Below are 72,089 nucleotides of genomic sequence, written 5' to 3'. Positions count from 1 at the left end.
AATAGGGGAACGGTGGAAACTGTGTCAGACTTTATTTTGGGGGCTCCAAAATCAGTGCAGATGGTGACTGCAGCCATGAAATTAAAAGATGCTTACTCCTTGGAAGGAAAGTTATGACCAACCTAGATAGCATATTCAAAAGCAGAGACATTACTTTGCCAACAAAGGTCCGTCTAGTCAAGGCTATGGTTTTTCCAGTGGTCATGTACGGATGTGAGAATTGGACTGTGAAGAAAGCTGAGCGCCAAAGAATTGATGCTTTTGAACTGTGGTGTTGGAGAAGACTCTTGAGAGTCCCTTGGACTGTAAGGAGATCCAACCAGTCCATTCTAAATGAGATCGGTCCTGGGTGTTCTTTGGAAGGAATGATGCTAAAGCTGAAACTCCAGTACTTTGGCCACCTCATGTGAAGAGTTGACTCATTGGAAAAGACTCTGTTGCAGAGAGGGATTGGGGCAGGAGGAGAAAGGGATGACAGAGGATGAGATGGCTGGATGGCATCACTGACTCGATGGACGTGAGTCTGAGTGAACTCCGGGAGTTGGTGATGGACAGGGAGGCCTGGCGTGCTGCAATTCATGGGGGTCGCAAACAGTCGGACACGACTGAGCGACTGAACTGAACTGAGAATCACTCTTTACTGACATTTTCAAAACTTTTTGTCTTTAGCAAGGAAAACTTTAATTCTTGTTTATGTCATACATCTATTCACTTATCTTTCTAGTTTTTATACTTTATTTTGTCAATAGAACTTTTAAAAAGAGCTCATCAGAAAAGTCTACTTTGATATAAATCATACCTCTCTATATTATGAACACTGTCTCTATAAACACACTTGACTCTTCTCAGTTTGCACTTTTCCCTGTTAAATTTCACCTGTATGAAATGTCTGGCCCTTTTCTCTTGGCTTTAAATAAATCCTGTTTCTCCATTAATATCCAGTTCAAATCCCACTATGTTTTCCTAAAGTGCTTCATGATCACCCCAGGCTAGAAAGCCATCTCTCTCACCTCTGAATGCCCTCAACCACTGTTATCAATGAAATCTATGGGCCATAAATCTTGTGCCTTTTTGCCATAAGTTTTCTTTATTAAATTACATTTTAATATTTTTATTATCATATTCTTCCTGAAAATAATACTCTTATTTCTGCAACTAGAGTATAAATTTTTGGAGGGAACTAAATATATTTTCCATTTTTATATCCACCAGAGTCTGCATCAGTGGTTTGTTTGCAAGGAGTAAATACTAAAAGCACATTTGATATGGTATTTTATCTTTGGTGATGATGATTATAGTAATAATTTACTAAGCATTTACTATGTGCCTTATGCTGTACGAGTCTCTTCATGTGGATTATCTCCTTAAAATCTACAAACTTAGGAATTTGGTTCCATTATTACCTTTATTGCTTAACAGATAAAACAGGCTTTAGAGTCCAAAGTGTTAAGTCATTTAACTTGTTCTAGGCCACACAGCTAGAAGTAGAAAAATCATAACTTGGTTTTATCCTCAATGTTAAATTTCTACTTGTAGGAATCCACATGTAGGACTTCCTCAGGTGGAGAAAATTTATCATCCGTTTTTTGATGTCATTGTTTTAGAAAAAGTATTCTTCATCAAAAGCTGATCTCCATTCCAGTATCTAGATTATCTGAGAGCAACGGGAAGGCCCTCTGAAATGGTCTCCACAAGTAAGAAGTACATGCTGTGAAAGGTGTTTCATGGCTTTAATGAAGTAACATAAATTTTCATGGAAAACAAAAACTAAATCACATTAAAAGAAAACATAATGAACCAGAAGGAGATCAGCCCTGGGATTTCTTTGGAAGGAATGATGCTGAAACTGAAACTCCAGTACTTTGGCCACCTCATGTGAAGAGTTGACTCATTGGAAAAGACTCTGATGATGGGAGGGATTGGGGGCAGGAGGAGAAGGGGACGACAGAGGACGAGATGGCTGGATGGCATCACTGACTCGTTGGACGTGAGTCTCGGTGAACTCCGGGAGTTGGTGATGGACAGGGAGGCCTGGCATGCTGCGATTCATGGGGTCACAAAGAGTCGGACACGACTGAGCAACTGATCTGATCTGATCTGAATGAACCAGAACTCTAATAAGAAATGATAAATATTACACAAAGTTTTCTAAACATTAGAGCTAATGATAATTCTGAACAACAACTAGGCAGTTTAGAAGTTCAACATGGAATAAAATAATTATTGTCAACTAAATCACTGTGAGAGAGAAAAGTGTTTTTTTAAAAAACCTCCTAATGGGATCTGGAACTGGTGACATCATCTTCATGTGAATCATAACTAAAGAAGATAAAGACAAAGAGATTATAAAGTACTTTGAGTACAACACTATCTGTTCTTGGTTTATTGCTTCTGACAAAGAACTATTATGCATAAAAAGAGTATGAAATATGAAAGGACCCAAAATAGTTGAGATGTTTAATAAGACATTACAAAACTGATATGTCCAAAAATGAATTCTCAATAGTCTTTCAAAACCTATTCCTTCCCAATTTTCTTCATCTCAGGAAACACCACTGCCTTTTCCAAGTTCTGCACTTTCCCCTATTCCAGGCCCTGTTTCACTAGCCTTAAATTCCTGCCCCTTTCCTCTTGGCTTTAAACAAACTCTGTACCTCCCTGAATATCCAGTTCAAATCCCACCATGTTTTCCCAAAGTCCTCATGTTCACTCCAGGTTAGAGCACTATCCCTCTCCCACCTCTGAATGCCCAGGGTAATCATCATCAAGGTGATCCATGGGCCATAAATTTAGACCCCAGTTCTTGAATCTTCCTGAACTCGGCTCTTTCTGTCACAGCCCACATGCAATGCATCAGTCAGTCTGGTCATCAGTTCCTTTGCCACTACTTTGACCAAGCCATTGTCACACTGGGCCTGCACTATTGCAGTAGACTCTTATCTTAGCTGGCCATACAGCTTCTACCTCCTCACTGCCATCATTTCCCCAACACACACACACACACAGACACCCACAGACAGACAGACACCCACACCCACACACACACACACATACACACACGCATGAGCCAGGGTATTCTTTTAAAAATGTTTCCGATTATGTCAGTCTTCAGAATTCTCCAGCAATTTCAGTAGCACTCAGGAAAAAACCCCGAATCTTTACTTTGGACATTGAGACCCACCAGTACCTCAACAACAAGCCTAATTAATCTTCCTTCTACCATTTTCTACTGCTCTACCACCACCAGCAAAACCATCACTCTTCCATCTCCTCCAGATACTGGGATCTCCTTGCTCTTCTATGAACTCATCATTCTCTTCTCCCTATACCCCGAGACATTTGCACTTGCTAATCCCTGGGCCTGGAATGCTCTCAGTCCAGTTCTCTGCTCAAATGTCTTAGGAAGACATTCTCAGGTCACCCTACCTAAAATAATACTATCACCACCACCTCTTTCTATTCCCCTGACATTATTCTTCACAACACTTGTCAACCCCTAATACGTTATTTTAATGTATATTATAATATATGGTATATGTTTTAAAATAAGCTCTTGAGATGCTTATTTTAGGAGTCTACAATAAACAAATTCAGAAGTGTAAAATAGGAGTCTACAATAAATAAATAAACAAAGAATACTTTTTAATATATACATATTTTGGTCATTTTGCAAACTTCTCAACAATGCAGTTGTCCAAAAATGCAATTGCAAAATTCATGAAGTAGGGCTGCCAAAAAGAAAGGCTAGGAATTAAAAGTATTATTAGTGAAAATTTATATCCTTACAAAATCCTGCACACAGATATTTAGAGCAGCTTTATTCATCACTGCCAAAACTTGGAAGCAAACAAGATGTCCTTCAGTAGGTAAACCGTGGTACACCCAGACAATGGAACATTATTCAGTGCTAAAAAGAAATGCGCTATCAAGCCATGAAAAGACATGGAGCAAACCTAAGCATTGATTACTAAGTGAAAGAAGCTAATCTTAAAAGGCTTTATATTGTGTGAATCCAACTATATGGCATTTTGGAAAAGATAAAACTGTGGAGAGAGTAAGGTTAAGTTTCTAGTAGTTGGGGGAAGAAGGAGGGATGAATAGGCAGAGAACAGAGGGTTTTTAGGAGAGTGAAAACACCCTGTATGATAGTATAATGACACATCATTGTACATTTGTCCAAACCCATAGAATGTATAATACCAACAGTGAATTGTAGTGTAAACTACAGACTCTGGGCTGAATTGTAGTGTAAACTACAGACTCTGGGCAATTAAGATACATCAGTGCAGGTTTATCAGTTGCAACAAATGCACCACTATGGTGGAGGAGGTTGATAATGGGGGAGAATATGCATGGGGGTGCCAGGAGTATACAGGAAATCTCTATACGTTCCTCTCAATTTTTCTGTGAAGCTAAAACTGCCCTAAAAAAATTAAATAAAATTAGTGTTAACTGCCTAGAATGTGATGATTCAATCCCCTGAGAAGTATGAAACACAGTAACCATTAGTCTGCAAACTGAAGAATGATATAGGCCTACTAGTCTGCATTGCTTACAGTAATAATCTACATCCAAGACTGCATAAAAAGCAAAATAACCTCATAAAAATCCAGATTATTATGATCTTCATTACATTACATTATGGACTAAGTCTTCTCTCTGAAATCATACCTACCAATGTCAAGGTGTTTGAAGGACCAACTTTCATGATAATTTTATTTCAGTATATATGGTTATGTGAAAGTGTGGTCACTCAGTTGTGTCTAACTCTTTGTGACCCAATAGACTGTAGCCCACCAGGCTCCTCTATCCATGGAGTCCTCTAGGCAGGAATACTGGAGTGGATTGTCATTGCCTTCGCCAAGAGATCTTCCTGACCCAGGGATTGAACCTGGGTCTCCCGCATTGTGGGCAGATTCTTTATTGTCTGAGCTATATAAACATAGCTAAATATAGCTATATATAGCTATATAGCTAAACATATGTTTATATAGACAGTATCTATTTTATTATCTAATATTTCTTGGAAACTGATTATTTAGGAAGAAACACTAGATCCGGTGTCAATAAGCTAGTATATTATGCCATCTAATGTTTCAGGAATCCTTCAGCATTTTCTGATTAGAATTCAAATTAAATGCAAACAGTCAAGTAGCACACAGAGACCCCATTATCAGCTCTCCACGAGCTAAGAGGCTGAATAATATGAGACATGTTAATTATCTGCTTTCCATCAGCTGTGATTAATTTTGACTGGTACATCTTGTTAATGTGATAGACGACAGTAAATATTGGGGCTTGTTATGTTTTCCAGGGCTAGGAAATCATGGTCTCTAATGACTTGCTTCATTTGTAGCTAGCTATGCAATCTGCCAGAGATGCTAGACTCCACTTAATCTCTTTACCAAGTGAAGTTCATGCTAGTGGAACCTAAGTTTTCAGAGCCCTCTATCTCAGAAAAGTTGCTCTCTGTTTTGTCTCTCTATCTGTCTCTCTCTGTATCTCTCTCTCTCTCTCTCACACACACACACACACACACACACACACACACTTCAGTTTCAGAATTAACAGCATACAGAACCAAACCTACTGAGGTGCTAAGAGATCCCAGTCACCATATGTATGTACTTTTCTTTCTTTCTACTTAAGAATGTCTTTTTAAATGTGGTTTGTTTTTAAGAAACTAAATGCCTTTTCTGAGCCCATGAGTGGCTGCACCAGATCCAATATTAGATTTGCAGTCTTTGAACAGTATTTGACATCTTTTGAATCATGGTCATCTAGAAGAAATTGTCACTAGAGGTGTGTTTCTCAACCTTTTGTTCATTAACACCCCCCCCCTTTAGACTTTTTTTCTTAATTGTCCCCTCCTCACAAGATTTTAATACCTCAGATATGCTATAGCTGGTTATGTACTATGGCCCTTTATAGGACCACAAACCTGTAACACCTGAGATTTTCTTTATCCCCCAAGAACTTGTTTTCATCCCCTGGGAACAAAATCAACCCTGCTGAGACTATGTTCACCAGAGGCTTCATTCTACCCACCTCTTCATTGTCTAAGTTACATATTCTCATTGGACACAGAGCTACTCCATATCTCATGTTTCCCATACAAACTGGTGAAATAGGCACACCCCAAATCTAGGTCCTCCCCTTAAAAAAGTGGTCAAGACAACACACAGGGTACAAATGCTCTTCACCTCCTTCCTCTCATCTGCCCATAACACAGTCCTGGATCAGGTTCAGACAACCTCAAGGCAACCTTGAAGGAAGATAGAAACCTCACAAGAGCCATGTGCAAATAATGCTTTTCAGAAAGACTGAATGAATTTGAACATATAGTCTACTTACTTTAATCAAGTACTTCACCCTTCTGAGCTTTAGCATCCATACCTATTAAATAGAAGGATCAATGCCAGTGATCCCTTGGCCAGTGTTAGCTCAGTAGAAAGCCCCCAAGAAGACAACCCAAAATGCTTACTGATTAAAAGAAGTTTCCTAAATTTACTGCAGCAAATAAGGACACCACCTTGACACAGTGTTAGAAATCTCCAAAGGAAACAAATAAAGGAAGGTTACTTATAGTACCCATGCTGCAGAACTTTAAGATCATTTCTGAAAAGCAGAGAAACATCCAGGATTGGGCAGAATTAAGGACACAGAAACTCTGCTGCTTTTGAAGCAATACTGAGGAACAAGCTATGATATCCATTTTAATTGGTCTATAGTCTTAGCTTCCTGGAAGAAAACAAACAAAGTCAATACATTTTGCTTGGCCCCAGTATCATTCAACACAGGAACTGGAATTTGTTTCGATTCTCAGTTCCTGCAATATGTAAGATGTTAATTTAGGCATTGAAGGTAGATGTGCAAATGAGACAAGTTCCCTGTTTTCAAGAAGCTTCTATTCCAGCAAGAAAAATAAGCTTTAAAAAGATATTGCATGGATCATCCTTTAAGGAAGTGTAGGTTGCTAGAGAAGTGAATGGTAGAGGAGGTCATTCATGAGGGAAATATAATAAAAATTTTCCTTTTTTGTAAAATGTCTAGCAAAGGCTCCAAGACACTATGGGAAGGACCCCTGGAAATATCCACTGGCTTTTCAGTACTCAGGTTTGAGGGCAAAAGGTTGGATGGAGTGGTTTACCCTGTTTTTCCATCATAAATTTGGAGGGAATCTATAGATTAAATCAGTTAATCTATTATGGTATAAATTATAAATTAATCTGTAACCATCTTCACAAAATCCTAAGGAAGATAGATTCCTCCTCCGAGTTTCTGAGGTCAAGCACAAAAATCACAGAACAGAAGCTGTCAAGATGACAGTTTAAAAGCTACAAGCTTTAGTTAACCCAAAGTGTCTGGAATTACAATCGGCAGAAAGCTCTGGTTTAGACCACCAGAGAGTCATCATTTAGTAAATGATGAATTTTAGTAGGTCTGAATATCATATACACATGCTTAAGAATCATGAATAAATGTTTTCTTGATACAAGTCTTTGGAGTCCAAAGCATCTCCTAAACCAAAACTCATCAGCAGTTGCAATGCAGAATTACTGAAGCACTGAAAGCTAAATAAATCTACTCCAGAAACCCAAGCAGATCCAGGAACACAGGACACTTTAACTCCATGGAATTATCGTTTTTTGGCTCTGTCTATTCAGGCTCACGGAGAAGGCAATGGCACCCCACTCCAGTACTTTTGCCTGGAAAATCCCATGGACGGAGGAGCCTGGTAGGCTGCAGTCCATGGGGTCGCTAGAGTCGGACACGACTGAGCGATTTCACTTTCACTTTTCACTTTCATGCATTGGAGAAGGAAATGGCAACCCACTTCAGTGTTCTTGCTTGGAGAATCCCAGGGACAAGGAAGCCTGGTGGGCTGCCATCTATGGGGTTGCACAGAGTCGAACACGACTGATGTGACTTAGCAGCATTCAGGCTCAGCTGTGACTAGATGGACCTCTGTTGGCAAAGCAATATCTCTGCTTTTTAATACACTGTCTACATTGGTCATAACTTTTCTTCCAATGAGCAAGCATCTTTTAATTTCATGGCTGCAGTCACCATCTGTGTGATTTTGGAGCCCAAAAATAAAGTCTGTTACTCTTTCCATTGTTTCCCCATCTATTTGCCATGAAGTGATAGACATTAGCAATTAAAAATCTCCTGCTTTCAACTTCCCCAGGGATCTTCAAGATGGCAGAATAAAAGGACATGCACTCATCTTCTCGTGGGAGAACTCCAAAATTACAACTCACTGCTGAACAACCACTGACAGGAGAATGTTGGATGATGCTGTGAAAGTGCTGCACTCCATATGCCAGCAAATTTGGAAAAGTCAGCAGTGGCCACAGGACTGGAAAAGGTCAGTTTTCATTCCAAGCCCAAAGAAAGGGGATGCCAAAGAATGCTCAAACTACCACACAATTGCACTCATCTCACACACTAACAAAGTAATTCTCAAAATTCTCCAAGCAAGGCTTCAACAGTACACGAACTGTGAACTTCCAGATGTTCAAGCTTTAGAAAAGGCAGAGGAACCAGAGATCAAATTACCAACATCCGCTGGATCATAGAAAAAGCAAGAGAGTTCCAGAAAAACATCTATTTCTGCTTTATTGATCAAGTCAAAGCCTTTGACTGTGTGGATCACAATAAACTGTAGAAAATTCTTCAAGCGATGGGAAACCAGACCACCTTAACTGCTTCCTGAGAAATCTGTATGCAAGTCAACAAGCAAGTTAGAACTGGACATGAAAAACAGACTGGTTCTGAAATGGGAAAGGAGTACATCAAGGGTGTATATTGTCACCCTGCTTATTTAATTTCTATGCAGAGTACATCATGCGAAATGCCAGGCTGGATGAAGCAACAGCTGGAATCAAGATTGCCAGGAGAAATATCAATAACCTCAGATATGCAGATGACACCACCCTTATGGCAGAAAGTGAAGAACTTAAGAGCCCCTTGATGAAACTGAAGGAGGAGAGTGAAAAAGCTGGCTTAAAATTCAATATTCAAAAAACTAAGATCATGGTATCTGGTCCCATCACTTCATGGCAAAAAGTTGGGGAAAGAATGGAAACAGTGACAGACTTTATTTTCGGGGGCTCCAAAATCACTGCAAATGGTGACTGCAGCCATGAAATTAAAAGATACTTGTTCTTTGGAAGAAAAGCTATGCTGAACCTAGACAGCATAGTAAAAATCAGAGACATTATTTTGCCAACAAAGGTCTGTCTAGTCAAAGTTATGGTTTTTCCAGTAGTCACACATGGATATGAGAGTTGGACTATAAAGAAAGCTGAGCACCAAAGAATTGATGCTTTTGAACTGTGGTGTTGGAGAAGACACTTGAAAGTCCCTTGGACTGCAAGGAGATCAAACCAGTCAATCCTAAAGGAAATCAGTTCTGAATATTCATTGGAAGGACTGATGCTGAAGCTGAAAATCCAATCATTTGGCCATCTGATGCAAAGAACAGACTCATTTGAAAAGACCCTGATGCTGGGAAAGACTGAAGGCAGGAGGAGAAGGGGACGACAGAGGATGAGACATTTGGAGAGCATCACCCACTTGATGGACTTGAGTTTGAGCAAACTCCAGCAGTTGGTTATGGACAGGAAAGCCTGGCGTGCTGCAGTCCATGGGGTCACAAAGAGTTGGACACGACTGAGTAATTGAACTGAACTTCAGCTTCTCATCACTTCAAGTTCCTGGCTTGAATACATTCTTGTGCCTCATTGTCAAGTTGTTCTGTAACCTGACACCACTAAAACAATCTAAAAGCATTGGTAACACACAATGGATTCTTTTCTGTCGTTTTCAGTAGCAACCAGTGGTTAGAGGGAGATGGAGCTGTAAGTCTTCCTTCCAAGGCTCCAGCACTCAGAGTTACACCAAAATGAGAGCAAGTCTGAGAGCTGCCCGTGCCACCTATGCAAACAGTGACTGACCCCAAATTAACCATGCCACCCATTCCAGAAGGCTGGTGGAGTCACATCCTCTATTCTTCCTGGTGTTCCATGGTGTTCTGTACGGAAAGTTCACCTCAAGCAGATTCTACCCCATTATTTCTTTCCCCAGCTTTATTGAGATATAATTCATATGCCGCACGGTGTAAGTTTAAGGTGTGCAACAGGTTGATTTGATACATTTATATATTGCAAAATGATTCCCACCATTATGTTAGTGAATGCCTCCTTCACATAATATAATTACCCTTTCTTTTGAGGGGTGAGAACTTTTAGAAAGTTTCTTAGAAACTTTCAAGTATATAATAGGCTATTACCAACTACAATCACCATGCTGTACACTAGGTCCTCAGAACTTACTTGATTATAACAGGATGTGTGTACCCTTCAACCAGCATCTCTCTACTTTCCACCCTCTGCTGCTGCTGCTGCTGCTGAGTCACTTCAGTCGTGTCCAACTCTGTGCGACCCTATAGACGGTAGCCCACCAGGCTCCCCCATCCCCGGGATTCTCCACCCTACACACTCTTCTAATGGCAGGATGCAACTAACCTGGTCAGGGTTGAGTAACAGTATCCTCTGCTCAACAAGTGAACACCAGTCAGGTACAGAAACCTGAGCCCAGGTATCATCCACAGCATGTATCCGTGGGATCTCTGTGCCTTGTTTGTGCCACAGCTGCCAAGCCTGCACAACGTTTCTAGACTGATCAGCCCTCATTTCATGGATTAAAAAATAGTACAAATTAATGGGCTTCCCAGGTGGCTCAGACGGTAAACCATCTGCCTGCAATGCAGGAGAGCCAGGTTCAATTCCTGGGTCAGGAAGATCTCCTGGCAAAGGAAATGGAAACCCACTCCAGTACTCTTGCCTGGAAAATTCCATGGATAGAGGAGCCTGGTAGGCTACAGTCCATGGGGTCGCAAAGAGTCAGACACAACTGAACAACTTCACTTTCTTTTCTTTCTTTATACGAGTTAATAAGGCAACTGATATTACCTAAAATAAAGACAGTGAAGCTCTCTCCTGCCTGGGCCTCTGTTTAGAGTCTTTCTACCCTGACTCACCACCCCTAAAGTGCGTATTCCTGACCACAGTATCTACATGTTAACCAATCAACCCTAGAGTATAGATTAAATTAACTAACACTTTCTATACTGAAGCATTTAACAATAAATTGCAGGACATAACATCTAAAATCTCTCTCTGCTTCCCTCCACATACATTCATCTGCAGCAGAGTTTCTCAACCTTGGCACAACTCACATTTCAGACTAGATAATTTTCCTGGAGGGAGACAGGCTATGTATTATAGGATGTCCAGCACAACCCTGATGTCTCCTCACAGGAGGCCAGGACCACACTCCCCCGCCTGTGATAAGCAAACACATCTACAGAAGTGACCTCGTGTCCCAGGGAGGGAGGTGCGCCCTGAATGAGCACTCCTGCTCAAAGCCAGCCTTGCTCCCTAAGGCCATTCCCGCCCACCAAGCTGCATTTCTCCCTTTACCTTTGCTTACTGTGGGTCCCAGTCTTAGAATTTACCTTCTCTGCTCTCCTACTCAAAAGTGACCCATTCTTTAAGACAAGGAACCTACATGGCCCTCAAAAACCACATTAAGCTCTTAAGTGACTAGTTTGGTCCATGTGAATGCAGTTTCCAGACCACGATGGTCTTCACAGCTCTGGTTATCTCAGTTTCCCACTCCTATTTTTTTTTCATTTTAAGTACCTGCTGGACCCTGTAAGAATATACGTTGAAACCTCTATCTTAGTACTAAACAGAAGTCATCTTTCCATAAAAGTTTGCATTCATTATGTCCATACTGACCCATCTTCTTCCTTTTCTGGAGAAGTTTTATACTCTAAAGCAGAGAGAGGGGGCGTGGAGGGGAGGAAGGGAAGAAAGGGGAAAATGATTTAACACAATTCTGGTACCAACATTTCCTGCAACTTAATGGCCTCCTGTTAACAGAATTAAAACATAAAATACAAAATCATTTATTCTTTAAAAAAAAGTCACAAAAATCACAAGTATTTAGACTGGCTCACATATTGTCTGTGTGGGTTTTAATTAGAGTATAAGCCATCCTGCAATTCTCAAAAGATCAAGGACCACAGAATTCTTTTAAAAACTCATATGGGAATGTCCATTTATGTGGCAGTCTATGAAACTATTTGTACTCAGCAAAGAGTACAGGGAATAACTTTTGTGAACTACTAGCTAAAATTATTTTTTAAACTCTTTCTAAAAAGAAACTCTATCATATCACATCAAGAACATCATAAAAGCAAATGTTGGCAAAATACAAAGTTAGGTGAACAGAAGCTGTTCTCAGTAAGGCTTAAAAAACATAATGGATACTGTAACAATTTAATGATTCATAAAAGCACTGTGAAAATGCAGTGATCTATCTGTGCACATATTATGAATGTAGGTTAAGTCACTTAGAAGTAGTTCTACTTGAATCTAGTTTGCAATATGTAAAGAAAATTTTACAGTTTTCCCTAAAATGCAAATGAGGTAAAAATTAGGCAACATTTTATTAACATATCTAGCTACCTCCATATTTGTTTTATCTCAAAAGTGTTTCAGTTCAGTTCAGTTCAGTCACTCAGTCGTGTTGGATTCTTTGTGATCCCATGAATCGCAGCACGCCAGGCCTCCCTGTCCATCACCAACTCCCGGAGTTCACTCAGACTCACATCCATCAAGTCAGTGACGCCATTCAGCCATCTCATCCTCTGTCATCCCCTTCTCCTCCTGCCCCCAATCCCTCCCAGCATCAGACTCTTTTCCAATGAGTCAACTCTTCGCATCAGGTGGCCAGAGTATTGGAGTTTCAGCTTCAGCATCAGTCCTTCCAATGAACACCCAGGACTGATCTCCTTTAGGATGGACTGGTTGGATCTCCTTGCAGTCCAAGGGACTCTCAAGAGTCTTCTCCAACACCACAGTTCAAAGCATCAATTCTCCAGCACTCAGTTTTCTTCACAGTCCAACTCTCACACCCATACATGACCACTGGAGAAACCATAGCCTTGACTAGACGGACCTTTGTTGGCAAAGTAATGTCTCTGCTTTTGAATATGCTATCCAGGTTGGTCATAACTTTCCTTCTAAGGAGTAAGCGTCTTTTAATTTCATGGCTGCAGTCACCATCTACAGTGATTTTGGAGCCCAAAAAAATAAAGTCTGACACAGTTTCCACTGTTTCCCCATCTATTTGCCATGAAGTGATGGGACCAGATGCCATGATCTTCGTTTTCTGAATGTTGAGCTTTAAGCCAACTTTTTCACTCTCCTCTTTCACTTTCATCAAGAGGCTTTTTAGTTCTTCACTTTCTGCCATAAGGGTGGTGTCATCTGCATATCTGAGGTTATTGATATTTCTCCCGGCAATCTTGATTCCAGCTTGTGCTTCTTCCAGCCCTGCGTTTCTCATGATGTACTCTGCATATAAGTTAAATAAGCAGGGTGACAATATACAGCCTTGACGTACTCCTTTTCCTACTTGGAACCAGTCTGTTGTTCCATGTCCAGTTCTAGCTCTTGCTTCCTGACCTGCATATAGGTTTCTTAAGAGGCAGGTCAGGTGGTCTGGTATTCCCATCTCTTACAGAATTTTCCACAGCTTATTGTGATCCACACCGTCAAAGGCTTTGGCATAGTCAATAGTGTTTAACAGTGAAAGAAAAAAATTTCCAAAACTAAAATAATGTATCAGGAACACATTATATGTGTCTGTGAACTATCTACTTTTGTAAATAAAAATAATTATGTCACTTATTTCCTTTTCCTTTTTTTCAATTCTTGTATCAATGTTACATTGTTACAACACAGCTAGACACACCCCCTCCCCAAAGAAAGCCTCTTTTTAGATAACACAGCATTTTCTAATTTTCACAACTGTTGGAGGGGTAATTATATTCAGCCTATAGACAGGAAAATGAAATCTTAGACAATTTAACAATATTATCCACCTTCCTAAGTGGAAAATGCAGAACACCCAAACTCAGGCATATCTGGCTCCAAGTCTGTGGTCTTTAAAGCTATTCAAGCTGCTGATCAGTTTTCTCCCTTTTAACAAGGGAAATGTGACTGTACTGATCCATTGTTGTTCAGTCACTCAGTCATGTCTGACTCTGCGAGCCGAAGGACTGCAGCAGGCTAGGCTTCCCTGTCCTTCTCTATCTCCTGGAGTTTGCTTAACTCATGTCCATTGAGTCGGTGATGCTATCCAACCATCTCATCCTCTGTTGTCCCCTTCTCCCTCAATCTTTCCCAACAGCAGGGTCTTTTCCATGAGTTGGCTTTTCACATCAGGTGGCCAAAGTATTCAAGCTTCAGTTTTAGCATCAGTCCTTCCAAGGAATATTCAGGACTCATTTCCTTTAGGATGGACTGGTTTGATCTTCTTGCTGTCCAAGATGACTCTCAAGAGTTTTCTGCAACACCACAGTTTAAAAGCATCAATTCTTCGGAGCTCAACCTTCTTTATGGTCCAACTCTCATTCATACACAGCTACTAGAAAACCCACAGTTTCGACTATACAGACCTCGGCCAGCAAAGTGATGTCTCTGCTTTTCAATATGCTGTCTAGGTTTGTCATAGCTTTTCTCTCAAGGTGCAAGAGTCTTTTAATCTCATGGCTCCAGTCACTGTCCTCAGTGATTTTGGAGCCCAAGAAAATAAAGTCTCTCACTACTTCCATTGTTTCTCCATCTTTTGCCATGAAGTGATGGGACCAGATGCCATGATGTTAGTTTTCTGAAGGGTGAGTTTTAAGCCAGCTTTTTCACTCTCCTCTTTCACCTTCAAGAGGCTCTTTACGTCCTCTTTGCTTTCTGCCGTTAGGGTGGTGTCATCTGCATATCTGAGGTCCAGTTATCTGTGTATAATCATTCCAAAATGTTCTTTAAAAAAAAAAAAAAAACTTGGCACTTAATTAAATAATCAAAACTTTGAGAATACAAGAATGAATAACTCCTAGTCTGAATAAGATGCATGTGAATATGTATAGAGATATTACTAAATCTTAGAATATATTAGATAAATAAATAGTCCCCATGCATAACATTTCTGATAAGTATTCCACAGATAAAAATGAGGCTCTGAATACACTTTGACAGTTTTCTCACAGTGGAACTGGTGAAACACTTTAGTACAGCTGATGGAAAGTCTCTGTCTGGTCTGGAGTTCTCCTTTTTAGCATCTCCTTTCTCTTTAATGACTATCTTACTACTTTTGTGCCATCCTATTCTATCATGGATCATTGGTTTATTAGGAGCAAGAATCTTTATTTTCAGTCTAATTTTTCACATGTTGAAAGTTCAAGTATGAGATAATTACATTCTAATATTTACTCATCATGACTACTCAAAACCTGCTAATCATTTTGTTACATGTATTACATTTATTATCTCATACATGTCTATAGAACATTGCAGGGCAGATATTTTTACCTCCACTGTATAGTTGAAGAAACTGAGGCTTTGAAGTCACACAGACAGGAGATGGCGAACTGGAATTGAGATGCAGAAATGTCTAACTTCAAGCTGTGTACTCACCCACTTTAAGTACACTGATGTTTCTCTAACAAGCTTTGCAAAATGTCAGCCACGTGCTTTCCATGCCAACCCAGACGTAGCCTCTTCCTCTGTTTACATGGCATTTTGAGCTCTGGGTGAGGCAACTACTCTCTGTGCCAAAGAAAAGAATACTTTATAGTTCCCTATGAAGGAAAGAGAGCTAATATTGTTTTCCAGGGAGAAACCTATTACTTTCAGATTAATGACCGAAATGAAGACACGTCATCCAGAGACACATATTTCCTCTAGGGCAGCATTAAATCTTCTCTAGTGACAGTCAGTGCTCTGGGGATGCTCTGAGTTAATTCTCCCTAAATGGAGTTTACATTTTAATCAATTTATCAATGTTATCAACTTGTACATTTTAAACAATGTATGCATTTAATTAAGTTCTACAACTTATTCAGTCCTATAATTTGCCCTGGTGGCTCAGTGGCAAAGAATCTGCCTGCCAGTGCAGGAGACACGAGCTCAATCCCTGGGTCGGGACGATCCCCTGGAGAAGGAAATGGCATCCATTCCAGTATTCTTGCCTGGAAAATCCCATGGACAGAGCAGCCTGGTAGGCTACAGTCCATGGGGTCACAAAGAGTCATACAAGACCTTGTGATTAAATAACAACAAACAAAATAATTTTAGCTATACACAATAAATTAAATTATATAGAACTTAATTCCACCTGAAGTCCAACTTTTTCTAGATTCAAGGTTATTAGAGAACCTTGAAAAATGTTTCAAGTGGACATTTAAGCTTCCAGTGGGAAATGTTATAATTCATACACTGAAAAATATGCTGTCATGTACAAAGATGAAAACTGTGACCTCTTTTCAGTATGCTATACTGTTTCCCAAGAAAGAGGGGGAGGAAGAATTTTGCTAATCTGTCTTCATATATTAGCTGGTTCCTGCTGAAAATAATAATGGGCACTTGAAAAAATATCATTCTGTAGTATTATGAAGCTAACCGGCTGACTTGAGCTAAGTTTACAATCTCAACTTTCTTGGCACCATGCTAAAACCAACTGAATTATTTGGTTTTCAAAGCAAGAAAGGTTTACTCTGCCAGTCTAAATGACAAGGGGATTCACTATGTAGCAATTTTTTTAACTTTTTTTAACCCTAATTAAATGTTGTTTTAAAGTTCAGCCTGAGAAATTTATATTCCAATGGAAAATTTACCCCCTACCATGTATTTAAGTCAACTTTGTTTTATTTTTTCTGTAACCACTTACAAAGAAGCATGTTCAAAGTCACATATCAATGATCTACCATAATACAACTTTTGTGTCTACACGGGTGCACTTTAGCCAAAACTCACATTCTTGGAGATGAATGGATACATCTACTATTTACAGTTAAATACTTCCTCTGCCTGGAAAGATTCTTATCCTGGAAGGATTTTAGAACATGATGTACTGATATATTATTTTGAAAATAAAGTGAGTGAGTTACAATCTTTTAAAAGCCTTGCCAGGAAGAAGAGAAGTGCAAAATATAGATTGTGAAACTCCATCTTGGGGAGATTAAGTCATAACTGTATAAATCTCTAAAGTTATGGCAACTTTCCACTATAAAAGTCAAGTGTTACGTTTTCAAAATTCTATACTTTTTGTGTGAACTTCTATAATTATTTTATCCTTGTAAACCATTCCCCCAATCCCTCCAATACTGTTTTACATGAACTTAGTTCATGTAATATTAGTTCATTAGCTTAAAAAAGTCATCACAGAGTAACAAACAAAACAGGATTTTAAGAAACAGAAACTTGGGGCACTCTAATGAAAAAGAAAATAGCAAGCATCCTTATTTAAATTTCAAAGCATCAACTAAATTCAAGTATCATATAGCATTAATTCCAACACTCAATGTTCCCCTGTAACATTACATCATCTTTCTTGTGCATGAACACATCTGATCTTCAAAGCCATTCCTTGAGGAGACTATCATTACTATAATCTCCATTTTATAAATAAGCAAATGATAACTCAGAAAGTTGAAGTGTCTCCTAAGAGATAAACTAAGGTCCCAGACTAAATCCTTGGTGTGTTCTAAGGCAGGCAAGCCCCATAAAAGTCAGGGTAAATCCTCACTCAGCAGTGAGGATAAGCAATGAAGACCCAGGGCAAACTGCACTTCAGGAAACCCCCTGCTATACTGTATGCAGCAGCTATTCTGTGGTTCTGAAAAAAAGAGACCATTTCCACAATCCTGCATGTATCAGTAGGATAGTAACAAAAAGCTCAGCTTATCTGATTATAATGAAATATGTTAAATAATAAATACAGACATGAAACAACGAACTGGTTCCAAATTGGGAACAGAGTACGTCAAGGCTGTACCGTCACCCTGCTTATATGACTTATATGCAGAGTACATCATGCAAAATGCCAGGCTAGATGAAGCACTGGCTGGAATCAAGATTACCAGGAGAAGTATCAATAACCTCAGATACGCAGATGACACCACCCTTATAGCAGAAAGCAAAAAAGAACTAAAGAGCCTCTTGTTGAAAGTGAAAGAGGAGAGTGAAAAAGCTGGCTTAAAACTCAACATGCAAAAAACTAAGATCATAGCATTTGGTCCCATCACTTCATGGCAAATAGATGGGAAAACAGTGGAAACAGTGACAGACTTCATTTTCTTGGGCTCCAAAATCATTGGATGGTGACTGCAGCCAGGAAATTAAAAGACACTTGGTCCTAGGATGAAAAGCTATGACCAACGTAGACAGCGTATTAAAAAGCAGAGATATTACTTTGCCAACAAAGATCTCGTCTAGTCAAAGCTATGGTTTTTCCAGAAGTCATAAATGGATGTGAGAGTTGGTCCATAAAGAAGGCTGAGTGCTGAAGAATTGATGCTTTTGAACTGTGGTGTTGGATAAGACTCTTGAGAGTCCTTGGACTGCAAGGAGATCAAGCCGGTCAATCCTAGAGGAAATCAATCCTGAATATTCATTAGAAGGACTGATGCTGAAGCTGAAACTCCGATACTTTGGCCACCTGATGTGAAGAACTGACTCATTAGAAAAGACCCTGATGCTGGGAAAGATTGAAGGCAGGAGGAGAAGTGAATGACAGAGGATGAGATGGTTGGATGGCATCACCGACTCAATGGACGAGAGTTTGAGCAAGCTCCGGGAGTTGGTGAAGAACAGGGAAGCGTGGTGTGCTGTAGTCCATGGAGTCACAAAGAGTCGGACACGACTGAGTGACTGAACTGAACTGATGTTAAATAGCATACTCCTCATAGATTCCTGTCTCAAAAGCATGATACCCTCATATGTGGAGGTTTCTAGTTGCAGAGTAACAGTTATTGCTCAGAGAACTAAAAAGAAAAGCTACGACTGAAGTTTCTTAGCAAAAACTACACATGCCGTGTCTTTGCATTAATAAACAATTCTACTACCTCCATCACCAGGTATATTTTAACAATTAAAACTTAAATCTGAGACATCCCTGCTGGCGCAGTAGGTAAGAATCTGCCTGGCAATGCAGGGCATTCAGGTTCGATCCCTGGTCTGGTTAAGATACCACACGCGGTGGAGCAACTAGGCCCATGTGCTACAGCTACTGAAGGCCGAGCTCCTAGTACCTGAGCTCTACAATGAGAACCCTGCACACCACAACGGAAAGAAGCTCCCGCTCACCGAAACCAGAAGAAGCCAACTCAAAGCAACAAAGACTCAAAGTAGCCAAAAACTAATCACTTAAAAAAAACTTAAGTCTGAAACCATCAGTAAAATTAAAACAGGATTCTACCTACATTTTTAGTTTGTGATATAATGGAATTTAAGCCTTACAAAGAGATTTCTAGAGCCCCTTAGACTTAAAAAATTAACTTTTAATTAGTACTAACTTGATAAAGTTGCAGTACAATGCAGCATTACTCGATACCTGATTTATTTTGAAAATGAATCAGATATATTTACTGTCTTTCACACATTTAACCATGGGTTTGACTAAACCTCAATTTAGTATTAACACTTTTAAAGTATATATTGTTTCTCCTTTTTAACCTTTTCTGATTAATTACATGATGTATTTTCCTACACACTTATTTAAATGCAGACACAGAATTTAATTGCCTACCTAGATTATTTTAAATATTTTTAAAGCTCAGCACTTTTCCCTATAATTCTCTGAACAGTCTCATCTTTAATTACTCATCTTTGCAGTCAACTGATAAATCTACTTCTCTCAAATTGTATATTCTTCTTAATTCCAAATCTACATGTCTAGTTCTTAAGTGGACCCCTAAAATAATATGAATGTTCTTAGAAGCAGATCAAATGCCTCATAACTTCAACCTCCTCATCCTCCTACTAAATGTAGTTCTCCTCCTGCTTTCCACATTCCATCTCAGCCTCATCATACTCCCAGCTGCCCATGTCTGGAATCAGAGAACTTCAGATCATCTACCATCCCCTCTTTCACTCTCCTCCTCTAATCAACTTGTCTGCTCATCTGATTAGTTTCATTTGATCCATCCTTCCATTCCCATCTCATCTGATCCTTGAACTCATTTGCTCACTGTTTCCATTAATGATTCCCTAGTTTATTCTTTCATCACTTACCTCAATCCACCACATTTCCTTCTATTCATCCTGCCATGAGCTTAGACCTCTTACTCATCCCTTTATACCTCATGAAGTTGCACTAACTTCCCCCAAATTAAGATCTGGTCTCCTCACTCCTCCCCAAATCTGCAATGTCTCCCAACAACCAAAGAGTAGGATTCAGATAGCTGGGTTTGGTATTTAGGAGCTTTCACTACATGGAACCTACATACTTCATTTGTATCTCCCAGGCTACTACTTTTCCCTTGGTCTCTACTGTGAATTAGTCATTATATCAACTGCACACTTTCTATTACCTAGGACTCCTTTATCTTTCAAGGAATGGCCTTTGTTTTCTCCTGTCCTTATTTGCATCTTGAAATTGAAGTCTTGTAATGAAAGAGGAGAGTGAAAAAGTTGGCTTAAAACTCAACATTCAAAAAACTGAATGTTTTCTGAATGAAAACATAAGATCATAGATCTTAGCAAAGCAATAAGATCATAGCATCTGGTCCCATCACTTCATGGCAAATAGATGGGGAAACAGTGGAAACAGTGGCTGACTTTATTTTTCTGGGCTCCAAAATCACTGCAGATGGTGATTGCAGCCAGGAAATTAGAAGACGCTTACTCCTTAGAAGGAAAGTTATGACCAACCTAGACAGCATATTAAAAAGCAGAGACATTACTTTGTCAACAAAGGTCCGTCTAGTTTAGGTTATGGTTTTCCAGTGGTCATGTACGGGTGTGAGAGTTGAACTATAAAAAAAGCTGAGCACAGAAGAATTGATGCTTTTGAACTGTGGTGTTGGAGAAGACTCTTGAGAGTCCCTTGGACTGCAAGGATATCCAACCAGTCCATCCTAAAGGAGATCAGTCCTGAGTGTTCATTGGAACGACGGATGTTGAAGCTGAAACTCCAATACTTTGGCCACCTGATGCAAAGAGTTGACTCATTTGAAAAGACCCTGATGCTGGGAAAGATTGAAGGCAGGAGGAGAAGGAGACAACAGAGGATGAGATAGTTGGATGGCATCACCAACTCAATGGAGATGAGTTTGGGTAAACTCCAGGAGTTGATGATGGACAGCGAAGCCTGGCGTGCTGCAGTTCATGGGTCACAAAGAATCAGACACGACTGAGCAACTGAACTGAACTGAACTGAATGGCTTCTAACTCCAAACTCTTCTCAGTTCCCTGAGTCAGAATGACTGTCTTCTGCTTCTTTACCTCACTATATATTTTGTTTGTATCTTTACCATGAGTGAGTGCGTGAAAGTCACTCTGTTGTGTCCGACTCTTTGTGACCCCATGGAATACAGTCCATGGAATTCTCCATGCCAGAGTACTGGAGTGGGTAGCCATTCCCTTCTCCAGGGAATGTTTCCAACCCAGGGATCAAACCCAGGTCTCCCATACTGCAGGCCGATTTTTTACCAGCTGAGCCACCAGGGAAGCCCAAGAATACTGGAGTATCTATTATATTTCACCTTAAATTATATTAGGTCTAATTCAATCCAATAAACATTTATTGAGGATCTTCTCTGTGCTAGGCCAGTACTAGGGAGAAAACAAAATGAGTCATACAATGTCTCTCCTCAAAAATTTACAGTCTAAACAAACTATAGCAGGCAGATTTTGCATCACAAAAAGATACAAACAAGGTGCTGGGAAGGCTTAAATGAAGTAAATCTGTATATGCCTTCCTTTCCCAGAAAAGGGCAGGAATCATCTTTCTCTCTCTCTCTCCTCACACACACACAGTTACATGCAACACACACATACCATTGTGAATGTCATACAGTAAATACTATGAAATTCTTTCAAGTAACTCAGTAAGTTGATCAAAGTAGATTTAATGCACACTGTGGGCTAAATAGTGTCCCACCAAAATGCATATGTGCAAGTCTTAACCCCAGAACCTCACAGTGTGAGTGTGTTTGGAGAGATCTTTATAGAAATGATTAAGTTACATGAGATTCAAATGATTGAGTTAGAGTGAACCTTCATCCAATCTGATGCCCTATAAGAAGAAAAATCTGGACATACACAGTGACCCCAGGGGTGTGTACTCACAGAGGGAAGACTGTGTGGCCATCTGCAAGCCAAGGATAGGGGCCTCAGAGGAAACCAAACTTTCCTCTTAGACTCCTGGCCTCCAGAACTGTGAGAATCAAATTTCTGTTGTTGAAGGCATTCAGTCCGAGGTCCTTTGTTACCACAGCCCTAGCAAATTAATACATGGTATATACAAAGAACTACAGGAAAAATGAGGGACATGATACCCTGAAAATTAATTAGAAAATAAGCACATAATTGAAAAATAAGCTATGTAATTAGTATAGGTCTGCACATTATAAAAGCAAAACTAGTAGTCTGATTAGATGATGTTTATGTTACCAAAGAATAAGACATTGTGTATATCAAAGCACAGACTTGATTAGGGGTTCCTAGTTATTTTGCTACAATGGACTCCCTTATTATTTATCCCCGACATTGCACTCCAAGTATATGCTGCTCACTGCATTTGCTTGCTTGCTTGATCTATCAAACAAAGCACGTATTGTTTTCCGATATACAGAAGAAAATGTGTATATGTGTGTGTATGTCCATCCCTGAGTATATTTTTCATCAAGGTGAGAATAGCTTGACATTTCAATTAATCTATGCAATCATACTGCAGGTAAATACATTAGTCTAGAAGACTTTTAGAAACACTGGAAGAAGCTTGAATAACATCCCCTTGGCAACTTCCTTGGATCATTAATAGTTTGGACCTCTATATCCAATTAGATGTAATCAGATCAGTAAAATCTATACTCATCAGTACTTGGCATACTACATAGATCTGAATTTGAGATTTTCCTAAATAACTTTATGGTAAAATGGTGTTTTAAATTTTTTACTACTCTGACCTTATAAAGTTTATATGCATGACTTTCTGATTTCTTGCCAAAATCAAATAAATAAATACAAACCTATTGCTTCATAGTATGACCTATGTTATAGTACACACCATAAAAAGAATGTTAAGCAATGCTGTTTATCTACAAAGACTTGTGTAACAAATTAGTTGCAAGTGAAACTAAAAATAACTTACCAAATTAGTGGTTCTGAATTACCCTGTAGGATTTGACAAAATGACTAAGGTAAGCATGCACTGCTATGAATTTTGAAAATAATGAAATGCACCCACTCAAAAGAAGTTCAAATCAGAAGCTGAAACTTTATTAGTACCAAGTTCTAGTCACACAGGATGAATGTCTGTGAGTAAGGCTCTACCACGGTCAAAATTCTCAATTGACTCTGTAATTGATTAGTGGTGGAATAAATTATTAAAGCAAAAAGAAAACAAAAACTAGACTTTTAAGTTGACACTTTTTATTAGTTCACTTTCTTGATTATAATAGCTTTATATCAAGCAATTAGTTTAATAATCTTAGATATTAAAATAGTGCAAATAAAATCATATTAATGGTTAAAGCCAGAAAGAATGAAGAGCCAGAGCCAAAGCAAAAACAATGCCCAGTTGTGGGTGTGACTGGTGATGGAAGTAAAGTCTGATGCTATAACGAACAATACTGCATAAGAACCTGGAATGTTAGGTCCATGAATCAAGGTAAATTGGAAGTGGTCAAACAGGAGATGGCAAGAGTGAACATCAACATTTTATTGACTATGCCAAAGCCTTTGACTGTGTGGAACACAGCAACCTGTGGAACATGCTTCAACAGATGGGCATACCCATCTGGCATACCTGGCAGGAATACCTGCCTCCTGAGAAACCTGTATGCATGTCAAGAAGCAACAGTTAGAACTGAACATGGAACAACAGACTGGTTCAGAATTGGGAAAAGAGTACATCAAGGCTTCATATTGTTACCCTGCTTATTTAACTTATATGTAGAGTACGTCATGCAAAATGCCAGGCTGGATGAAGCACAAGCTGGAATCAAGGTTGCTGGGAGAAATATCAATAATCTCAGATACGCAGATGACACCACCCTTATAGCAGAAAACAAAAAAGAACTAAAGAGCCTGTTGATTAAAGTGAAAGGGGAGAGTGAAAAAGTTGGCTTAAAACTCAACGTTCAAAAAACTAAGATCATGGCAACCAGTCCCATCACTTCATGGCAAATAGATAGGGAAACAATGGAAACAGTGACAGACTATTTTCTTGAGCTCCAAAATCACTTCAGATGGTGATTGCAGCCAGGAAATTAAAAGACGCTTGCTCCTTGAAAGAAAAGCTACGACTAACTTCAGTTCAGTTCAGTTCAGTCGCTCAGTCATGCCCCACTCTTTGCGACCCCATGAATAGCAGCATGCCAGGCCTCCCTGTCCATCACCATCTCCCGGAGTTCACTCAAACCCACATCCATTGAGTCAGTGATGCCATCCAGCCATCCTATCCTCCATCATCCCCTTTTATTCCCGCCCCCAATCCCTCCCAGCATCAGAGTCTTTTCCAATGAGTCAACTCTTCACATGAAGTGGCCAAAGTACTGCAGTTTCAGCTTTAGTATCAGTCCTTCCAAAGAACACCCAGGGCTGATCTCCTTCAGAATGGACTGGTTGGATCTCCTTGCAGTCCAAGGAACTCTCAAGAGTCTTCTCCAACACCACAGTTCAAAAGCATCAATTCTTTGGTGCCCAGCTTTCTTCACAGTTCAACTCTCACATCCATACATGACCACTGGAAAAACCATAGCCTTGACTAGATGGACCTTTGTTGGCAAAGTAATGTCTCTGCTTTTGATCTGTAGTCACCATCTGCAGTGATTTTGGAGCCCAAAAAAATGAAGTCTGACGCTGTTTCCACTGTTTCCCCATCTATTTCCCATGAAGTGACTAACTTAGCATATGTTAGCAAATGTAGCTGATCAGAACTCCAAAGCGTTCTTCTACAGTTGTTCTGTGTACAAAGGCACAACACTGAGGGGGTGAGTGGGCCTTAAAACCAGCCTGAGACAACCTTCAAGCCATATACCTAACGGCACCAGAAGGGGTGCCTTTGACTAACTCACCCGAAGAGGCCCCTTGTGTCCAAGCAGCCCTGGGGCTGTCACCATTTTCTTCAAACAAATGACGCTAAAAATCCCACACATTCTTGGAATCCACTCTAAAAAATATCTAAATAGAATGTGGCTTATGAACCAATTAAACCATAGAATTCTTTTGAACATGCTTTGAACTTAAGCGACTGTAAACAGTTTCAAATTTTTTGAATGACTATCCTTTTACAAAGATAAATATTATATTTTAACTATTTTACAAACCTTAAACTGCCAAAGTTGAATGCAGCAAATTAATGGAATAGAAAAGCAATTGACTGGCAAGAAATTATCTCAGTGACAAATACCACTAACAAATGCACCTCAAGACTGTTCAAAATTTGGAACTCCCTGGCGGAACTCCCTAACTGCCTGGTGGTCCAGTGGTTAGGGTTCTGCTCTCATTGCCAAGGGTGCAGGTTCGATCCCTGGCTATGGAATTCAGTTCCATTCAGTTCAGTTGCTCAGTTGTGTTAAGATCCCACAAGCCATATAGCATGGCAAAAAAAAAAAAAAAAAAAGTGTTCAAAATTAGGAAGTAACATAAGTAGCCTTTGCCCTACATTTCCTAATAGTTTTCAACAATAATCTTCTCAACATTTGAACCAAGTAAAGCAATGGAGTACCAAATCATTGAGTCCCAGTTTCTTCCTAACTACGTCCTCTATGAAAATAAGCTAACTGAACAAAAAAATTAGGATCACAAGACTAAAGCATGTGCTAAATGAATATAAGACAGTTCGGAAGTGAGTACTCATGAAAGCAGCAAATAGTGATATTCTTTTTTAGTAGTTCCTTATTTCAAAATTCTTCTTAAAAAATTTCAGCCAGGTTAACAACCTAAGTTTGCAACCACTCCTTGAATAGTGAGGATATCTATGAGGTGGCGAGGGAAGGTGGTGAATAGATGCCTTTCACTTATGCAAGAAGCATGTGTTTTTTTTTTTTTTTCAGCATTTTCTATATGTTTTACAGCAAATAATGAGCAAGTGTGTGACCTTTAGAAGCTTTCTTATTCTATGGGAAAAATTCTTGTCACACATCAAGATTTTTACAAGAGCAGTAGAATAACGTTTTGTTTCTTTTTCTTCATGAGCCTCATGGAATTCTGTTGACAAGTCTGGTCTCTGAGTGATTTTTGTGCAGAGAATATATGTTTAGATGTAAGTGTTGCTTATTATCCTTTTGTTCCTCAATTTGCTCTTGGGTTTCCTAGTTACAAAGCATTCATCCCACTGACATTCTCTTTATCATCAACTGTTCAAGTAGCCTTAAAAACCTTTGTGTGTGTGTGTGTGTGTGTGTGTGTGTGTGTGTGTGTTCAGTCACATCCAACTCTCTGTGACCCTATGGACTGTAGCTCACCAGGCTCCTCTGTGCATAGAATTTTCCAGGAAAGAATACTGCAGTGGGTTGCCGTTTTCTGTGCCAGGGGATCTTCCCAACACAGGGATTGAACCAAGGTCTCCTGCATTGGCAGGTGGGTTCTTTACCACTGTGCCAACTGGGAAGCAAAAACTTCTGTATTCTTAAGCAAAGGAGATGTGGTCATTATTGGTATATACGCGTATTTTTCATTTTTAAAGCTCCAAAAATAGAGCCAGCAGTAAAGTACAGATTTAAAACTACACTTCAGAGGTTTGAGAACCCAGTCAATTAGATTATATTTAGAGTAAATTAAAATCATCTCTTATTTTTAAATGCTTGCATTCATATACTTTCAGAAAAAAAATCAAATTTATGCTTAATAAAAGCAAAACTTCTAATGAATTCAAGTTCATATTCATATGTGATATATTCCTTAAATAGTAATATGCAACTGACATTTGTTGGAGCTTCTATCATCTATTGAGAACAAACACTTAAGGATATTCTGGTACATGTTTCCCTTTGGTTCTATTTTGATTGTCTTTGCTAAGGTTAAATAACATTATTTCTTTCATCAAATCTGTACAGACTCATAACTAATCAGATAAAATAAGGTAGCAAAAAGCAAAAGAATTTAAACCCCCTAACTTATAGAAATCCTAACATATAGAAATCATTTTCTGAATATTCTTTGACTAGCACTATGGATATTTTTCTGTATATAAACATTGATAAAATGAGTAAAAGTACATAGATGATAAATGTATAGGTTTTTTTTTAATGGGATCCTACATACATGACATTTTAAATAAAAATTATTTAGTTAGACTTAATGAAATAAAGAATAAATTGAACTGATATACCAGCATTAAAATATAAATATTTCTTTCACACCTAACATAAGTTCACAAAAGAGTTCTCTAGAGCTGAAAAAAGATACAAGAAATCATACTTTTGGCCTATATTTTAAAAATTTAAGCAGTATGTGTTAACCTTGTGTTCCATAAGATGAGAACTGCCCCTTCTACTTCTTTCCTTTTCTTCCCATTCACATTGGTTAAGTATATTTGGTGATAATCAATATCAATTTTATTTGCTAAATTATTTTCATATTGCCTCAAGGCACCCATCTAACTGGCTGGTTGATTTATGACATCAATAAGTGAGTGCGGGAATTCTACCTGTTAAACATGTTACTTGAGTTGCAAAATAAATTTATTTTGAATTTATGGCATGAATAATTATCCTGAAAGACAAACATTTTTTTTTCAAGAGCCAGGCACTTAAGAGACAGAAGAGTTTTTCCTCTCCCAAAAATCTAGCTTTTGAAATTCAAGAGGCAAAGCCGTGAAGAAGGAGCAGGGCATAAAGTTTACACCATAAACAAGACAAAAGTATGATGAAATAATAGCTAGTAGCAACACAAATATAGAAAAATTTGCATCAACTGACAAGAGAAAATCAGAAGGAATGGAACTCTATCTTGAGTATTTCCTGGCCCTGTGAGATAGGGGTCACCCCACCCCCATGTCCTGAGCAAGCAGTAAAGTTTGAGATGGATAATTGAAGCGGATATTGTAGGTGCCCATCCCATATCACTTTAAGGCTCACCATTCCCCTGATCACTGTCCTAACAGTTTCAAGATGCAACAGTCTGTTAACTTTGCCTGCACGCTTCCTCCGGCGACCAGATCCTGGTTGGCCCTCTCTCTCTAGTTCCTGGGAGTTAGTCTGGGAGCAGCTTTCAAGCAATAGCTGATGGGAGGTAGTGGATAAATACATCTGCTCCTTTGCCTCTCGGTGGGGTTAATTTTAAGGTGTGTTCTACACTATCTCCTACCGTTCCTCAGAGTAACTGAGTCCCATTTACCCATGATTGAGCTGAACAATTAGCCATCCTTTGTTTTTTTTTCACTTCTCTGCCACTTCACCAATCCATGTTTTCTGGGATCATATCTAAAATCACCTCTCAAACATCTACACCCGTGTCTTCACCCCAGGATCTGCTTCTGTGTGATCCCCACCTAGAGAGTAGAGAAAAATAAAAGAGGTTTACGGGGAATCTGAGAACAGAAATGCACCATACTTTTCTGCTTAAGAGATAAGTTCTCCTCTGAGTTCTCCAGAAAGCAGACTCTGAGATGAAGTTTAGGGTTCAGTTTAGTTCAGTCACTCAGTCGTGTCTGACTCTTTGCGACCCCACAAACTGCAGCACGCCAGGCCTCCCTGTCTATCACCAACTCCCAGAGTTTACCCAAACTTGTGTCCATTGAGTCCGTGTTGCCATCCAACCATCTCATCCTCTGTCGTCCCCTTCTCCTCCCGCCTTCAATCTTTCCCAGCATCAGGGTCTTTTCCAATGAGTCAGCTCTTTGTATCAGGTGGCTAAAGTATTGGAGTTTCAGCCTCAGCATCAGTCCTTCCAAAGAACACCCAGGACTGATCTCCTTTAGGATGCACTGGTTGGATCTCCTTGCAGTCCAAGGGACTCTCAAGAGTCTTCTCCAACACCACAGTTTAGGGTACAAGGTGTTTAATAAAAAGTCCTGGAATCAACACTTGTGTAAAGGAGACAGGAGCAGCACTGAGCCCAGGAAGAAGGTTAGCAGGAACTCAGGGAGGGTCGGCCAACTTCGCAGGGAGCTCTGGAGTTAAAATGACTTCTTTCCCACAGCAGTTAGGACATCATTGGATGCAGCTGCTTCCTAAAGCGTGTGACCTTGGGTGAGAAGGATGTCCACAACTGAGCCAATCTGAGAAAGGCGTGACAGCTCACGACAGCCCTGTCCCTCAGTACAGCCGGGACAGGGCACAGGGTCCTTCCTGGAGGAGGATTCTAAGAATTACACCTTGGTGTCCACCATGAACCCCTTTTGTTCCTCAGATCCACTGAGTCGAGGAAGCAGATCCTTCAAAATTCTCAAGGTCCAAGCACATATATGATAAACGATACCTTCCCAAACTCTTTGTTTGTATGACTGCTATAGATACATGATAGACAGATAGTAGAAGGAAAAGAAGGAAGGAAGGAAGGAAACCTTGTCAGAGTTCTCCAGAGAAACAGAATCAATAGTGTGTATACATGTATAGAGAGAGGGGGGCTGAGATTTATTTTAAGGAATTGACTCGTGTTATTGTGCAGAATGGCAAGTCCATAATCTGAAGGGCAGGCCAGCAGGCCAGAGACTCAAGGAGGAATTAATACTGCAGTTCAAATCCAAAGGCAGTCTGCAGGGTGGAATTTTCTTCCTCAACTGATGTCCACATTTTTTCTCTTGAAGTCTTAAACTGATTGGATGAGGCCCATCCACATTATGAGGGTGATCTGCTTTACTCAAAACCTGGTGACTTAACATTAATGTCATCTAAATAATACCTTCAAGAGAAACATCTAGACTTATATTTGACCAAACAGCTAGGTACCGCAGCCTAGTCAAATTGACTCCTAAAATCATCACACATCTGTACATATCATCACAGCAGGTAGATAGGCGTTGTACCATTTGCCTTTCCCCTCTCGTTTAGCTCTCAGGTATTGTTTTTTTTACTGAAGGCACTGTATCTGTCTTTCTGGTGTCTCTTTCCCCTATGCTTTGATTTCCCATTTCTAACTTTCTGAAGGATGGATTTAAAAGAGAAGCATAATTCTGAGTGCAAAGTGGAAAGAAAATGCCTGTAAATGACAGCCAAAGTGCTCACCCATGAGTAAGAGGATTTTAGTTTGGGCCTGTGGATTTTGTGCTACTGCATTTGGAATCCCAGAAGTCTTCCTTATTTATTTTTACATTTCTATTTATACCAGTGATTGAATTTGCCAGACATGTGATAGGTAACAATAACAAAGAGGTTTTATAAGAAGTTATTACTTACCCATTTTTAGCACAGAAAATATATAGAAAATGTTTATTAATCTTATGAAATCTGATAATTCAAAGATAACAAGAATATTTTCATTAATGGAAGGGACTCAATATTTGATTTCTATTCAAATATTTAGAAGATGATTAATATTTTTATCAATTCTCTTTTGTAGAACTAACTTCTCAAGTTTCTATGTCAACACTAGAGACCATAATCAAGATGGAAACTAGTCATCATTTCAGCTTCCTGGAATTTATCAGAATTAATCTTTGAATATAATATACCAAAATGTCAAAGGCATTTAATAGGGAAAGTAATACAACAATTACTAATGTTGAATTAATACCATCACTATTTCCAAATCAATAATGGAAAAATAATTCAAATGATCTATAAGTAAGGTCATTTGTGAGTCATATCTGGCACTGTTGCTTGTAATTAATACGTGGTTTATCTTCTTGGCTTTTGTCATACCTGTAAAGCAAGAGGCAAGAAACTAGACACAGACAGCACTCCTCAAATCACTGATATGAAGAAAGCTCTTTGTTATGAGCTAAAAGTTACGTCTTACCTTCAGTATTTGTCTGCCCTTCAACTGTCCCCTTTATCATGTATTGTAAGCAGGTCAGGCCCAATTACAAACTCTTTACTTACTGTTATATATGCTACTTCCTCCTATACATGTGACCCAAGAACATGTTTTCCTACTACAAACCTGCTGTTTCTCATGTTAGAAAGTACCGAGTAAGTAAAGGCAAAGTCCTAACAGTGGGAGAACACTTGAGAAAATCAGTGAATGTGACCTCCAACGGCACTCCAGGTTAAAAATAGACTGGCTTTTAATTATTTCCTTGGAGGGAAATAAAATAACCAGGGCACTTAAAAATATGCCTCAGGCTTCTTTCCTCAGAGCACTATCTGAAAATACCCCTAGTGTCCAGTCAGGAAGTACTGTAAGCACTCAAAATCAGTTTCTGCCTCAGACACTGTAAGGACCAGAGACGGCTTGTCAGCCCAGGACACCTAGACCTCATCTACCGCTCCTGCCATCCTCCCCACAGGGCTGACAGGCACCAGAATTTCCATCTCATCAGCCAGTGCCCACAAGGTCAGTTTTCAACACCGTGCATTTTATTACAAGCACAGTGTACTTTTCATTCAAGCCAGCTAATTTCCCTGAACCTGCCTCGACCTAATGTTAAGAGAGCTGAACTATTCTTTGAGCTCCACTCTGCTCTGAGACGCAGGAATCTATCCATGACAACCTTTGACTTTCGTCAGTACTGTTTGTTCGTCCTCCCAGCAGAAGGATGGCTCGTGGACCCCACTCTTCTGTGCCCATGCTTGAGGCACACTCTGACAAATGGTTATTCTGACAACAAACAGGCCAAAGCGGGTTCAAGCTGGTATCAACTTGTATCAAGACCCTTTCACATACATGTAACATAGAGCTGTAACCAGAGTTCTTGCTGAAAAAGAGCCATACATTTTTTCCCCTAAAATTAATCATTTCATTCCCCATAGTGAAAGATATGCACAGTAAGCCCCCAGCTAAACTACCAAGGCTGCAAACAGTCCCCAGAATCCATTTCCAGGCTGGGCTCAAAGCATCCCTTTTCTCCATCCTCCAAGAAGGAATCCAGACAGTGCAGAGTTGAAGTCTCAGGCTCACACAGGCCTGAGTGTGGAGCCAGCTCTGGCAAACCCTGGCTCCAACAGCCACCAGCTCTGTGACCACGGGGAAGTCATTTAAAGCCTCCATACCTCGGTACTTCAAATGCATGGAGCTATGAGGATAATAACGGGATTCTTCTGAATATGGAATGAGCTTGCTCACATGAAGTCACTAGCAAAATACCTGAAACAGTGCAATGCTGATCCTTCATCAAACTGTCTACTCACAGACTTAAAAAAATAAAAAGAAATTTTAAAAAGGCAGTGGACCTGTGAATATAATTCAGGTTTGAGAGAATTAATATGGTTCTTTTTCGCAGTTCCTTATATAAGGATGATTAATACTAACATTTATCTGCCTCCACCACTGGGCACCTCCTTGCATTTCTTAGAACTCAGCAACACAGTCCTTGCACTTCCTGCTCCTTCTGCGTGCCCAGCATTCACATGCTGTTCATCATGTCTTCTAGTGTTCTGCTGAGATGTTACCATCCCACAGAGAAAGTCCCTGACTACTTGCTCCAAAATAGCACCCTGTATGGGTCACTATTCTTCACGGAATTAAGGCCACCTAATGGTTCATTATATATTGATTTCTTTGGAGTCTGTCTCACCACATGTGAAGACAGGGACTTCTGTTCATGGTCTTCCCTGCATCTGTGACAGCAACTGGCAAATTACAGGTACTCAAAAATATGTGCTAAGTAAGCGCTGTTACTGAATGAATCCCCACCAACCAGTTTATACAGAGGAACAGTGATATTTAGTGTGTGTTAGCATGCGAGGTCGGAGGTGGAGCATGGTTCCCTGACAGGACACTCCCAGCTACATCCATACTAAGACCCAACAGCAAAAAAGACACTTCTCTCCACTCTGACACTAGGTTGTTTCAATTTATTTCCAAAAGCATAAGTATTTAAGATTCTCTATGGCCAAAAACAAGATAGGAAGCTGATGGTGGTTCAGACCATGAACTCCTTATTGCAAAATTCAGACTTAAATTGAAGAAAGTAAAACCACTAGACCATTCAGGTATGACCTAAATCAAATCCCTTACAATTATACAGTGTAAGTGACAAACAGATTCAAGGAATTAGATCTGATAGACAGAACGCCTGAAGAACTATGGATGGAGGTTCGTGACACTGTACAGAAAGCAGTGATCAAGATCATTCCCAAGAAAAAGAAATAGCAAAAGGCAAAATGGTTGTCCAAGGAGGCCTTAAAAATAGCTGAGAAAAGAAAAGATGCAAAAGGCGAAGGAGAAAAGGAAAGATACACGCATTTGAATACAGAGTTCCAAAGAATAGCAGGAGAGATAAGAAAGCCTTCCTCAGTGATAAATGGAAAGAAATAGAGGGAAACAATAGAATGGGAAAGAATAGAGATCTCTTCAAGAAAATTAGAGATAACAAGGGATCATTTCATGCAAAGATGGGCACAATAAAGGATAGAAATGGTACAGATCTAACAGAAGCATAAGATATCAAGAAGAGGTGGAAAGAATACACAGAAGAACTATACAAAAAAGATCTTCAAGATCCAGATAATCATGATGTTGTGATCACTCACCTACAGCCAGACATCCTGGAATGCAAAGTCCAGTGGGCCTTAGGAAGCATCACTAGGAACAAAGCTAGTGGAGGTGATGGAATTCCAGTTGAGCTATTTCAAATCCTATAATATGATGCTGTTAAAGTGCTACACTCAATATGCCAGCAAATTTGGAAAACTCAGCAGTGGCTACAGGACTGGAAAAGGTCAGTTTTCATTTCCACCCCAAAGAAGGGCAATGCCAAAGAATATTCAAGCTACTACACAATTGCACTCATCTTACACACTAGCAGAATTCTCCAACTCAGGCTTCAACAGTACGTGAACCACAAACTTCCAGATGTTCAAGCTGGATTTAGAAAAGGCAGAAGAACCAGAGATCAAATTGCCAACATCTGTTGTGTCATTGAAAAAGCAAGAGAATTCCAGAAAAACATCTACTTCTGCTTTATTGATTATACCAAAGCCTTTGATTGTGTGGATCACAACAAACTGTGGGAAATTCCTCAAGAGATGGGAAAACAGACCACCTAATCTGCCTCCTGAGAAACCTGTATGCAGGTCAAGAAGCAACAGTTAGCACTGCACATGGAACAACAGACTGGTTCAGAATTGGGAAAGGAATATGTCAAGGCTGTATATTGTCACCCTGCTTATTTAACTTTTATGCAGAGTACATCATGCAAAATGCCAGGCTGGATGAAACACAAGCTGGAATCAAGATTGCCAGGAAAAATATCCATACCCTTAGATATGCAGATGACACCACCCTTATGGCAGAAAGCAAAGAAGAACTAAAGAGCCTCTTGATGAAAGTGAAAGACAACAGAGAGAAAGCTGGTTTAAAACTCAACATTCAGAAAACTAAGATCATGGCATCTGGCCCCATCACTTCATGGCAAATGGTTGGGGAAACAGTGCAAACAGTGACAGACTTTATTTTGGGGGGGCTTCAAAATCAATGCAGATGGTGACTGTAGCCATGAAATTAAAAGATGCTTGCTCCTTGAAAGAAAAGCTATGACAAACCTAGACAGCATATTAAAAAACAGAGACATTACTTTGCCAACAAAGGTCCATCTACTCAAAGCTATGGTTTTTCCAGCAGTCATGTATGGATGTGAGAGTTGGACTATAAAGAAAGCTGAGCACGGAAGAAATGATGCTTTTGAACTGTGGTGTTGGAGAAGACCCTTGAGAGTCCCTTGGACTGCAAGGGAATCAAACCAGTCCATCCTAAAGGAAATCAGTCCTGAACATTCATTGGAAGGACTGATGCTGAAGCTGGAACTCCAATACTTTGGCCACCTGATGCAAAGAGATCATTCACTGGAAAACACCCTGATGCTGGGAAAGATTGAAGACAGGAGGAGAAAGGGATAACAGAGGATGAGATGGTTGGATGGCATCACTGACTCAATGGACATGAGTTTGAGCAAGGTCTGGGAGTTGGTTATAGACAGGGAGGCCTGGCATGCTGCAGTCCATGGGGTCACAAAGAGTTCAACATGACTGAGTGACTGAACTGAACTGAATTGCCATAAAAAGACTGAAATTATTCTATATTTTATAATCATTGTTAAAGTATCACAGGCTCAGTAGATATAAAAAACACAACTAAGTTTTAAACACCAGTTGTTCCCAGCTGACAATTAGGTTGTTTGCTTGACTCAGTTAGGTATATATATCTTTTGCATTTCTGTTCTACAAGTCTTGCTATAAAACCACAGTGTGTTAAATGCATCTCAGCTTACACTCTATGTGGTTAAGTTTGCAAATCAGAGGTCAAATTTGTACTATGTTTTAATTAACTTCGATAGTCTTCATGTTACTTAACAAGCAAAGTGCACCAGCCATGGGGAATTCACGGACAGAAGTGATCACCTCATTGTCTGTGCCTTGCGGCCAACAGGATGCTTCCCGAGGCTCAATCATACTGGCAGAATGGGTGTACTCTATGCTTTTCTCAAAGATTAAACACCTTTATTATAGATAGTGGGCTTCCCTGGTGGCTCAGATGGTAAAAAATCTGCCTGCACTGCAAGAGACCAGAGTTTGATCCCTGGGGGAATATCCCCAGGAAAAGGGAAAGGCCAGTATTCTTGCCTAGAATTCCATGGACAGGGAAGACTTGCAGGCTACAGTCCTTGGGGACACAGAGAGTCAGATAAGGGGTATCCTAAATCAGTGTTTGCTATGTATTTTTTCTCATGCTATGCATTTTCCCCTCATATTGTGAATCATCTCACAATATGATTCAGGATGATGCTTGTAATAATTACATGGGATTCCTATCCTGAAACTTTCCTGACTTTATTTTCATTTGAATAGCAGTCTAGTGACTCCTTAGGAAATTCCTGTAACAGAAATAAAGGGCAGTACCAAAAAAACCCGTTTTACAAATGAGGAAGTGGTGGTTACTTACCCTAGGCTCAGATTCCCACTGAAAAGTCAGGACAGAAGAGTTTGTATCAGAGCCTACTGTTAAAGCTTCAAAAAGAGAATAATTTCTTTCCTAGCAAGATGTTCAAACTTATCAGTTGATCCCAAGATCATTTAATTCTCTTTAGCTTTGTGCCAGCACCAGTTGCTATTTATCACCAGACTTGGAAAGGGAGAAAGAGGTTGGAGGGATGGCATGTGGATTTCTTTAAATTAAGATATAATTGTCTTATAGCATTATATTGATTTTAGGTATATAACATAATAATTGGATACATGTGCATTTGGGGAAATGATTACCTAAATAAATTTAGTTAACACCCATAACGCATAGTTAGCAACTTCCAAATATATAATACAGCATGGTTAACTATAGTCATTGTGCTATAAAGTACAGGATTCATTACCTTATAACTGGAAGTTTATTCCTTTTGACCCCCTATGCCCATTTCACCCAACTCTCTCTCTGACAACTACCAATCTCTGTATCTATGAGTTCAGATGTTTTTAGATTCCACATATCTGTGTGATTCATTTCATTTAGGCTAATGCCCTCAAGGCTCCTATTCATACTGTCAAAAGTGGCATGATTTTCTTCTTTTTTAAATAATTTTCCATTATTTTCTTTATTTATTCACCCATCAGTGGACAATTATTTGTTTCCAAGCATTGGTTATAAACAATACTGCAATGAATGTGGAGGTAGATACATTTTTGAGTTAATGTTTTGTTTCCTTTGACTAACTACCCAGAAGCGGAATTGCTGGATCATATGGTAGTTCCATTTTTAATTTTTTGAGGAACCTCCACACTGTTTTCCATAATGATTGTACCAACTTACATCCCCACCAACAGTGGAAGGGTCCTCTATTTTCCAAACCCTTGTCAACATTTGCTACGACTTGTCTTTTTGATAATAGCCTTTCTAGCATGTGAGAAGTGGTATTTGATTGTTGTTTTGATTTGCACTTTCTTGATAATTAGTGATGTTAAGCTCTTTTTCATATATCTATTAAAAAAACATCTGCATTTGTTTTTTGGAAAAATGTCTATTCAAGGTCCTCTGCCCTTCTTGAAATCAGATTGTCTGGGTTTAGGGGTTTTGCTTTTTGTTTATTTGCTGTTGAGTTGTATAAGTTTTTTGTATATTTTGGATATTACCCTCTTATCAGATGTATGTTTTGTAATTCTTTTCTCCCAATAGGCAGCCTGTCTTTTCATTCTGTTGCTGGCTTCCTTTGCTGTATACAGCATTTTAGTTTGATGTAATCTCATTTATCTTTGTTTTTGTTGCCTTTGCTTTTAGTGTCAAATCCAAAAATATTATTGTCAAGACAGATGCCAAGGAGCATATCCCCTATGTTTTCTTCTAGAAGCTTTATGGTTTTAAGTCTTAGATTCAAGACTTTAATCTATCTTGAGTTCATTTTTCTGTATGGAATATAAAAATGACTAAACAGAAACATCAATTAAATAGAATTGGGAGGCCAGAATGGGGAGCTCTCCTGATAGCAGAGCCCAGCAAGAAGAAAGACCCCTATTATTTCCTGGCAAGGACTCGGCCAATGAAAACCCATGAACTCTCTGTTTACTTTAATCCTCCCAACTTCTTTTCCCCCCTATAAAAGTATCCTTCTTTCATTGCTGTATGGGGACTTTCATGTAGCTCACCATAGTTGCAGACCTTGAATTACAATTCCCTACTGATCCCAAATAAACCCATCTTTGCTAGAGCAATATCTGGCAATTATTTCAGGTCAACAGGTGTAAGATAGTGGTCCAGTTTCATTCTTTTGTATGTGGCTTTTCAGTTTTCCCAACACCACTTATTGAAGAAGAGACTGTCCTTTTCACTGTATCTCCTTAGGTCCTTTGTTATAAATTAATTTACCATATAGGCATGGGTCTATTCCCAGGCTCTCTGCTCCACTGATCTGTGTGCCATACCATATTGCTTTTATTACTGTAGTTTCATAGTATAGTTTGAAATCTGGGAGCATGATAGGTCCAGGTTTGTTATTTTTCATGATTACTTTGGCTATTCAGGGTCTTTTGTGGTTCCACACAAATTTTAGTGTTGTTTGTTCTATTTCTGTGAAAAATGTCATTGGAATTTTGGTGGGGATTAAGCTGAATCTGTAGATTACTCTGGACAGTATGGACATTTTAACAATATTGATTCTTCGAATCCATGGGCACAGAGTATCTTTTCATTTATGTGTGTCTCCTTCAATTTTTTCACTGTTGTCTTACATTTTCAATGTACAAATCTTTCATTCCTTGGTTAACTTTATACTTTGATATTTTATACTTTTTGAGGCAATCATAAATGTACCTGATTTCTTAATTTCTCTGCTAGTTCATTATTAGTATATAGAAATGCAACTAATTTTTGTATGTTGATTTTGTATCCTCCAACTTTACTGAGTTTATTAGTTCCAACAGGTTTTTTGGTGGAGCTTTTAGGGTCTCCTATATATAATACCATGTCATCTACAAAGAGAGACAGTTTTATGTCTTCCTTTCCAATGTGAAGGACTTTTATCTAACTGTTGTAGATAAGACTTTCAATATTATACTGAACAAAAATAGGAGGAGTGAGCATCCTTGTCTTGTGCCTAATCTTAGAGGAAATGTTTTCAACTTTTAGCTGTTGAGTATGATGTTACTTGTGGGCTTGTTATATATGACATTTATTATGCTGAGGAACAATACCTCTATACCTACTTTGTTGAAAATTTTCATCATGAAAGAATATTGAATTTTACCAAATGCTTTTTCTGCATCTGTGGAAGTGATCATATTGTTTTTATCCTTCATTTTGTTAATGTGGTTTATCACATTGATTCACAGATGTTGAACCATTGTTGCGTCCCTGGAATAATTTCAACTCAATCATAGTGTATGATCCTTTCAATGTACCAGTGAATTCAGCTTGCTGATATTTTGTTGAAGATTCCTGCATTACTGTTCAGTGGGGATACTGGCCTATAATTTTATTTTCTTGGTGTTTGATTTTGGTATCAGGGTAATGCTGGCCTTGAAAAATGATTTTAAAAATGCTCCCTTCTCCTCTATTTTTTGCAAGAGTTTAAAAAAGACTGGCATTAATTCTTCTTTCAGTGTTTGTTAGAATTCATCAGTGAAGCCATCTGGTCCTGAACTTCGTTTGTCGAGTACAATGCATTTTTAATAAAGCAGTTTCAAAGAGAACTCTGTGTCTTAATAAACAGACAATATGAGAGGTGTGCTTACCCAGACAATCATTCTCTTAGGGAACATTGGTTTAATTTCAACATTGTAGTAATTCTAGCACTAACTCAATAGAAGCTCTTTCTCCTTTATATCAGTTATACTTAAATGTTACTGAATCAAAACAACCATAAAATTAAAGAAAATACTGTATACTGGCAACCTATAATAAATATGCCAAAATATCAATAACTTGTACAATTTTTCATGGCATAATGATCAGTAAATGCCATGTCATTGCTCCAGTAGATCTCTAGGCCATTGTAGCTTCATGGCTGAGAACTGAGGCCAGGCCAAACTCCCCATAAGGGACCATATAATCCCATATTTGATCCTCTCCCAAAATTTTACATGCCCAAAACACTAGCCCAAGTAAGAATCAGAATGCTCTTCTTCTTAAAGACCAATAACTCCTATTGCCTTTGGTGCCTCAGTCCCTGAATCCAGGGTCCTGGCTGCCTTCACCATGGCTAGGGTACAACTCCTACCAACATTCTTAGATGGTCATCATTCCTTAAGGTTTGATAGTTCCCTGATGGCTCAGACGGTAAAGCGTCTGCCTACAATGCAGGAGAGCCGGGTTCAATTCCTAGGTTGGGAAGATCTCCTGGAGAAGGAAATGGCAACCCACTCAGTATTCTTGCCTGGAAAATCCCATGGACGGAGGAACCTGGTAGGCTACAGTCCACGGGGTCACAAAGAGTCAGACACGACTGAGAGACTTCACTTTCACTTTTCACCTTCTTTAAAAGATAGGTTCAGACAGGAGTGCTCCATGACAAAACCAGCCTGTGTGCCAAATAGGATAAGTTCTTTACTTCAGTAACACAGACACTGCTCTAGGTGAGTGTCTGGACTGGAATTATGTGCTTCCAGGGTCAACTAATTCAGTCTCACAACCAGAGCTTCTGCTTAGCCTCCAGCCCTCATCCTGAGACAGAACCTCACCCATCAGAGACACACATTCTGGTAGGGATGGATTCACTCGGGAGTGACACTGCTCTTCCCTACAGACAAGCTGAAATGAAGGCTGCATTAATTAATTAAAAATGTTTAACAAATTTGGATTCCAAAAGAAAGGCATCATTATGGGGCCCACCTCCTCAGAGGAAACTCCTCTACTTTCATGCAAATTTATGGTTAGAGATGAATTCTTAATGAAAGGTTTCTCCCTCTGCCTCTCAGGTAGTAACTAAACTCAAAGGGGTCTAAGAGAAAAAGGGTAACATCTACTGCCTACACTCTGAACAAATACTCTGGCACAGCTAAAATGTCATTTTCAAGGACTATATATATACACAAGGACTATATATATCACAAGGACTATACACATATATGTGTTTATATATAGATAGATAAATATGTGTGTACATATATATCTGTGTGTGTAATGCCTTGCAGATGACAGTGTTATCAACAAAAACTACCTGTTTAATGAAAGGTAGCTATTGTTATTAAAAACATAATCATACAGTGCATGGATTCTGCTGGGCCACTTCTTAACTAAATATAGGAAAAATCACATGGAATGGCAACAAGCATTTATTTCTACTTTCTTAGCCTTCTAAACATTCATTCATATATATATATATATATATATATATATATATATATATGAAAGTGTGTTAATCACTCAGTCGTGTCCAGGGAATTTTCCTGACCCAGGGATCAAACCTGAGTCTCCCACATTGCAGGCAGATTCTTTACTATCTGAGCCACCAAGGAAGCCTATATATATATAGAGAGAGAGAGAGAGAGAGAGAGAGAGAGAGAGAGACTGTGTCCTCATATGACACATAAGCCCTCATTTATATATGGGCTTCCTTGGTGGCTCAGATGGTAAAGAATCTGCCTAAAATATAGGAGACCCAGGTTCAGTCCCTAGGTCAGGAAGATCCTCTGGAGAAGGGAATGGCTACCTACTCCAGTATTATAGACTGGAGAATTCCATGGACAGAGGAGACTGGTGGGCTACAATCCATGGGGTCACAAAGAGTCAGACATGACTGAGTGACTAACACTTTCACACTTTCATATACATAACTATACACATATATACATACATACACGCAATGGAATACTACTCATCCGTGGAAAAAAAGAATGAAATAATACCATTTGCAACAACATGGATGGACCAAGAAATTGTCACACTAAGTGAAATAAGCAGAAAGACAAATACCATATGACATCACTTACACATGGAATCTAAAACATGATGTAAATGAAGCCTATCTATGAAACAGAGATAGAGTTACATAGAAAACAGACTTGTGGTTGCCAAGGGGGAGCAGGGGTTGGGGAGGGAAGTACCAGAGTTTCAGATTAGCAGTTGTAAACTAATATATACAGGATGGACAAACAAGGTCCTACTGTATAGCAAAGGGGACTATATTCAATATGCTGTGATAAACCATAATGGAAAAGAATGTGTGTGTGTGTGTGTGTATGTGTGTGAATGTGTATCATACAATCTCCACAACCACCCTATGAGAAAGCTACTATTATTATCCTCACTTTAAAGATGGGAAAATTAAGGCCCAAGTTCACACAGCTTGGAAGTGGCAGAGCAAGCATTTAAACTCAGGCCATCTGAACTCTGGAGTGTTTTTAACCACTGGGCTCCACTGCCTAAGGTGGAATCATTTCCCCTGGAGCACTGCCAGAGAAGGTGTTACTCTGGTGGTCTTGCTGTCTCATATTTCTTCAGATGATCCTGGGACCTTAGGATTTTTTTTTTCCCTACAGCTCACACTAGTGGAGCATCTATGTCACTTCAAGAAGTTCAAAGACTGAACTGGTCACTTATTTAGGCAACAGTACAATGTGACTTCCTGCCCCCTAGTAGCACTGCACGGGGCACTGAGAATGTACAGGGTAGAGAGAAGGTGGCCCTGCAGAAGCCCGGCCTAATGTGATGGTCCTCAGAGAAAGATGGGCCTGTGAGAGGTAATTGGTTTAGCAGAGGTCATGAGAGTGGGGCCCTCATGATGGGAGTAGTGTCCTTATAAGGAGAGATACTGGAAAGTCTGCTCTCTCTGTCATACGAGGATACAGCAAGAAATTGGCAGTCTGTCAACCCAAGAAGGAAGTCCTCACTAGAAACCAATCATGCTGGCACCTTGATCTGAGACATGTGGTCTCTAGAAAATAAGTTTCTGTTGGTAAGGTCACCTAGTCCATGGTATTTGGTTATGGCAGCTCAAGCTAAGACAGACACAGAAGACGTTTAATGACAAAGACAGGATAGACACTCAAATCTGTGTTCATGGAAGAGATTCAAACTAGAGTGAGAAACCATATTTAGAGGTTCACTGGCATTTATGCATTTTAATAGAGAAAGTAAACAGGGAAGGATGAGTGTTTATTATGCTGGCAGATAATTTTTTTCATCACTACTCTTGATACCACTTACTGAACATTTAACACAATATCTTCTCATTTAATCCTCCAAACAACCCTATGTGAACTGGAATTTAGAGGGACAAGGTCATCTCCACAGAGCATGCAGCAATATTGGTAGGACAAAGATGGGACCCTGGCTTTGACTGCAAAGCCCCCCAACTCTGCCTTGCAGCATGCAGAAGGTAGCAGGACAGGTCTGGGTTTTTCTGACCAAGCTTCCAAAGCAGCTAAAATCCAGGAGGATGGAGATTCAGCAAACAATACCTAGAATCAAAACCCAACAGGGTGCTTCTTTTTAGCTCCTTCCAAGACAAAGGAAAGGAGCAGCTTCTTATTGTAACATGATTCTCCCTTTGAAATTAATCCAGGGTGAATAAAAAGATAGCATCAGCCAAAGATGCACATGGAGACTGTGATCAATCTCAAAAAATCCTACATGGGACTTAGCTAAATCTAGATAATCATTGCTTGTGTCATTTAATCTTAGATCATATTTCCTTTCGGGCTTCCCTGATAGCTCAGTTGGTAAAGAATCTGCCTGCAATGCAGAAGACCCTGGTTCAATTCCTGGCGGGAAGATCCACTAGAGAAGAGATAGGCTACCCACTTCAGTATTCTTGGGCTTCCCTGTGCCTCAGCTGGTAAAGAATCTGCCAGGAATGTGGGAGATCTGGGTTTGATCCCTGGGTTGGGAAGATCCCCTGGAGAAGGGAAAGGCTGCCCGCTCCAGTGTTCTGGCCCAGAGAATCCCATGAATTGTATAGTCCGTGGGGTCACAAAGAGTTGGACACGACGGAGTGACTTTCACTCTTCTCACTTTTCATATTTCCCTTCAGGCAAGTGTGAAAACTGGGAAGGATTTGATGCTTAAAATTTAACAGCGAGACAGTACATAAAGATTTTGGATTTGAAATCCAGTGTACTCTGTTCTCCCTTCACTCAGAAAACCTGTGCTCTAAAGTGAATTAGTGGAGGAATGAAAAGCTGGGTGCCGCTTATGGAGCCATTGCAGCATGGCTGCATTTTCTGCCTGAAACTCTCTGCTCATTTGAGCATTTTTCTTAGGAACAGCCCAGTAGTTAAGAAAAATGACCCCACAAATCAGTGAAGGCATTCTTTGTCAAGCATCTGGCAGGTTGTTAAATGCATAATTTCTTTCTTTCCCAGCCAAATGATTTCAGCATAATGTATTACCAGATTGCCCTTTGTTTCTGAACAAATGATGATAGGAAGCAATCTCTGTCTAACCACAAAGGTATACATAGTGAACAATCTTGGTTCTCTTTAAAATGTAATGCAACAAACTGTGGAGCCCTGAATTCAAAGACACACTGTGCAACTTTCTCTCAATTTTTTATGAGTATTTTCTATCTCCCAAGATTATTCTAAAGAATAAGGAGAATGACACATTCAGAGATAAACAGATGATAAATGTTTGCTCTACTTGTTTTGCTATAAGCGTAAATTCTATCTCAGGAATTACAAAGTATTCATACATGTGAGCAGAATTCAATAGCATAATCAAATAAGCCTTAAGAAAATGTTCTATTGATAAGCATTTTAAAATATTCATAATTGTTGTTGCTCTGTATGCTAATTAAGCAAATTCAAATTTATATAAAGTGTAGTATTTAATGTTTACACAAATTTTACTTTTATCTGTCAAATAACATATTCCTCCTTTTCCCAAAAGAATTTAAAAGAGATTATAACAAAAGATACAGCTAAGAAAAGTAGAAATTCTCCAATCAGAGGACTAAAAAGAAGATGCAGACATTGTGACTATAGGATAATATCATAGCTGCCACTGAGGTTCTGCATACCCTCACACTAAGGTCTAAAACATGACAGACAATAGATAGAAAGACAGAATGAATAATAAACAGTGAGTTACTGTCATTTAGATCAGATCAGATCAGTCGCTCAGTCATGTCCGACTCTTTGCGACCCCATCAATCGCAGCACGCCAGGCCTCCCTGTCCATCACCAACTCCCGGAGTTCACTCAGACTCACATCCATCAAGTCAGTGATGCCATCCAGCCATCTCATCCTCTGTTGTCCCCTTCTCCTCCTGCCCCCAATCCCTTCCAGCATCTGAGTCTTTTCCAATGAGTCAACTCTTCGCACGAGGTGGCCAAAGTACTGGAGTTTCAGCTTTAGCATCATTCCTTCCAAAGACATCTCAGGGCTGATCTCCTTCAGAATGGACTGGTTGGATCGGAAAAAATGCGTCTTCCCTTTAAAGAAAATGAATTTTTCCTGGCACTAAACTCAAACCAAGAATTTATATGTTACAGGAAGAGAACTGGTAAATAAAAAAGAACTATATTCTTAGAGCCCCTCTGAATAATCTTTACAACATAAATCAGAACGTCTTTGTGGAGATGAACCATGACGACAACATTCCAGGAATTCCAAGATGATGGGATCACTCACACAAAGATGCTGAAACAAAGACAAAATGAATACCACTTCCTTGGGGCTAGAGTAGATGAATATCATAAACTCAGAGGACTCCAGAATCCAGGCAGTGGACAGAGGCTATGATGAAGCCAGGGACAAAACAGCAGGAGTATGCTGGGGTCTCTGGCAGACAGAGAAAAGACAGGCTCCCAGAGGGTATCCCTAGCTGTAGAAGAAAGGACACCAACAACACATTCTTTGCAAGGAAATCCAACCCACAGGCCATGAGATTATATCCCCAGTTCAGTTCAGTTGCTCAGTCATGTCCCACTCTTTGCAACCCCATGGACTGCAGCACACCAAGCTTCTCTGTCTATCACCAATTCCGGGAGCTTACTCAAACTCATGTTCATCAAGTTGGTGATGCCCTCCAACCATTTCATCCTCTGTCATCCCCTTCTCGTCCTGCCTTCAATCTTTCCAAGCATCAGGGTCTTTTCTAGTGAGTCAGTTCTTCGCATCAGGTGGCCAAAGTATTGGAGTTTCAGCATCAGTCCTTCCAATGAATATTCAGGATTGATTTCCTTTAGCATAGACTGGTTGGATCTCCTTGCAGTCCAAGGGACTTTCAAGTGTCTTCTCCAACACCACAGTTCAAAAGCAACAATTCTTCAGTGCTCAGCTTTCTTTATAGTCCAACTCTCACATCCATACATGACTACTGGAAAAAACATAGAAAAAGGGAACCCTCTTACACTGTTGGTGGGAATGCAAACTAGTACAGCCACTATGGAAAAGAGTGTGGAGATTCCTTAAAAAACTGGAAATAGAACTGCCTTATGATCCAGCAATCCCACTGCTGGGCATACACACCAAGGAAACCAGAACTGAAAGAGACACATGTACCCCAATGTTCATCGCAGCACTGTTTATAATAGCCAAGACATGGAAGCAACCTAGATGCCCATCAGCAGATGAATAGATAAGAAAGCTGTGGTACGTATACACAATGGAGTATTACTCAGCCATTAAAAGGAATACATTTGAATCAGTTCTAATGAGGTGGATGAAACTGGAGTCTATTATACAGAGTGAAGTAAGCCAGAAAGAAAAACACCAATACAGTATACTAATGAATATATATGGAATTTAGAAAGATGGTAACAATAACCCTGTATGCGAGACAGCAAAAGAGACACATATATATAGAACAGTCTTTTGGACTCTGTGGGAGAGGGAGAAGGTGGGATGATTTGGGAGAATGGCATTGAAACATGTATAATATCATATATGAAACGAATCGCCAGTCTAGGTTCGATGCATGACACAGGATGCTTGGGGCTGGTGCACTGGGATGACCCAGAGGGATGGTACGGGGAGGGAGGTGGGAGGGGGGTTCAGGATGGGGAATACATGTACACCCGTGGTGGATTCATGTTGATGTATGGCAAAACCAACACAATATTGTAAAGTAATTAGCCTCCAATTAAAATAAATTTATATTAAAAAATAAACATTAAAAAATAAATAAAAGGCAGAGACATTACTTTTCAAAAAAAGAAAAAACATAGCTTTGTCTGCAGGCAAACAAAAATCATGTGTGAAATACTTCCAGTCAGATACGCTGTCAGTAATTACATGCAACATCAAAACGCAGTTTTAAGCACAACCTGCAAAACACAGTTTTAAGTACCAAAAGGACATGGATAAACCTGGCCTGGGAAATAGCTACCATGTGACTCATAATTTTAGCCCTGAAAATATAACTTTTCTGATTTAGGAATACAGTCCAAATATTTTATACATATATATATATAGAGAGAGAGAGAGAGAAAGAGAGAGAGAGAGAGAGAGAGACATAATGACCATATATATTTGTCAATATATTGACTATATGTATTTATAATATGACAATACATATATTGACTATATATATTTAAAATTCCATTAACTAATTCATTTATAATAGATTTTTAGTATAATCACTTCTAATTTTTCATTTCTAGGCTTCAAGGCACTAAAATATGTAGTCTGTTACTGACTGGATTTTTTTTTTTGCATCTTTTTGAAATACTTTTAAAGACACAGTCAACACCTGAAGATATTCTCTATGTTGAAACACTTTTGAATCATATTTTGTAGCCCTATCTAACCCCACTGTCTTCCTCAGAAGTAACTGATTTGATGTGAATCCTTTCAGTCCTTTTAAAGATACATTTATAGTCATATAAATGCAAATGGAGATATATTTAGGTTTTTATATGAAATATTTATACAAGTATTACATAATATGTTGCAACTTGATTTATTCAAGTAAAAAAACCAAAGTCCTCATGTATAGACACCCCTATATACATGTTTTTTATTTATTTACTTTGAAATGTTTTTCAAAAAGCATTTTAATCCCGTCATTCAGCTAAACGTATTATGTCAAAATGTATCTTCTTTAGAGTCAAATTTTTACAAGATTTTTGTCTGTCTTAGGGCCTATTTATAACTCTGAACTTCTAAAAGTATTAATAAGAATTGATGGGTATCCTACGTTAATAACAAGAACTCTTGAGTAGAAATTGATTTGTGTCAAGTAAGAAAATGATCATCCATCCTGTAGAATCTGGTCATAGAAAGTTCACTCAGTTCACTCAATTTACTACTCTTTCCTTAAAGAAGAAAAGCTTCCAACTGGATCTCTCACTGCTGCTCTCAATGTTCTGTAGTTTCACTAAAAGTCTTGTCCATATGCTTCCTGTTCTTTTTGCTTCTCTGCCTGACCACCTGCCTCTCCTAATGATGAGGCCCTTCCCTATGGCAACATGTGTTCAAGCTCAGCATGCCTTCAAGAGCAGCTCACTAAACCCCCTCTCCAAAATCACTCACTTCCTTCATCTTTCCAATCTCAGCTGTGCTCCCTTGCACAAGTCACTAGACACTGAGTCTAAGAGAATTAGAGAATCTCTCAATTGCCCCCCAGTCCTCATGTGCAGTAGTTCTAACAATGCACACTCTTGGTGAACCCCCACTGCATGTATCGCATGCTCATCTTTGTGGGGTTCACGCAATCTGCCTTGTGGGTGGAGCCTGACTTACCCACCAGGCTAGACAGAGGAGGTGGAGGGAGGGCCTGCCTGGAGAGCACTCAGTGGTGAGCATTTTATTTGAAAATCTCACTATGATTTGGAATCTTACTATTTTTTTTTTTTTTTTTGCTTTTTAACAGTTTTATTGACGTTTAACTGACATACAATAAACTCCATACATTTATAGTGTAAAATCTACACCTAAATGTATTTGTAACTTGTGTTTTGACACATTCATGCAATTGGAAAACCATTAGCCCAATCAAGACAATGAACATATATACACCAGCCCCAAAAGCGTCCATGTCCCGTTTTGCACATGTTTAATTCAAAAATTCTTTCTTCAGTTAGGTGACTATATAATTAGATTATTCTGTATGTAAATGATATTTCACTACCTCAGACTTAACCATAGTTGCTTAATTAGATTTCAGCAAGGCCCACATCTTCCAGCTTTGATTAGGAATCATCTTATTTTCTGAAGTACTATTTTTCAAACTTTTTCTGAGGCAATCAATCCTATCAGTGACTCTTCTCATTATTGGGAGTGGTTCTAACATAGCCTTATGATAAAAATCCTTAGTCCTGGATATGGCTTAACTGAGAGAAGTATCTCTGCAGATTTTCCAACACAGTCTTTAAAAAAGCAACTCTACAAAATACTCACACATCAGCAATCACTGTACTATAATCATAACATTTTAGAACCAGAGGCATTAATAACTTGACAAATATTTAAAGAAACAGAAGGAAAGTTAGGCTGTTCTGGTTCTTATTCAGTTGCTAAGTCATGTCTGACTCTTTATGACCTCATGGATTGCAGCACATCAGGCTTCCCTATCCTTCACTATCTCCAGGAGTTTGCTCAAATTCAAGACCATTGAGTCAATGATGCCATCCAGCCATCTTATTTTTTGTTGCCCACTTCTACTCCTGCCCTCAATCTTTTCCAAAATCAGGGTCCTTTCCAGTGAGTTAGCTCTTTGCATCAGGTGGCCAAAGTATTGGAGCTTAAGCTTCAGCATCAGTCTTCCAATGAATATTCAGGGTTGATTTCCTTTAGGATTGACTGGTTTGATCTCCTGGCTGTCCAAGGGACTCAAGAGTCTTTTCCAGCACCACAATTTGAAAGCATCAATTCTTTGGCACTCAACCTTTTTTATGGTTCAACTTTCACATCTGTACATGACTACTGGAAAAACCATCACTTTGACTATATGGATCTTTGTTGGCAAAGTGATGTCTCTGTTTTTCAATACACTGTCTAGGTTTGTCATAGCTTTCCTTCCAAGAAGCAAGTGTCTTCTAATTTCATGGCTGCAGTCATCATCCACAGTAATTTTAGAGCCGAAGAAAAGAAAATCTGTCATTGCTTCTACCTTTTCCCCTTCTATTTGCCATGAAGTGATGGGACTGGATGCCATGATCTTTGCTTTTTGAATGCTGAGTACAAAGTCAGATTTTTCACTCTCCTCTTTCACCTTTATCAAGACACTCTTTAGTTCCTCTTCTTTTTCTGCCATTAGGAAAGTCAGGCCTCTTGCCCATAAAATAATTCACTCAATGAGTATGAACCCCACCACCACTACCTCACACACACACCAATCCTTGAAGATCACCTCTAAAGAAACCTTCTCAGCCATGACACCTTCCATGGCATGAGTATCAGAGAACAAACCCCAAAACTAAACACTTTAATATTCAAGGAACAGAACTGCTTGAAACAAATCTTTTATGATCATATATTTTTAAAATAATGACCTCATAAAAAGTGAAGAATGGTCAGCACAGGGAGCATCACATGATAATGATGAAATTTACCAGGCAACAAAAAGCTAAGCCACAAGACGCAGACAAGACCATGTAGATTTCACTCGAAGCTGGCAGGGGCATCACAGCAAATCTCTGGTGATGCATGAATTGTGTCAGTTTCCACTTGTTGACTGGAAGTGAGGTAGAGGCTGGATAAACATGAGAATGTATCTGTGTGTCTGTGTATGTGACTGACGAGCTTTTAGAGAGGCTAAAATATCTGTAAGCAATTGCAGAAATGACTTCATCTAGAACAGACCAGTCCCAGACACTCTGAGAACATTATCTTCCACTGAAGTTTAATTCCTTGATGATGAACTGACCTGAAAATCTGAGAATAGTCACATGTGCCCAATATATCTTGCACCTCCCAGACCGAACAGTCTGTATCCAGATATGGTTGGGTGAGGAGTGACAGAATTCGTAAACGCAGAGGAGAAGAAGCCCAGCTGTGATAGCAAACACATGAACTGACAAAATAGGGCTTACTGCTTTCAAAACAGGCACTTCTGTTTCATCTGCTCACTTAATAATTGTGAGATGACACCGCAGTCACAATGAAACAGAAAGAAGGATGGAAGGAAGGAGGGATGGAAACATACTGGTCAGAAACAGAGAGCACAGCAGTCAGGCCATCTGGGCTCGAAAGCTGGTGCCAATATATGCATACAGAGTTGGACAGACTCTTTATTCTTAGTGAGCTTCATGTGTAAACTGGAGATAATACCACAGAATCTTCACTGGATCATTCTGAGGATGAAATAAATCAGTATAAGTAAAGTTCAAAGAACAGTGCCTGGCATACTATAAACTACTATCGTCCCAGTATTTCTTTTTACCATCTAATTTGTATTTAACATCCAAACAACTGAAGAGAAATAGGTGAAAATAAAGTAGTTTGGATCCTAGGTGGCAGGGACAGGAAACCGGCTTATTTTTTAATGGGACTTGTGCTAAGAGAACTGGAGTAAGGTGTTTGTCTCGTGGATCCCCTGGGCGGTCGGTGCCCGGTAAGCCTCGTACACAGTGGAACCACAACTCCACCAGCACCAACACCAACAGTCCAACACCACCAGCCTCCCCCATTGCTTGTTTCCATGACAGCTTCCCTCTTCTCTTCCTTTTTGCAAAGCAGCCTCCTCCTCTCTGAAACCCTGTCAGGAGATACAGGACTGACACAACATGAGCCTCACATGCCACATTGCAGGAACTCAGAGCCAGGTTTACTTTCCTCAGTTCCAGTTTTGAAAACCTTCCCAGGGAAGGCTTTCTGTAGCCCGTCCCCTGGGCAGCTCTGAGAGGTCCAGGTGGATGAGCAGGGACAGCTCCCAACACAGTGAGGCTGCGGGCACTCCCAAGCACACTGGGACACTTTCTAAAAGGTTTTTACATGAAAAGAAGATGACATGAGGGCACAAATACAGTTTTTTCTCAAATCCATGCCTGCCTTCTCCTCTGTCGGGTTTCCTCAGTTGGCTTTTCTCAAAAGCTGAGTAAGACTCCAAGAGCAAAAGGAAATCTCCAAACTCCATGGAACTTCCCCACACTTGGAACAGAACCGTGTTTGTATGATGCTCATCTCTGAATGGGTCTTGCTTGTTATATATTGTTTGTTTGGTCTACATTCCAAGTCTAGATGCCAAAGTTACTTGGAGGAATCTCATTCTTGGTCCTAACCATGGGTTTCTGTTTTTAAGTTTCAACTTAGAAAATCCTGTAAACTGATTCATGTAGTTGAAATGTTGTGGTTATGTACCATAACAGTTTTAGTAAACAAAAAACACTTTATGTTCTGTTTAAAAGTCTGTTGCAATTTGTTTAGCATGTGGGTATATGTGTGCATGTGTGCATGTTTTTTTAATGACATTTTCCGAATTTTTATTTTCATTAATAAAGTGATATGCTTCCTTTAAAACAATGGATACACCATTAAGGAAGACACTGTTATCCTCTTCTACGTGCTGTGTGCTCAGTTGCTCAGTCGTGTGCGACTCTTTGTGACCTGATGGACTGCAGCCCGCCAGGCTCCTCTGTCCATGGGGATTCTTCAGGTAAGAATCCTGGAGTGGGTAGCCTACCCTTTCTTCAGAGGATCTTTCCAATGCAGGAATCAAACAGGGTCTCCTGCACTGCAGGCAGATTCTTTACCAGCTGAGCCACCAGGGAAACCCGTTACCCTCTTATACGTGGGTGCAGCTTTGAAGTGCAGTGCCTGGCAACAGAAGTGGCTCGACAAGCAATTCTTTAAAAACCGAGTCAGGAACAGTGGCCAAGATATCAGAGTAGGAAGACCCTCAACTCACCTCCTCCCAGGTACAGCAAAATTATAGCTACTTACAGAGCTAAGATCTATGAAAACAACCTGAGGACTAGCAGAAAAGATTTTTCACAACTAACAACATAAAGAACTACAAGGCAGGCAGGAGCGGCAGAGACATAGCATAATCAGGAGTGACACCCCCAGGGTCAGCGACCCACAGAAGGGAGGAAAAGCACAATCCAAGAACTCCTCCCCAAGGAGCAAAGGATCCAGCCCATATCAGGCTCCTCAGCCCAGGGGTCTTGCACTGGGGAAATGAGCCCCCTAGAACACCTGTTTTTGAAAACCTATAAGACTTACATTTGGAAGAGCTGGAGGGCTATGAGAAACAGACACTCCACTCTTACAAAGCATGTGCAAAACATCACATACTCCAAGTCCCAGGGGCGAGGCAGCAGTTTGAAAGGAGGCTGGGTCAGACCCACATGCTCATCTTGGACAGCCTCCCAGAGAGGCAAGAGGCAACCGGGCTCCCCCTGGGACACAGATGTTGGCAGAGCCATTTCTAAGAGCTTGTTTTACCACAATAACACTGGCACTGGCACACACGATTCTGGAGCCCTCCTTCTCACCTATTGGCACTGGGAGTTTACCTGCCCATCAGAGGGCCTGGAGAAGGCCTAGGCACACTTGGACCATGCAGACAGCAGTTCAGGGAACCAGCTCCACCCACCAGCAGCAGACCCATTCTTCTGAGGCATCAACCAATCACACAGAAAGCTAGCCTGGCTCTTCAGTGGGACCACAGTCACCTCAGGAGGCAGAGCCTTGCCCAACTGGGCCAGAGGTCAGCCCAGCCCACAAGCGCAACCACAGGAGTTGCCCCACCATAGCAGAAGGGCACAAGCAGCCCACACTAGGGCAACACTAGAGCCTGTAGATCTGGTGACCGGAGGGGAGTGTGGTCCTGGGCCCTCCAGGAGGTCTACTACATGAGACCACTTCTCCAAGATCAGGAAGTGAGACTGACCTACCTAACACACAGAAACAAACACAGGGAATTAGGAACATGAGGAGTCAGAGGAATATGTCCCAACAAAGGAACAACATATAACTTCAGAAAAAAAGGAAGAAAGTTGAAATGAGCTATCTCCCCAATAAAGAGTTCATCATATTGAATCATAAAGGTGCTCACTGAATTCGGGAGAAGAGTAGATGAGTACAGTGAAAATGTCAACAGAAATTTAGAAATTATAAAGATAAACCAAACAGGTCTAATGAATACAACAACAGACATAGAAATTACACTAGAAGGAATCAACAGTAGATTAGATGGCAGAGGAACAGATCAGCAAACTAGGAAACAGTACTGGAAACCACCCAAACTGAAAAGAAAAAAAAAAAGAATTTTTAAAAAATGAGAATAGTTTAAGCGATATCTTGGACAATATTGTGGAAAGGAACCCTGAGGAAGAAAAATTTTTATGCATAGGCAGCAATAACTAAATTTAGATTGAAGTTAACTAAATGGATTTTGTTAAGTAAGCTAATGCAAGACTGGATTTGATTCTTCTTTCTGTTAAAAGTGCTCTTTTTTTTTTTTTTATAACAAATTGTGTGAGTTTCTGTGCCCTCAGTGAAAGTATTAGTCCCTCAGCTGTGTCTGACTCTTTGCCACCCCAAGGGCTGTAGCCTGCCAAGCTCCTCTATCCATGGGATTTCCCAGGCAAGAATACTGGAGTGGGTTGTCATTCCCTTCTCCAGGGGAATCTTCCCAACCCAGGGATCAAACCAAAGGTTTCTACATTGCAGGCAGATTCTTTACCATCTGAGCCTTAGTGATCCATATTTATTTTCTTTTAATCATTTCTGTGGCTTTGGTTTAGTGAATGAGTTTTGGTTCAATAACCTATGATCCTGTTGTGTTTTAAAACCTTTTTGATATTTCCATCAAACTTCCCAAATATTAAAATCTAACTAAAGCTCTTTTTCATTGAGTTAGACAAGGCTGTGGTCCTAGTGGGATTAGCCTCCAGCTGACTCTGGATGCTTCAAAGAAACATCTCTGAGACATCTCAGAAAGGAATGTTAAACTAAGTTTGTTTGGTATTTTTAATTTTGAAACATTGTTTAGTATTTGAAGGTGAACTTTAGGTTATAACGTATGGATTAATGTCATTAGTATAGATAGTCCTAAATTTTATATGGAATTCCTAACATCTGATATGTCCTGATATAATGTTATCAGTCATAATTATAGTGATTATTCTAAAGTGTTATATGTTATCAGTTCAGTTCAGTCACTCAGTCATGTCTAACTCCTTGCAATCCCATGAATCACAGCACGCCAGGCCTCCCTGTCCATCACCAACTCCTGGAGTTAACTCAAACTCATGTCCATCGAGTCGGTGATGCCATCCAGCCATCTCATCCTCTGTCATCTTAATCCCTCCCAGCATCAGAGTCTTTTCCAATGAGTCAACTCTTTCACATGAGGTGGCCAAAGTATTGGAGTTTCAGCTTTAGCATCAGTCCTTCCAATGAACACCCAGGACTGATCTCCTTTAGAATGGACTGGTTAGATCTCCTTGCAGTCTAAGGGACTCTGAAGAGTCTTCTCCAACACCACAGTTCAAAAACATCAATTCTTATAGAAGTATCCAAATTTCCTGCTAATTTCACTGTACTCAAATCTTTAACCATGTTATTTTAAGTTTGTCTTCTATAGACAATCATAATTTTGCATTGATTTCACAAAATGAAGATTTTCAAGAAGACTCATTAAAAAAATAAACAAATGCTAGCTTCTGATAGCCTTTAATTAATGTCACTGAACTGGATAATAAATGACAAACTCTAATGAAAACCTGATTACTTCACGCCGATCAATAGGAAGCAATTACAAAGGACTGAAGAGATGGATAACTATGATTTATAACTTTAACTTTAGATAACATACCAGTTTTAATCTGTTTTCCAGTAAACCTTTTTCTCTTATGCTGCAACCTATAACAAGTTGATAATGTATGCCTCTGTAAATGAAGGTGAAATACTTATCTTTTTGTCTCTACATGATCTTGCCAGAATTTGCCTTTTCCAGCTGCTTTCCTGTGTATTTGATAGTTTACTACAACTGGATTACAACTAGTTATACTAACCATAGCCTTGACTAGATGGACCTTTGTTGGCAAAGTAATGTCTCTGCTTTTCAATATGCTATCTAGGTTGCTCATAACTTTCCTTCCAAGGAGTAAGCATCTTTTAATTCCATGGCTGCAGTCACCATCTGCAGTGATTTTGGAGTCCAAAAAATAAAGTCTGACAGTGTTTCCACTGTTTCCCCATCTATTTCCCATGAAGTGATGGGGCCAGATGCCACAATCTTCATTTTCTGAATGTTGAGCTTTAAGCCAAATTTTTCACTCTCTTCTTTCACTTTCATCAAGAGGCGTTTTAGTTCCTCTTCACTTTCTGCCATAAGGGTGATGTCATCTGCCTATCTGAGGTTATTGATATTTCTTCCAGCAATCTTGATTCCAGCTTGTGCTTCTTCCAGCCCAGCATTTCTCATGATGTACTCTGCGTAGAAGTTAACAAGTGAAGTCCGGGAGATGGTGATGGACAAGGAGGCCTGGCGTGCTGCGATTCATGGGATTACAAAGAGTCAGACACAACTGAGCGATTGAACCGAACTGAACTGATACTAACCATTGTTTTAATTTGTTCTTTGTTTCTAAATTGTTTATGCTTTGTGACTCTTCTATATAATGACTTTGTCAATGTTACTAGCTACATTACTTATATCCTGTCTATTTTATAAGATTGTTGTCTCTTACAGTGTGTAACCAGGCCTTCAACAAATGTAAGGATGACTAGGCTACTTGAAGCAATTGATCAGAAATAAAGTTCTGTGTGCAATCAATAATTGTAATAGTATGATTCTAGACATGGGAAGAAGCAACAAGGGAAATATCTCCTGGATCATAATAGATTAGAAGATAGAGGATACAGAGAATCTTTTATTATTTATCAATGAATCTAATCCAAAAATGAACACCTGGAGTGACATATCAATGAGAACTTTTGCCTGACCTGGGTTAAGTCTCCCAGAACCATGGTACAAAATTGGTCATGAAATGTCTCCCAAATATTGGTCAAATTTCTGACCAAGATAAAGGATTGAGAAATAGCATATTTCCTGCCATATCAATAAACAAGGATGTCACGGTCATCAGCAATTCTAGCCTTCCGGGGTACTCAGAAAGGAGAACAATACCTGCAATCTAGCAGCCATCAGGCTGTAGCCACTCCCTATGGTAAGCACTGAAGAACTCAGGATGTGAAAAATCACATGATACCAGCCCCAGATAGCTGAGATGCATATGAAAGACGTGATTTCAATGAGCCCAGACTCTTGCATCCTCCCATATATAGAAAAGTACTAAGTTCCTTAATTTGAGATATCTGGTTTCTTTAATTCACAAAAAATACTTTTGATGTTCAGACTGCTGCTGCTGCCACTAAGTCACTTCAGTTGTGTCTGACTCTGTGCGACCCCAGAGATGGCAGCCCACCAGGCTCCCCCGTCCCTGGGATTCTCCAGGCAAGAACACTTGAGTGGGTTGCCATTTCCTTCTCCAATGCATGAAAGTGAAAAGTGAAGGTGAAGTCACTCAGTCATGTCCACTACTAGCGACCCCATGGACTGCAGCCTACCAGGCTCCTCTGTCCATGGGATTTTCCAGGCAAGAGTACTGGAGTGGGGTGCCATTGCCTTCTCCTTGATGTTCAGACTACCTGCTCCTTGTTGCAAACTTCTATATAACCTGACTCCCGCCGCCCACCGTCTCAGAGCAGTTCTCTCAGGGTGACTTGAGATGCTGTCTCTTGGGCTTGAAGTCCTAAAAATTCCCACCAAATAAAACATAATTCTCAGCTTTTAGCTTGTGACTATTTTTTTAAGCAAAAAAAACATCAAGCATATTAACGTTCACATGGTAGGAATCATAAAAGGAAAAAAGTAAGGGGAAGGGGCAGAGAACTTACTTCAAGAAATAATAGCTGAAAACTTCTCTAACCTGTGGAAGGAAACAGACATTAATATCCAGAAAGCAAAGAAAGTCCCAAACAGATGAACCAAAAGAGGCTCATCAAGACACACTATAATTAAAATGGCAAAAATTAAAGATAAAGAGAGAATCTCCAAAGCATCAAGAGAAAAGCAACAATAAGACAAGAACACAGTCCTATCAGCTGACTTTTCAGCAGTCTGGCAGGCCAGAAGGGAGCAGCATAATTCATTCAAAGCAATGGAAGGAAAAACACCTGCCACCTAGAATTCTCTATTTGGCAAGGTTATCAATCATACTTCAAGGAGAAATAAAGAATTTTACAGAAAAAAATCTAAAAGAAGTTTTAGATTTAGATAAAATCTAGAAGAGTTCAGTATCACTATATGACTTTACAAGAAGTGTTAAAGGGATTTCTCTAAGCAAAAAAGAAGAGGCCAGAACTGGAAATATGAAAATTATGAAAGGAAAAATCTCACAGTAAGGGCAACTATACAGTAAAGATAATGAATAGATCAACTACTCATAAAGTTAGAAGGAAGATTCAAGACAAAAGGAGTAAAATCATCTTTATCCAGGAAAAGAACTTGAGATACACAAAACAAAAATATTAGACCTATATATACAATATATACATTGTTACATATGAGTCTCATGCAACCACAAATTAAAAACCTATAATAGATAACAAAAAGAGAGAGAGAAAAAGTATTCAAACATAACACTAAGATAATCATCAAATCGCAAAGGGAAGAAAGCAAAGAAGAAGTAAGGAACAAAAAAGAACCAGAAAAACAATCAAAGAGCAATTAATAAAACAATGATAAGTACATACCTATCAACTGGAGAAGGAAATGGCAACCCACTCGTCTTCTTGCCTGGAGAATCCCTTGGACAGAGGAGCCTAGCAGGCTACAGTCCATGGGGTCGGTAAGAGTCACACATGACTGAAGTGACTTAGCACATACCTATCAATAATTTAAATGTACTAAACTACACAGTACAATCAAAATACAAGAATAAAACTGCAAAACTATGGAATAAGTAGAACCTACACAAGATGCTATTAAAAACTAATGTCAACAAAGAAATCAAAGAGGAAATCAAAATATATCTTAAGACAAATGAAAGTGGAAACACAACGTATCAAAACCTGTAGGACACAACAAAAGTTGTCCTGCTGCTGCTGCTGCTAAGTTTATAGCAACACAGGCTTACCTTTGAAAGTAAAAATTAAAAAATTCTAAATAAACAATCTAATCTTAAACCTAATGGAAGTAGAAAAAAACAAAACCCAAAATGAGTAGAAGAAAACAAATAATGTCAGAGCAAAATAAGTGAAACAGAGACTAAAAGAAAAACAGGAAAAAAAATCAATAAAACCAAAAACTGGTTCTTAGAAAAAATAAACAAAATTGCTTCAGCCATACTTATCAAGAAAAAAAGGCAGAGTCCAATTCGAATCAGAAATGAAAGTGGAGACCTTATGGGAGAGGGAGAGGGTGGGAAGATTTGGGAGAATGGCACTGAAACATGTATACTATCATGTATGAAACGAGTCGCCAGTCCAGGTTCGATGCACAATACTGGATGCTTGGGGCTGGTACACTGGGACGACCCAGAGGGATGGTATGGGGATGGAGGAGGGAGGAGGGTTCAGGATGGGGAACACATGTATACCTGTGGCAGATTCATTTCAATATTTGGCAAAACCAATACAATATTGTAAAGTTTAAAAATAAAATAAAATTTAAAAAAAAGAAATACAAAGGAGCATAAGGGAGTTTTACAAAGAATTATACATAAATAATGGTCGTATTACAAGAAATCAACAAATTACTAGGAATAAAAAATCTCCTAAGAATGATCCAGGAAGAAATAAAAAATATGAACATAATATTGCTTCAATTTCATGAAGTGAATTTCATGAAATTGAAACAATAATAAAAATTTAAAAAAAAAATTCACACAAACAAAGTCTAGGCCAGATGACTTCATAGGGGAATTCTACCAAACATTTAAATAAGAGTTATTGCCTATCCTTCTTCAACTATTCCAAAAAACTGAACAGAAAGGAGTGTTTCTAAACTCTAAGGCCAAAATCACCCTGAAACTAAAACCAGATAACAAAGACACCACCAAAAAAAAAAAGAAAGAAAGAAAAGAAAAGAAAATTACAGACCATTATCACTAATGAACATAGATGCAGAAATCTTCAAGAAAATATTAGCAAACTGAATTTAACAGGATATTAAATGGATTACACACAATAATCAGGTGGAATTTATTCTGGGGAAGTAAGGATAACTCAAGTTTTCAAATCAATCAACATGATAAACCACATTAAACACTGAGGAACAAAAATCATATGATTATCTCAATAGATGCAGAAAAAAGCTTTTAACAAAATTCAACATCTATCCATGATAGGAATCTCAACAATCTAAGTAGAGAGGGAACACACCTCAACACAATAAAGAACATATATGACAAATCCACAGCTACAATCATGCTTAATAATGAAAAGTCAAAAACCTTTCCTCTAAGATCAAGAATGCCTACTCTGTTGGTGGGAATGTAAACTGGTATAGCCACTATGGAAAATGGTATGAAGGTTCCTTAAAAAACTAAAAACAGAGCTACCATGTGTCCCTGCAATCCCACTCCTGGGCATATATCCAGAGGAAAGCATGATCTGAAAAGATACATGCACCCCAAAGTTCACTGCAGCACTGTTTACAATACCCAAGATGTGAAAACAACCTAAATATCCATCAACAGAGGAATGGATCAAGAAGATGTGGTATATATAATGTATTACTCAGCATTAAAATGAATGAAATAATGCCATTTGCAGCAACACGAATGGACCTAGGGAGTGTCATACTGAGTGAAATAAGTCACACAGAGAAGGAGAAATATCAGATAACATCCCTTACATGTGGAATCTAAAAAGAAATGATACAAATGAACTTACAAAATAGAAACAGACTCACAAACTTTAAGAAAAAGCTAATGGTTGCTAGGGGGAGGATGGGGTGAAGGGATAGTTAGGGAGTTTGGATGGACATGTACACATAAAATGAATAACCAACAACGACCTACTCTACAGCACAGGGAACTCTGCTCAGTGTTGTGTAGCAGCCTGGATGGGAGGAGAGTTGGGGGAGAATGGATACATGTATATATATCGCTGAGTCCCTTCGCTATTCACCTGAAACTATCACAACACTGTTATTCGGCTATACCCCCAACACAAAATAAAAGGTTTTTAAAAAAAAGTTTAAGTTATGCTCTGACATTAAAAAAAAGAAGGATGTCCACTCTTATCACTCATATTTAACATGGTGTTGGAAGTCCTAGCTACAACCAGGACCAGAAAAAGAAAGAAAAGGAATCCAAATTTTAAAGGAAAAAGTAAAACTGTCACTATTTGAAGATGACACAATACTATATATAGAAAAATCTAAAGATCCACCTAAACACTATTAGAACTAATTAGTAAAATCAGAAGTTGCAAGATACAAAATCAATATATAGAAAACTATTACACTTCTATATACTAATAACAAACTATTAGAAATATAAATGAAGAAAACAATCACATTTACAACTTCACCAGAAAGAACATCCAGGGAATACACCTAACCAAAAAGGTAAAATATTCTGAAAACTATAAGACACTGATGAAAGAAATTGAAAATGACAAATGTAAGGATATACCATGCTCATGGATCAGAATTATTAATATTGCTAAAATGACTACATTATCCAAGGCAATCTACAAAGTCAACACACTCCTTATCAAAATACCAAAGACATGTTTCACGGAACTAGAAAATATTCTAAAATTTGTATAGAAACACAAAAGACCCTGAATAGCCACAGAGATCTTGAGAAAGAAACACAAAGCTGGAGGTGTCACACTTCCTGATTTCAAATCATACTACAAAGATCCAGTGGCTAGCACTCTGTGCTCCCAATGCAGGGGGCCCAGGTTTGATCCTTGGTCAGGGATCTATACCCCACATGCCACAATGAAGACCCCATGCAGCCAAATAAATAACTGTTTTAAAAAGCTACAGTAATCAAAAACAGACACAGATCAATGGTACAAAATAGAGGGCCTAGAAATAAACCCACACTTATATAACCAATTAAGCTATGGCAAAGAAGGCAAGAATACACAATGGAGGGAGACAATCTCTTCCATAAATGGTGTTGGGAAAACGGAGCAGCTACATGCAAAAGAATCAAACTGGACTACTTTCTCACACCATTTACAAAAATAAATCAAAAACGGATTAAAGACGTAGACTCTTTGACACTGGTCTAAGGGGCAGGGGAGATCTGACTCCTCAGGCAAAGCTAACGAAAGCAAAGGCAAGCAAATGGAACTACATCAAAATAAAATGTTTCTTCTCAGGAAAGGATTATATACACAAAACAAAAAGGCAACCTACTGAATAGAGAAGATACTTACAAACAATACATCCAATAAGGGGTTAATATCCAAACTGTACAAAGAACTCAAATAACTCAACATCAAAAAAAAATTTTTTTTAATGGACAGAGGAGCTAAAAAGACATTTTCCCAAAGAAGACAAACAGATGGCTAACAGACACATGAAAAGATGCTCAACATCACTAATCACCAAGGAAATATAACTCAATACCACAATGAGAATGGCTAACAATTTTTAATTTATTTTTACTCTATTTTCAATCTTTTGTTAAGCCTATCTAGCATTTAAGAATTTAAGTCATTTTATTTTTGAACTCCAGAATTTGCAATTTTATATAGTTATCACTAACATCTGTTAAATATTCCCTTAAATATTTTAACACATTTTTTTAAATTTTCAAAGTATATTTATAGTAGTTACTTGGAGGGCTTTATCTAGTAAATCCAACACCTGGGCCAACTCAGAGTACATTTCTATTGATTATTGCCTTTTCCCCCAACTATGGGTCGTAATTTCTCATCTTTTTGCATGTCATAAATTTGGGGTTGAAAATTGATATTGTAGCTAATATGTTATAGAAATTCAGAGATCTGATTTATTCTGAGAGTCACTGAAGTTTTATTCTACCAAGCAGTTAACTTACCTAGATTCAAACTGAAAATACTGCTTCAGAACCTGATGCTGGGAAAGACTGAGGGCAGGAGGAGAAGGGGACAACAGAGGATGAGATAGTTGGATAGCATCGCCAACTCAATGGACATGAGTTTGAGCAAACTCCAGGAGATAGTGGAGGACAGAGAAGCCAGGCACACTGCACTCCACAGAGTTGAAAAGAGTCGGACACCACTTAGCGACTGAACAATTACAGACCTGTGGTTTCCTACAGCTTATTCTTCAGCCTGATCCCTGTAAGCGTCCCTGATCCTATAAAATTCTGATGAACTAAAAGCTTAGACAGAGTGGGGGAGCACTCTTTCTGTGAATTCTTGATTCTAGGAATCCCTCCTCATTTTCTAGCAGCTCTACTAACTTTTGTTCTTTGTATTAAGGTTTTCCAAATCCACCCAGCTTCCGCCCTCTTCCACCTGTGCTATGCACAGTTGGAAAATGCAGTTAAGGAAAGTGTCCAATTCACAGATCTGGATCTATATACTTATATTTTTCAGAAATAGATTTCTCTTTAGTGTGTGCTTAATTTTCATTAAGCCCCTGTCCGGATACATGCAGCTCAGCATCAACCATAGATTTAGACAGTTTATGCTCTGAATCTGTGTCTCACTTCTGAAGGTCTTGCTGCTAGGATTTCCCTTTAAATTTCTAGCTCCTTTCCCAGTTGCAAATTCCCATCTTGGTATCATAAGCTGGTAGCATCACTTTCCACAGCCATATCTATGAGAGTTGGGTATAGCCCTTGGACTGTAAGCTGCTAACTCACAATTTTTAGCCATTCCAGTTACAGGTTTTCAAAAACCCTTAAAGTTGCATGTTTTTATTTACTTTTTAACGACTTGCAGTGTTTATATAGATTTTTTTAATCTAGTGTTTTATAGTTGTCATCTGTAACTACTTTACTCTCTGCCATTAACTACATTCTTTTTTGATCTGCCATTTATCATATCTGCTACTGCTGCTGCTCCTGCTAAGTCGCTTCAGTCGTGTCCGACTCTGTGCAACCCCATAGACAGCAGCCTGCCAGGTTCCCACGTCCCTGGGATTCTCCAGGCAAGAACACTGGAGTGGGTTGCCATTTCCTTCTCCAATGCATGAAAGTGAAAAGTGAAGTCACTCGGTCGTGTCCGACTCTTAGCGACCCCATGGACTGCGGCCCACCAGGCTCCTCCGTCCATGGGATTTTCCAGGCAGGAGTACTGGAGTGGGGTGCCACTGCCTTCTCCTTTATCATATCTAATATATGCCAAAAGATATATTAATGAGTTCCATGAGATAAGGTTACCCAGTACACGAATCCTATCATATTTACGTTAACACTGAGATCAAAGAGGTTAACTAACTTGTCCAAGGTCACTTAAGAATAAGTCTAAGATTAGGAATTGAACCCAGATCTCTATGACTCCAGCATTATTTGGTAATACAGTCCTTATGATAAAATACTAATTATAATTAGTTAATGCCCTTTTACTATATATCTGGCAAAATAGGAAGAGCTTAGGGTAATTCATTATTGCTAATTAATACATCTGTACCTCACAATAAGCCTAGGAAATGGGTACTATTGTCAACCCATTTTACAGATGAAAAACTTCGCCATAGTTTAGCTTGTTTGAAGTGGCTTTGATGTTAAATGCAACAGCCCAGATTCTAATGTAGGTAAACTCACTCAAGGTTCAGGAATCAATTAAATTTTCTAGAAATGAAACAAGATAGCATATATATCTATAAAGATAATTGGCTGTAACTTCCTAAATCATGAGTTGTCATAAAAATGACATCTGTTCTGCATAATTAAGAAATTGGTATTAAAATCAAGAGCATTATATAACAATAGGATGTCTATTGATACACTGGTAGTAATATCAATTAATGGGCTTTTCAAAATCTGTATAATTCATTCATTCAAATAAATATACCTTAAAACACTGGCTGAAGAAAGACTTAGGTTTTTAAGTCTGTAACAAGTAGAACTTCTTAAAAAATAGTTTTTATTTTAAATCAAAATGATGGACTTTTACAAAACTGAATACTTTCTTAAATATATACCAAAACTATCAACTATTTAACTGTTGCTTTTGTATACAGCTTTACCAAACATGAGCACCAGCATCATCATTACCATTACAATTACCACATTCTCTGTAAAACTTGTTTTTAACTCAGAATTCCACACATTGACTTTTCAGTTGGATATTTAAATTCCACTATTAATCATGAATCACTTTAGAAGCAATGATAAAATTGAAAAATGATTAATGTCACATAACTTAATCTCATTAAAAAATAAGTTGAAGTCTCTTTTGAGAAAGCCAATTTTAAGCACTAAAGCTACATGAAATCAACTTTTGGAAGAGGTAAATCAAGAACTAGGGAAGTGACAACTGCCTTAAGCCATCTGGTAAATTTGTTAATCTCCTAGAATAGACTCTTCGTATAAATTTACAAACTCCCAAAGGTGAGTTATCTGCTTCAGGTAACTATTTTCCTAATGTACACATAGCAACAGCTTTTATGTGTGGATTCCCAAAATGAACAGTCATTGTTTTCTTTGTTCTGCCCAAGCCCATGAGGCAAACTGTGATCAGATAAGGTATTTCTGTAACTGCCAAATGCTTTTGATTTCCAATAAGGAAATGACTGAGGGAGCTAGTAAAAAAAAAAATACAAAGCATTATAACATACTGAGAAAGTATTACTTAAGCTTCTTGGACAAGTGGACTCCAATACAAATGGGTCTTTTCAAATGCTCTTCATACCAGGTGGCCAAAGTATATACTATATTAAAGAACTGAAGAAAAAAATCATATGATCATCTCAAAAGATACAAAAAAGATTTTTTTGACAAAATTCAGCATCCATGTTTGATAAAAACTCTCAACAGAGTGGGCATAGAGGAAACATACCTCAACATAATTAAATGAAAATGCAGCCTACTGAATAGGAGGAACATCTACAAATAATATATTCAGGGGGGCAGTCCCAAGATGGCAGAGGAATAGGATGGGGAGACCACTTTCTCTCCCACAAACTCATCAAAAGATCATTTGAATGCTGAGCAACTTCCACAAAACAACTTCTGAATGCTGGTGGAGGACACCAGGCACCCAGAAAGGCAGCCCACTCTCTTTGTAGGGCAGTAGGACAAAATATAAAAGACAAAGAGAGAGAAGAGTTAGGAATGGAGACCTTTCCTGGGGAGGGAGTCATAAAGGAGAAGTTTCCAAGCAGTAGGAAACCCTCTCACAGGCAGGTCTGTGGGGAGTTTCGGAATCTCAAAGGGCAACATAACGGGGGTGGGGGGAACCCACAGAATACATACCTAACTGCAACTGCCAGCAGATAAGCAGCCCAGATGCTCGAGTCCACCACCAGCAAGCAGGGGCTGGACAGTGAGGCACAGGCTGCATAATCGGTGCTTAGGATAAGGACTGGGCCTGAATGCCCTGAGGACAATATGAAGGAGCTAACGTGAGATAGCAACCCAAACCATGCGATTGCCAGAGAGGAAAAAAAATAACTTTCCCGCGACAGGTGCTAACCCACAGCCTAGTATGCTCACAGAACCAAGGATTAAGAGAATACCAAAGGGGACCTAGTTGGCTGCGTACATGCCTCTCCCCACAACCAGAGGCAGAGAGACAGGCATGCAACAGCCAGAGTCAGAAGGCAAGGGGATGCTGCAATCTTGACCCCAGAGACTGGCATCCTTCACCGAACTGTGAGATCCAGCACCAAACTGTGAGATCCAGCTCCTTCACCGAACTGTGAGATCCCAGAACACGGATGCAAGCTCCCCTTGAGCTTGCATCTCCCCTTGTCAAGCCACTAGTCCAGCCCCACCCACAGGGAGCAGGCTCCACAATAAAAAGGAACCACGAACTTCCAGCCTACAGAAAGGGCACCCCAAACACAGCAATCTAAACAAAGTAAAAAAGCAGAGAAATATTCAGCAGGTAAAGAAGTATGATAAATGCCCACCAAACCAAACAAAAGAGGAAGAGATAGGGAGTCTACCTGAAAAAGAATTCAGAATAATGATAGTACAGATGATTCAAAATTTTTAAAATAAAATGGAGTCACAAATAAATAGATTAGAGATAAGGATTGAGAAGATGTAAGAAATGTTTAACAAGGACCTAGAAGAAATAAAAAAGGGTCAATGAATAATGCAGTATCTGACATAAAAAGCACTCTGGAGGGAACCAACAGTAGAATAACTGAGGCAGAAGAGAGGCTAAGTGAGGTGGAAGATAGAATGGTGGAAATAAATGAAACAGAGAGGAAAAAAGAATTAAAAGAAATGAGGACAACCTCAAAGACCTCTGGGACAATGTTAAATGCCCCAACATTCAAGTCATAGAAGTCCCAGAAGAAGAAGACAAAAAGAGAAGGCATGAGTAAATATTTGAGGAGATAATAACTGAAAACTTCCCTAAAATGGGGAAGGAAATAGCCACTGAAGTCCAAGAAACCCAGAGAGTCCCAAACAGGATAAGCCCAGGCAAAACATTCCAAGACACATATTAATCAAACTAACAAAGATCAAATACAAATATTAAAAGCAGCAAGGGAAAAACAATAACACACAAGGGGATCCCCATAAGGATAATAGCTGATCTTTCAATAGAAACTCTTCAGGCCAGGAGAGAATGGCAGGACATACTTAATGTGATGAAAGAGAAAAACCTACAACCAAGATTACTCTACCCAGCAAGGATCTCATTCAAATACGAAAGAGAAATCAAAAGCTTTACAGCCAAGCAAAAGCTGAGAGAATTCAGCACCACCAAACCAGCTCTTCAACAAATGCTAAAGGATCTTCTCTAGACAGGAAACACAGAAAAGGTTTATAAACTCAAACCCAAAACAACAAAGTAAATGGCAATGGGATCATACTTATCAATAATTACCTTAAATGTAAGTGGGTTGAATGCCCCAACCAAAAGACAAAGACTGCCTGAATGGATACAAAACAAGACCCCTATGTATGGTGTCTCCAAGACACCCACCTCAAGCCAAGGGACACATATACAAGGAAAGTGAAGGGCTAGAAAAAGATATTTCATGCAAATGGAGACCAAAAGAAAGCCAGAGTAGCAACACTCATATCAGATAAAACAGGCTTTGAAATAAAGACTGTGAAAAGAGACAAAGAAGGACACTGCATAATGATCAAAAGATCAATTCCAGAAGATGATATAACAATTATAAATATATATGCACCCAACATAGAAGCACTTCAATATGTAAGGCCAATGCTAACAAGTATGAAAGGGGAAATTAACAGTAACACAATAATAGTGGGAGACTTTAATACCCCACTAACACTTATGGATAGATCAAGCAAACAGAAAATTAACAAGGAAACACAAACTTTAAATGATACAATAGACCAGTTAGAACTAATTGATATCTATAGGATATTTCACACCAAAACAATGAATTTCACCTTTTTCTCAAGTGCATGGAACATTCTCCAGGATAGATCACATCCTGGGCCATAAAGCTAGCCTTGGTAAATTCAAAAAAATTGAAATCATTTCAGGCATCTTTTCTGATCACAATGCAGTAAGATTATGTATCAACTACAGGAAAAAAAATCTATTAAAAATACCAACATATGGAGGCTAAACACACCAACATATCATGGAAGAAATCAAAAAGGAAATAAAAATATGCATAGATAAATGAAAATGAAAACACAACAACCCAAAACCTATGGGATTCAGTAAAACGGGATTCAATGCTAAGGGGAAGGTTCATAGCAATACAAGCTTACTTCAAGAAACAAGAGAAAAATCAAATAAATAACCTAATTTTACACCTAAAGCAACTAGAAAAAGAAGAAATGAAGAACCCCAGGGTTAGGAAAAAGAAAAAAATCATAAAAATCTGAGCAGAAATAAATGAAAAAGAAATAAAGGAGAATACAGCAAATATCAACAAAATTAAAAGCCTGTTCTTTGAGAAGATAAATAAGATAGACAAACCATTAGTCAGACTCATCAAGAAAAAAAGGAAGAAGAAGCAAATCAATAAAATTAGAAATGAAAATGGAGAAATCACAACAGACAACACAGAAATACAAAGGATCATAAGAGACTACTATCAGCAACTATATGCCAATAAAATGAACAACTTGGAAGAAAGTGACAAATTCTTAAAAAAGTATAACTTTACAAAACTGAACCAGAAAGAAATAGAAAATCTTAGCAGACCCTTCACAAGCACAGAAATCAAAACTGTAATAAAAAATCTTCCAACAAACAGAAGTCCAGGACCAGATGGCGTCACAGCTAAATTCTACCAAAAATTTACGGAAGAGCTAACACCTATCCAACTCAAACTCTTCCAGAAAATTGCAGAGGAAGGTAGATTCCCAAACTCATTCTATGAGGCCACCATCACCCTAATACCAAAACCAGACAAAGATGCAACAATAAAAGAAAACTACAGGCCAATATCAATGATGAACATAGATGCAAAAATCCTCAAGAAGATTCTAGCAAACAGAATCCAACAACATAATAAAAAGATTGTACATCATGACCAAGTGGGTTTTATACCCGGGATGCAAGGATTCTTCAGTATTCACAAATTTATCAGTGTGATACACCACATTAACAAATTGAAAGATAAAAACCATATGATTATCTCAACAGATGCAGAAAACACATTTGACAAAATTCAACACCCATTTATGATAAACACTCCCCAGAAAATAGGCATAAAAGGAACATACCTCAACATAATAAAAGCCATCTACAATAAACCTACAGCAAACATTATCATCAATGATGAAAAATTGAAAGCATTTCCCCTAAAGTCAGGAACAAGACAAGGGTGCCCACTCTCACCACCACTATTCAACATAGATTTGGAAGTTTTAGCCACAGCAATCAGAGAAGAAACAGAAATAAAAGGAATGTAGATTGGAAAAGAAGAACTCTCATTGTTTGCAGATGACATATCATCTACCTAGAAAACCCTAAAGATACCACCAGAAAATTACTAGAGCTAATCCCTTGCATTCCTATACACTACCAATGAGAAAACAGAAAGAGAAATTAAGGAAACAATCCCATTCACCATTGCGACAAAAATAATAAAATACTTAGGAATAAATTTACCTAAAGAAACAGAAGGACCTATATATAGAAAAGTATAAAACACTATACAAATCAAAGATGACATAAATAAATGGAGGAATATACCATGTTCATGGATCAGAAGAATCAATACAGTGAAAATGAGTATACTACCCAAAGCAATATATAGATTCAATGAATCCCTATCAAGCTAACAACAGTATTTTTCAGAGAACTAGAACAAATAATTTCGCAATTTGTATGGAAACACAAAAAACCTCGAATAGTCAAAGCAACCTCAAGAAAGAAGAATGGACTGGAGGAATCAACTTGTCTGACTTCAGACTACACTACAAAGCTACAGTTATCAAGACAGTATGGTATTGGTACAAAGATAGAAACATAGATCAATGCAACAAAACAGAAATCCCAGAGATAAATCCATGTACCTATGGACACCTTATCTTTGACAAAGGAGGCAAAAATATACAATGGAGAAAAGACAATCTCTTTAACAATGGTGCTGGAAAACTGTTCAGTTCAATTCATTTAGGTTCAGTCATCCAGTTATGTCCGACTTTTTGTGATCCCATGGACTGCAACAATGCCAGGCCTCCCTGTCCTGTACCATTTCCCAGAGTTTACTCAAATTCATGTCCACTGAGTCGGTGATGCTGTCAAGCCATCTCATCCCCTGTTGTCCCTTTCTCCTCCTGCTTCAATCTTTCCCAGTATCAGGGTCTTTTCCTTTGAGTCAGTTCTTCACATCAGGTGGCCAAAGTATTGGAGTTTCAGCTTCAGTATCAGTCCTTCCAATGAACACCCACGACTGATCTCCTTTAGGATGGACTGGTTGGATCTCCTTGCAGCCCAAGGGACTCTCAAGAGGCTTCTCCAATACCACAGCTCAAAAGCATCAATTCTTTGATGCTCAGCTTTCTTTATAGTCCAACTCTCACATCCATACATGACTACTGGAAAAACCATAGCCTTGACTAGATGGACCTTTGTTAGCAAAGTAATGTCTATGCTTTTTAATAAGCTGTCTAGGTTGGTCAAAACTTTTCTTCCAAGGTATAAGCATCTTTTCATTTCATGACTGCAGTCACCATCTGCAGTGATTCCGGAGCCCCCGAAAATAGTCTGACACTGTTTCCACATCTATTTGCCATGAAGTGCCAGATGCCATGATTTTCGTTTTCTGAATGTTGAGCTTTAAGCCAACTTTTTCACACTCCTCTTTCACTTTCATCAACAGGCTCTTTAGTTCCTCTTCACTTTCTGCCATAAAGGTGGTGCCATCTGCTTATCTGAGGTTATTGATATTTCTCCCAGCAATCTTGCTTCCAGCTTGTGCTTCATAGAGTCCAGCATTTCTCATGATGTACTCTGCATAGAAGTTAAATAAGCAGGGTGACAATATACAGCCTTGACATACTCCTTTCCTGATTTGGAACCAGTCTGTTTTTCCAAGTCCAGTTCCAACTGTTGCCTGTTGACCTGCGTACAGGTTTCTCAGGAGGCAGGTCAGGTGGTCTGGTATTCCCATCTCTTGAAGAATTTTCCAGTTTATTGTGATCCACACAGTCAAAGGCTTTGGCATAGTCAATAAAGCAGAAATAGATGTTTTTCTGGAACTCTCTTGCTTTTTAGACGATCCAGTGGATGTTGGCAATTTGATCTCTGGTTCCTCTGCCTTTTCTAAAACCAGATTGAACATCTGCAAGTTCACGGTTCACATGCTGTTGAAGCCTGGCCTGGAGAATTTTGAGCATTACTTTGCTAGCATATGGGATGAGTGCAATTGTGTGGTAGTTTGAGCACTCTTTGGCATTGCCAAAACTGGTCAACCACTTGTAAAAGAATGAAACTAGAACACTCTACTTTAACACCATACACAAAAATAAACTCAAAATGGATTAAAAATCTAAATGTAAGACCAGAAACTATAAAACTCCTAGAGGAAAACATAGGCAAAATACTCTGTGACATACGTCACAGAAAGATCCTCTGTGACCCACCTCCCAGAGTAATAGAAATGAAAGCAAAAATAAGCAAATGGGACCTAATTAAACTTAAAGGCTTTTGCACAATGAAGGAAACTATAAGCAAGGTGAAAAGACAACCTTCAGAATGGGAGAAAATATTACCAAACAAAGCAACTGACAAAGAATTAACATCCAAAATATACAAGCAGCTCACGCAGCTCAATATCAGAAAAATAAATGATCCAATCAAAATGGGCCAAAGATCTAAACAGACATTTCCACAAAGAAGACATACAGATGGCTAACAAACACATGAAAAGGTGCTCAACATCACTCATTATCAGAGAAATGCAAATCAAAACCAGAATGAGGTACTATCTCATGCCAGTCAGAATGGCTGCTATCCAAAATCTACAAACAATAAATGCTAGAGAGGGTGTGGAGAAAAGGAAACCCTCTTACACTGTTGGTGGGAATGCAAACTAGTAAGCCACTATGGAGAACAGTGTGGAGA

The sequence above is a fragment of the Bos taurus genome, chromosome 16 (genome assembly GCF_002263795.3).
Source record: "Bos taurus isolate L1 Dominette 01449 registration number 42190680 breed Hereford chromosome 16, ARS-UCD2.0, whole genome shotgun sequence".
Classification (NCBI taxonomy): Eukaryota; Metazoa; Chordata; class Mammalia; order Artiodactyla; family Bovidae; genus Bos; species Bos taurus.
Note: the sequence above shows the minus strand (reverse complement) of the source record.